Here is a 60,992-nt window from a genome sequence, read left to right on the forward strand (position 1 = left end):
TCTCCTTTCCTGACATCTTCATTTATTTTCTCTTTCACTTCTCCTCCTCTCTCTGACATCTCCATTTCTCTCCTGCTCATCCTGTCAGGGGCGAGCTGGAGCATATGTGGCGGTTTGTGTGTTATTCTCGTTGTGACACTGGCTGGGCCCAAACAGGTGCACGCTAAATAGATATGAATGGAGTTGTGAGTAAACAGAGTGAAAGTGCTAGCCAGGGCGCTAATATAATTAACACACATCAGGGATGAGCGGAGAAAAGAGGGGAGGGGGGAGGAAACGCAGGGGTGACCAGCTCTTTCTATCTATCCAATTAAAAGTGAGCGAAGGAGAATGAGAGAAATGTTGTAGGGAGAAAGAGATACATCTTGTCTTCTGTATGCCGTTGTGTTCGTTAGTTTAGAAACAATGCTGTTATCTTTTGTTAGACACGTTTTATATATTTTTATTTTATTTTTTTATGGTTAGCGCACACTGCGCAGGGCTGCCACAGGAGTCGCTAGTGCGCGATGAGACAAGGATATCCCTACCGGCCAAACCCTCCCTAACCCAAACTACGCTAGGCCAATTGTGCGTTGCCCCACGGACCTCCTGGTCACAGCCAGCTGCGACAGAGCCTGGGCGCGAACCCAGTCTCTGGTGGCAAAGCTAGAGCTGCGATGCAGTGCCCTAGACCACTGCGCCACCCAGGAGGCCTCGTTAGACACATTTTGATTTGCACAGAGGAATGGAGAAAATGTCCAACTGGTACTTAGTAGTGTTGCTGAGTTGTGCGTAAACATAGTTTTATGTAGAACTACAACACTGTAGCACATGTTGTGTGTTGTAATGTGTCAATATTATTTGTGTGTTGGTTGTGTTCATTGAGCTCCATTGATTCTGTGTTGTGTAATGTCTGCTCTGCCAGCCAAGTCATTTCATGCTCCAGTGCTGGAGTCACTTTGCCAACAGCTGTTTGAGAGGACCAGTAATCTAAACTGACCTTGTGGCACCCCTAACAACACACACACTTCCTTCACTGACACACAGACACACTGCATTTCAACGGTTAGTATTACACACTGGCTTACATTCCCCTTCTCGTTGCCTTGAATCTAGCTGAATTTGAAGACCTGGATACAGTAGGTGAAAACAGGTAACACAAAAGTCTTTCTAGGAGATGAGATGACTACAGGAAACCACAGGGTGCATCTCAATAGTCTAAAGTGGCTTCCTTTCATTGACTTCTTGACTTCATCTGCACCGAGCTAAAAGAAACCGTCTCTTTGACTGACCTTTACCTCCTTCCTCCCCAGACTGACCTTATCAATGACCCTGTAGGTCCTGAGCTCCCCGGCTGGACTCTGCTGGCCCCCTCTGCTGATGGGGTTGGAGCACTGTACCCCCAGGGCCTGAGATAGATGGACGTTTACAAAATATTGATTTGATATAACCTTTATGTAGCCAGGCAAGTCATTGAGAAGAAATTGTATTTTATTTTACAATAATGACTATCAGGGTGCATCAGTAGCCAAAGAGATTGTCTATAGCCACTTACCACTGCCTGTGTTGACCTTTGACCCATGTTTCTTCTCAGATGTTGATTGGATATCTGTTCAGCACGCATCAGATATTCAGCCATCCTTCTCTTCACCGCCTCCTGCGTTGTAGAGCTGGGCTCGCTTGGAGAGGGAGAAAGTCGCTCCAGCCCTGATACCCACCTTCTCAGATTCTTCTGAAATGATTTCTGTAGTTAGAAACAGGTACGATTGGCTTTCCTGAAACAGTATTTTGTTGAAATGTAATTGTATCTTGGAGATATTAAGCTAATTGTTTGCACCCAAATTGGCCATTTTAATTTATAGGATTCAGGCCACATTCTACAAATATAATACCCAACATCTGATGTGGACCAGACTTCCTCCTACCAATGAGTAAGACATGAGGAATACAAATTATAATAATCAAAAGCCACCCACGGACCCCGACACCCAATGCCAATCCCACCCCAACAACAGACCCTCACACCCAGTGCCAATCCCACCCCAACAACAGACCCCCACACCCAGTGCCAATCCCACCCCACCCACAGACCCCCAAACCCAATGCCAATCCCACCCCACCCACGGACCCCCACACCCAATGCCAATCCCACCCCAACAACAGACCCCCACACCCAGTGCCAATCCCACCCCACCCACAGACCCCCAAACCCAATGCCAATCCCACCCCACCCACGGACCCCCACACCCAATGCCAATCCCACCCCAACAACGGACCCCCACACCCAATGCCAATCCCACCCCAACAACGGACCCCCACACCCAATGCCAATCCCACCCCACCCACGGACCCCCACACCCAATGCCAATCCCACCCCAACAACGGACACCCACACCCATTGCAAATTCCACCCCAATAACCAGTAAACAGTATCAGTTCTCTATGTTTGACAAGTAGCATGAACCTGCAGCTTGGAGTATTGCTTCTCCACTCCTTGTCATGTATTCCCTGTGAATCTGGTGATGGATTTTTTCCCATTACAGAGACATTTGTAATGGAAGTTGCTTTCATTATTTAGTGTGAAAGTAGCAGGTTTTGACCACTGTCAAATGCTGTTGAAGTAATATGGCTACAGGTTCACCTGCCTCACCTGAACCTGATTCTGGTAGGAAGCTGCTATAGACCAACAAGTGCTAACAGTCAGTATCTGGATAATATGTGTGAAATACTTGGTAATGTATGTGATATCAACAGGGAGGTATATTTTCTGGGTGACCACATATTGACTGGCTTTCATCAAGCTGGCCACTCAAGAAAAAACTTCAACATCACTGTAAACAGAGGCTGCAACCTGGTTCAGCTTATCAGCCAACCTACAAGGGTATGTACAAACAGTACAGGAATTAAATCATTCACTTGTATTGACCACATCCTTACTAATGCTGCAGAAATCTGCTCTAAAGCAGTATCCAAATCCATCGGATGTAGTGATCACAATATAGTTGCCATACCTAGGAAAAACAGAGTTTCAAAGGCTGGGCCAAATATAGTGTATAAGCGGTCATACAACAAGTGTTGTAATGATTCCTGTTTTCAAGATGAAAATAATATTTGCTGTTCAGTGGTGTGTAATAAGGAGCAACCAAATGCTGCACTTGACACATTTTTGAAATTGCTTATTCCAGTTACTTATTCCAGTTACTTCAGGAGGCTGAATAAATTTGGCTTGGCACCTAAAACCCTTACAATATTTTACAGATGCACATTTGAGGGCATCCTGTCGGACTGTATCACTGCCTGGTAAGGCAACTGCACATCCCGCAACCACAAGGCTCTCCAGAGGGTGGTGCGGTCCGCATCACCGGGGGCAAACTACTTGCCCTCCAGGACACCTACAGCACCCAATGTCACAGGAAGGCCAAAAACATCATCGAGGACAACAACCAACCGAGCCACTGCCTGTTCACTCCACTATTATCCAGAAGGCTTGGTCTGAACAGCTGCATCAAAGCTGGGACAGAGAGACCGAAAAAAAGTTTCTATCTCAAGGCCATCAGGCTGTTAATTAGCCACCACTAGCACATTAGAGGCAGCTGCCTATATACATAGACTTGAAATCACTGGCTACTTTAATAAATGGAACGCTAGTCACTTTAATGATATTTACATATCTTGCATTACTCATCTCATATGTATATATTGTATTCTATACTATCTACTGTTATCTTAGTCTATGCCGCTCTGACATTGCTCATCCACATATTTACACCACCGTTCAAAAGTTTGGGGTCACTTAGAAATGTCCTTGTTTTTGAAAGAAAAGCATAACATCAAATCGATCAGAAATACAGTGTAGACTTTGTTAATGTTGTAAATTACTATTGTAGCTGGAAACGGCTGATTTGTAATGTAATATCTACATCGGTATACAGAGAGAGGCCCATTATCGGCAACCATCACTCCTGTGTTCCAATGGTACGTTGTGTTAGCTAATCCAAGTTTATCATTTTAAAAGGCTAGTTGATCATTAGAAAACGCTTAAAGAAGCAATACAACTGTCCTTCTTTAGACTAGTTGATTATCTGGAGCATCAGCATTTGTGGGTTCGATTACAGGCTCAAAATGGCCAGAAACGAATAACTTTCTTCTGAAACTCGTCAGTCTATTCTTGTTCTGAGAAATGAAGGCTATTCCATGCGAGAAACTGCCAAGAAACTGAAGATCTCGTACAACACTGTGTACTACTCCCTTCACAGAACAGCGCAAAAGTGGACATGCATCTTTACAAGAAACCATTGCAAAGGATTCGCTGCGAATGGCTGTCATGGTGCAGATAACGTGGAGCATCTTTTTCATTCGGTGAACACTGCAGAAATGTAACAGTATAAAACCCTTATATACGGTTATGATGTTGATTCTGTGCTAAACAGCCCATTATTGATATGTTGTGGATTTCCTTTACGAATACAGAATGTTTTTGTCGATAAGCCCTCAGTGTTTAAATGGCTTCTGAAAGATTTCATGTGACAGCATGTTGATTCCTTAACGCATGTAGCGGCACATTCATTGCTAACATTATTTACTTTACCGAAAATCACTCTATTAGTATTTATTCAGATTGCCATCAATTGTGAAGTGATCTTGATGCATTCATTTGCTTTCCTATAGGCCCTTCCAAGGAATTTGACGTCTGGTACCATTGTCACCTTGACCCATTTACAAATTAGCTAAGGGAAAATGTAGTCTAATACATTACTATTTGTCATAATGACATTTTAGTTAACCTATACAATTCCTGAGACTTGTGTGAATTGTGGCAAGAATTTTACATGGGCTAATGTTTACACTTCACAAGTGTAACAAGAAGCTAAAATTGCAAGTGTATGTTGCAGAGCTTCAAGTTCCTTGGTGTCCACATCACCAACAAATTCAAATGGTCCAAACACACCAAGACAGTCGTGAAGAGGGCACAACAAAGCCTTTTCACCCTCGGGAAACTAAAAAGATTTGGCATGGGTCCTCAGATCCTCAAACGTTTCTACAGCTGCAACTGGTAGCATTACTGCCTGGTATGGCAATTGCTCGACCTACAACCGCAAGGCACTACAGAGGGTAATGCGAACAGTCCAGTACATCACTGGGGCAAAGCTGCCTGCCATCCAGGACCTCTACACCAGGCAGTGTCAGAGGAAGGCCCTAAAAATTGTCAAAGACCCCAGTCACCCGAGTCATAGACTGTTCTCTCTACTACCGCATGGCAACAGTTTATTATTATTTATTTTTTTTCTAACCCCAAGCCATAAGGCTACCTGGACTATTTGCTTTGCCCCCAACCCCTCTAAAATGCTGCTGCTACTCTGTTTATCATATGCATAGTCACTTTAATTATACATTCATGTACATACCACCTCAATTAGCTTGACTAACCGGTGCCCCCGCACATTGGCTAACCGGACTATCTGCATTGTGTCCCGCCACCTGCCAACCCCTCTTTTATGATACTGCTACTCTCTGTTCATCATATATGCATAGTTACTTTAACCATATCTACATGTACATACTACCTCAATCAGCCTGACTAACCGGTGCCTGTATATAGCCTCGCTACTGGTATTTTTTTTACTGTTCCTTTTATTTCTTTACTAATCTGTTCACTTATCTATTGAAAATTGCACTGTTGGTTAGAGCCTGTACGTAAGCATTTTACTGTAACATCTACCTGTTGTATTTGGTGCATGGGACAAATACACTTTGATTTGATATGTGCTTGCTGGTGACTACAGTTTTTTGTTGTCATATTTGCCTAAAACCTTGACTATATGTACAGTATAGTGGTGGTTCCCTCAGGTGTGATTCTACTCAACCCACCCTGACCCTTTTTTATTTATTCATTTATTTATTTATTTACGGCCTGCTTCGTGGGTCTTCAAAGCGGAGTACAGCGCTGCCCAGCTCAAAGGCTTCAACACACTCAGGGGAAGGAGCTCAAGATGAGGCTGCCTGCCAATAAATCTGAAGGGTGAGGCTTTGTTTAGTGAGGTAATTAAAGACTGAGTCTATTGTCTACGAACTATAACTTTACTGGATTGTACATAAGTCAGGAGCGGTGTCCCTGATACTCTAGCAGTTCAGTTGATTGAACCTTTTTTTTCCCACCAGGTGTCAGTACACTAATTAATCTCCCTGATGTTTGACTTAACTTGGATAAAGCTCTGCTCCCAACTGGCCTCATGTACAAAGTTAATCGGGAATTTGTGCCTGTCAACTTCCTTCACAGCAAAACTTTCTCTTGAAGGGTGAATTACAGAATTATGTTTGTAAATGTTTTACTTTGATGGATCAATTGGTCATAGAGAATGTAAACGGTTAACTTCTCTCCCCTATTTTTCCCTCAGGAAGAGGAAGGCTGACAAAGTAAATAGAGGGGGCATCCAAGAATAAGCAGCAGCAGAAGAAGAAAGTGGAGCTGCTGATGAAGGTTAACTCAGATATAAACATATATTTTTTGCAGAAATGCCTATACATTCATATTTTATTACTTTATGAACTGATTAACATTGTGATTTTGTGTGTATACAAATGTCACTTGCTCAATATGCCCATATGTTTGGCTAATTGTTTTCTTAATACCTCTGTCTGTGTGGTTGTGTGTGTACAGGAGCAGTGCCCGCTGATCTGGGTCATCAGGTACAAGCTTAGGCAGTTCTGTTCCACTAATGACATGAAGGAGCTGTTCATAGCCATCGGACAGGAAGTGCCCTGTGGAGAATCCAATGTAAGGAGGCTCATTGTGTGTCTCTCATTAGCTGTCTTTTTCTTTATATAGTCATGTCTGTTTCTGTGTCATGTTCAAGACTGCACTGGGGACATCTCTGCCTGGACCAATTGTGTGTTCAAGACCCAGCTGCCCAACCGCAAGGACTGGGTCACCCCAAAGGTATGTCTCCTTCTCTAGGGTCAGTGTCTATCTGTAGAGCTGCTTATAGAGCTTGATGTTCATCTGGGTTGTGTTCATTAGGGCAAAACGAAGCAATCTTTTGCAACAGAACCAAAACTGGTGTTTCTAATTGGACAAGATCAGATAGTCCCTCTCTGTTTCAGACTGTTTTTTTTTTCTTTCTGTGTCATGCCAAATGAATACGACTCATTTCAGTCATGACATGACTCTATTTTGCTTCTAGTTTAGTGATTCTTGTTGCTCAGTTTGATGCTATAACATGACCAGCCCCATTCATAGTTTTCTAATGTCCATTCTACTCATTCTAATTCTGTCTATATGCCTTCTTCTTCGCTCTCCTCCCCTGTAGACACCTCTGACAGGGATGAAGCTGCTGACCATTGGCAAGCTGAGACAGAACAAGGATGAGCTGAAGGCTGCTGTGGAGGAGCTGCTCTTTGCCTCAGTACCAAGAGTGAGTAGCCAATCAACCAGGCGGGGTTGTTGGATTCAACTTTTGCTCACCTTTACAGTAACAAAGAACACATACATACACATTGTCAGAAGGATAGGTTGGATTTTTTTTTGTGTATTCCCTGACCCCATTTGGTCAATTGTTTTTGGCGAATGGCTGTTGGTCGACCGAGATTTCTTTAGTTGAGTAGTCGCAAATATATATTTTTTTATGGTGCACAAGACACGTCTGATTCGCACCGTCCTCAGTGGACTAATCCATTGCGGGGGCCACAGGGATGGCACAGTCCATCACTCTAGGACGTGATACTGAAAATGTACATGGATATATTATGAAAAAAGTGATTGTGCAACACTAATAAATATATTATTTTGGAACAAATGTGCTTTCTCTCGCATTGGATAGCAGAATATTTAGTGCGCCGTTGAATGTGCATTATAGCAAAGTTAACCGGCATATTGGTGTTGGGAACAATGTGGTTGAGGCAGCAGTGGAGTGAGGAGATGAGGAAACAGCCCTTGCCTTAACTGTCTAAGAAAATTGAGAGTGAAACCCCAACTTAAAAAGGTCTATAATCAATAGCCTAACTGTTAAATGTGCCTGGCTTTATAAATCATCCATAAACATTGAGAACACCTTTCTAATGAGTTGCACCCCCCTTTCCCCCCGCCCCAGAACAGCCTCAATTCATTGGGGCATGGACTCTACAAGGTTTCAATCACTCCTCTATTGCCTCTCTACTACCGGAGTGCCAAGTCTAGGACAAAGTATTTTCAACAGTTTTTACCCCCAAGCCATAAGACTCCTGAACAGGTAATCAAATGGCTACCCGGACTATTTGCATTGTGTGCCACCCACCACCCACCACCCGCCAACCCCTCTTTACACTTCTGCTACTCTCTGTTCATCATATATGCACAGTCACTTTAACGATACCTACATGTACATACTACCTCAATAAGCCTGACTAACAGGTGTCTGTATAGAGTAACAGTCAATATCTGGTGTATCTCCTCACAGACTGCACCAGCTTTGCCAGTTCTTGCTGTGAGATGTTACCCCACTCTTCCATCAAGGCACCTGCAAGTTCCTGGACATTTCTCAGGGGGAATGGCCCTCACCCTCACCCTCCGATCCAACAGGTCCCAGATGTGCTCAATGGGATTGAGATCTGGGCTCTTCGCTGGCCATGGTAGAAAACTGAAATCACGCACAGAACGAGCAGTACGGCTAGTGGCATTGTCATGCTGGAGGGTCATGTCAGGATGAGCCTGCAGGAAGGGTACCACATGAGGGAGGAGGATGTCTAACCTGTAACGCATTGAGATTGCCTACAATGACAAGCTCAGTCCGATGATGCTGTGACACACCGCCCGAGACCATGACTGACCCTCCACCTCCAAATCGATCCCACTCCAGAGTACAGGCCTCGGTGTAACGCTCATTCCTTCGACGGTAAACGGGAATCCGACCATCACCCCTGGTGAGACAACCTCGACTCGTCAGAGAAGAGCACTTTTTGCCAGTCCTGTCTGGTCCAGCGACGGTGGGTTTGTGCCCATAGGCGATGTTGTTGCCAGTGATGCCTGGTGAGGATCTGCCTTACAACAGGCTTACAAGCCCTGAGTTCAGCCTCTCTGTCTATTGCGGACAGTCTGAGCACTCATGGATGGATTGTGTGTTCCTGGTCTAACTTGGGCAGTTGTTGTTGCCATCCTGTACCTGTCCCTCAGGTGTGATGTTCGGATGTACTGATCCTGTGCAGGTGTTACACGTGGTCTGCCACTGCGAAGACTATCAGCTGTCCGTCCTTTCTCCCTGTAGGTCTGTCTTGGGCATCTCACATCTGCAGTCCTCATGCCTCCTTGCAGCATGCCTAAGGCACGTTCACGCAGATGAGCAGGGAACCTGGACATCTTTCTTTTGGTGTTTTTCAGAGTCGGTAGAAAGGCTTCTTTAGTGTCCCAAGTTTTCATAAATGTGACCTTAATTGCCTACCGTCTGTAAGCTGTTAGTGTCTTAATGACCTTTCCACAGGTGCATGTTCATTAATTGTTTATGGTTCCGTGAACAAGCATGGGAAACAGTGTTTGAACCCTTTACAATGAAGATCTGTGAAGTTATTTTGATTATTTTGATTTTTATTAATTATCTTTGAAAGACAGGGTCCTGAAAAGGGACTTTTTTTGTTGTTGCTGAGTTGACATGTCATATTGTCAAGACTTAAATGTTTTTTTTTGCTCCAGGAATGTAACTTGCGTTTAATTTTATGCCATGCCCCCGTACTGTACTCCCTAGTCCCTATTTCCCTTAACCTCTCCTCCTCCAGATACATTATGCATGACGTGGCACAGGTGAACCTGAAGTACCTGCTGAAGATCAAGTTCAACTACCAGACGTCCCTGTGGTAAAGGGGGCCGTAGTAGCCCACCACCACTCCTCCATAAAGATCCAGCTGACCACGTAGCAACCCACCGCTTCCAGCCCACGCCCTGCAACAAAGGACATCTTTGCCCCCCTTTACCATCTTATGTTTTAAAATCCTTGCCATTATATACCTGGCTTATTGCAATAGCAGATGTATTGGCCTGAGTTTTATGCAACTCAGTACTTACCTGTTTCAGTCTTTACTAAGTTACTAATAAGACTGTGGATCATGAGTTCAGCGTTTGCCTTTCAGAACGGCTGAATTGAGGTACCTGTGGAAATAGATTCTCATTAGAAAACAATATAAAATTACTTCTGTAAAATTGTACATGTGTACCCATAGTCCTAGGTAGTATTTGAGGTAAAAGCAATGCTGTTTACTCTTAACTGCAATTTGGCACAGTTAATAAGGTGTTCGTTTGGGCTAAATGCATTTAGACCACATTCTGTGAAATAAATTATTTACTTGGAGTAATTGTTGGTGTTATATAAATCTTGTCATGACTTAATGATAACTTCTGGGGTTGCATGTACAGTATGTCTGGATAATTAATGTCTACACCTAATATGTCAAACATCGCCAGGTGGCCCACTTACTGCATGTCTGTCATTTGGGGGTATCCTTTGAATCCTGTGTGAAACAAGGGGAGATTCTCTGCGTGGTCAGGCAATTTAAACAGCATTCTCATTCATGTATTTTTGTCTTATTTGTGTGGATGAATTATACAACAGGGATCATTGGAGTGATTTATACAACTATGGCTAAATACATGAATTTCATTGTAACCCAATTTGAATAGCCCTTTCCATAAACTATATATTTGAAAATAATAATGTACTGGTTAATTATAAAGATGACCGCTGAGTTAGTTGTATGCTCCAGACACCCTCTGTCCCAGAATGCATCTTGACAATACATCTTTGAAAAAACGGCGCGGCTAATTCAAGATGGCGGAGATGGACCAGCTGTTTGAGAGTAAGTAATAACACGAATTTTACAATACGTTTAAGCTACCTATGCCATTCTGAGGTAATTTATTTAAAACCTAATATGTTGTTATTCACTGAATACTTATCGCACTCTCCCCCAATGAAGTGTTTATAAGCTCACGATTTCTAGACTTAAAAGCTAGTGAGCTAATAATGCTTGTTAATTACTAAGGTTAGCGAGCTAGTTATTTGCTAACGTTAGCCAGCTACACTAAACATAATTAGGCTATGGTCATAATGTCTAGCGAAATTATAGCAACCTTGTAGTCCCTTAGCAAAAGACTAAACTAGCTCATGCTAGCTAGCTGAGTTTTGTTTGTTTATTAATCTTTTTATCCACTCACATTTTTGAGCCAAGGGGGTAACTAACGTTAATTTATGGGATAATAATTACCCAATCACGATGAGAGGTCTAACTTACTGTTGTTGTAATAACACATTTAGTTAGCTAGTTGCTTACATTATCCACTGTTTCCTAAAATATGTAGTTAGGTTTCTTTCTGCTATCTATAAACAAACCGCCAATTCAGCAGCTGAAGACACTGACAGAACAGCTGTCTAGTGGGTGATGTGAGGCGTTATACTGTGTTGGCTTGCTGTCTGACATTTTTCTGTATGGGGTGGACTGTACCAACTGTATTTTGTGGGCTCCTGATTGGCTCAGTGGTCTAAGGCACTGCATCTCAGTGCATCACTACAGTCCCTGGTTCGAATCCAGACTATCACATCAGGTTGTGATTGGGAGTCCCTAGGGCGGTGCACAATTTGGTCCAGCGTTTGCCCGGGGTAGGCCGTCATTATAAATAATAATTTGTTCTTAACTGACATTCCTCGTTAAATAAAGGTAAAATAAATAAATCTCATTCATAGAGCTAGCTATTTCAATTAATTCTCCACTCCAATACCTTGACTTTGTTGTCCATAACTTTCGAAGTATGCTTGGGGTCATAGTCCATTTGGAAGCTTTAACTTCCTGACTGATGTTGCTTTAACTTCCTGACTGATGTTGCTTCAATATATGGACATACTTTTCCTCCTCACAATGTCATCTATTTTGTGAAGTGCACCAGTCCCTCCTACCGCAAAGCACCCCCACAACATGATGCTGCCACCCCCGTGCTTCACAGTTGGGATGGTGTTTTTCAGCTTGCAAGCCTCCCCCTTTTTCCTCCAAACATAACGATGGTCATTATGGCCCAACAGTTCTATTTTTGTGTCATCAGACCAGAGGACATTTCTCCAAAAAGTACGATCTTTGTCCCCATGTGCAGTTGCAAACCATAGTCTGGCTTTTTTATGGTGGTTTTGGAGCAGTGGCTTCTTCCTTGCTTAGCGACCTTTCAGGTTATGTTGATATAGAACTCGTTTTACTGTAGATATAGATACTTTTTTTACCTGTTTCCTCCAGCATCTTCACAAGGTCCTTTGCTGCTGTTCACTTCGCAACAAAGTATGTTCATCTCTAAGAGACAGAACACGTCTCCTTCCTGAGTGGTATGACGGCTGTGTGGTTTCATGACATGACATAATTTTCTGGAAATTTCCAATCTGTTTAAAGGCACAGTCAACCTAGTGTGTGTACACTTCTGACCTACTGGAATTGTGATAGTGAATTATAAGTTCAATAATCTGTAAACAATTGTTGGAAAAATGACTTGTCCTAACCGATTTGACAAAACTATAGTTTCTAACAAGAAATTTGTGGAGTGGTTGAAAAACAAACAAGTTTTAATGACTCCAACCTAAGTATGTAAACTTCAGACTTCAACTGTATTCACTCTCGCACACAAAGCCCACACACATTCACATAAGCTTCATTCACACACGCATACCGACACTACACTTACACATAATTTGCTACTACTACTCCGTTCATTTTACTCTGATCTGTTCTGATGCCTAGTCACTTTACCCTTCCTTTGTGTACGGTGCATTCGCAAAGTATAAACTTTTTTCAAGTTTTCATAATCGGTAATCTGCATTTTTGGATGCTGATTATGGCCGTTTACATTGCCACGCAGTCTCCCCTTAGATTGCATACTGACCACCTGTTATGCGAGTGCAGCAAGGAGCCAAGGTAAGTTGCTAGCTAGAATTAAACTTAACAATCAATCTTAATATAGTCACTAGTTAACTTTACATGGTTGATGATATGACTAGTTTAACTAGCTTGTCCTGTGTTGCATATAATCAATGTAGTGCCTTTTAATTTATCATCGAATCACAGCCTACTTCGCCGAACGGTTGATGATTTAACAAAAGCTCATTCGCGTCAGGGTTTATGCAGCAGTTTGAGCTGCCTGGCTCGTTGCGAACTCTGAAGACCATTTCTTCCTAACAAAGACTGTAATTAATTTGTCAGAATTGTACATAGTTATGACAACATTGAAGGTTGTGCAATGTAACAGGAATATTTAGACTTAGGGTTGCCACCCGTTCAATAAAATATGGATTGGTTCCGTATTTCACATAAAGAATAATCGTTTTGTTTTCAAAATGATCGTTTCTGGATTTGACTATTAATGACCTAAGGCTCGTATTTCTCTGTTTTATATTATAATTACGTCTATGATTTGATAGAGCAGTCCGACTGAGCAGTGGTAGGCAGCAGCAGGCTCGTAAGCATTCATTCAAACAGCACTTTACTGAGTTTACAAATCAGCAGCTCTCTGCTTGAAGCACAGTGCTGTTTATGACTTCAAGCCTATCAACCCACAATATTGGGCTGGCAATACTATAGTGCCTATAAGAACATCCAATAGTCAAAGGAGACTTGTCTTGGAGTCATTACTGTGTTATCTTGGCTGTGTGCTTAGGGTCATTGTCCTGTTGGAAGGTGAACCTTCACCCCTAATGTCCTGAGCCCTTTGGAGCAGGTTTTAATCAATGATGTCTCTGTACTTTACTCTGTTCATTTTTCCCTTGATCCCAACTAGTCTCCCAGACCCTGCCTCTGAAAAACCTCCCCACAGCATGATGCTGCCAGCACCATGCTTCACTATAGGGATGGTGCCATGTTTCCACCAGACGTGACGCTTGGCATTCAGGCCAAAGAGTTCAGTCTTGGTTTCATCTGGGAATTTTGTTTCTCAAAGTTTCTCTTAAAGTCCTTTCGATGCCTTTTGGCAAACTCCAAGCGGGCTGTCATGTGCATTTTTTTACTGAGTGTCTTCTCTGGCCACTACCAGAAAGGCCTGATTGGTGGAGTGCTGCAGAGATGGTTGTCCTTCTGGAAGATTGTCCCATCTCCACAGAAGAACTCTGGAGCGCTCTCAGTGACCAACGAGTTCTTGGTCACTTCCCTGTCAAATCAAATGTATTTATATAGCCCTTTGTACATCAGCTGATATCTCAAAGTGCTGTATAGAAACCCAGCCTAAAACCCCAAACAGCAAGCAATGCAGGTGTAGAAGCACGGTGGCTAGGAAAAACTCCCTAGAAAGGCCAAAACCCAGGAAGAAACCTAAAGAGGAACCGGGCTATGAGGGGTGGCCAGTCCTCTTCTGGCTGTGCCGGGTGGAGATCATAACAGAACATGGCCAAGATGTTCAAATGTTCATAAATGACCAGCACGGTCAAATAATAATAATCACAGGCAGAACAGTTGAAACTGGAGCAGCAGCACAGCCAGGTGGACTGGGGATAGCAAGGAGTCATCATGTCAGGTAGTCCTGAGGCATGGTCCTAGGGCTCAGGTCCTCTGAGAGAGAGAAAGAAAGAGAGAATTAGAGAGAGCATACTTAAATTCACACAGGACACCGGATAGGACAGGAGAAGTACTCCAGATATAACAAACTGACCCTAGCCCCCCGACACAAACTACTGCAGCATAAATACTGGAGGCTGAGACGGGAGGGGTCAGGAGACACTGTGGCTCCATCCGAGGACAACCCTGGACAGGGCCAAACAAGAAGGATATAACCCCACCCACTTTGCCAAAGCACAGCCCCCACACCACTAGAGGGATACCTTCAACCACCAACTTACCATCCTGAGACAAGGCCGAGTATAGCCCACAAAGTTCTCCGCCACGGCACAACCCAAGGGGGGCGCCAACCCAGACAGGAAGATCACATCAGTGACTCAACCTACTCAAGTGATGCACCCCTCCTAGGGACGGTATGAAAGAGCCCTAGTAAGCCAGTGACTCAGCCCCTGTAATAGGGTTAGAGGCAGAGAATCCCAGTGGAAAGAGGGGAACCGGCCAGGCAGAGACAGCAAGGGCGGTTCGTTGCTCCAGAGCCTTTCCGTTCACCCTCCTGGGCCAGACTACACTCAATCATATGACCCACTGAAGAGATGAGTCTTCAGTAAAGACTTAAAGGTTGAGACCGAGTCTGCGTCTCTCACATGGGTAGGCAGACCATTCCATAAAAATGGAGCTCTATAGGAGAAAGCTCTGTCTCCAGCTGTTTGCTTAGAAATTCTAGGGACAATTAGGAGGCCTGCGTCTTGTGACCGTAGCGTGTAGGTATGTACAGCAGGACCAAATCAGAGAGATAGGTAGGAGCAAGCCCATGTAATGCTTTGTGGGTTAGCAGTAATACCTTGAAATCAGCCCTTGCCTTGACAGGAAGCCAGTGTAAGAAGGCTAGCACTGGAGTAATATGATACAAAAATTTGGTTCTAATCAGCTGTATTTAGCACTAACTGAAGTTTATTTAGTGCTTTATCTGGGTAGCCGGAAAGTAGAGCATTGCAGTAGTCTAATCTAGAAGTGACAAAAGCATGGATTTATTTTTCTGCATCATTTTTGGACAGAAAGTTTCTGATTTTTGCAATGTTACGTAGATGGAAAAAAGCTGTCCTTGAAACAGTCTTGATATGTTCTTCAAAAGAGATCAGGGTCCAGAGTAACGCTGAGGTCCTTCACAGTTTTATTTGAGACGACTGTACAACCATTAAGATGAATTGTCAGATTCAACAGAAGATTGTAGCTCAGTTGGTAGAGCATGGCGCTTGTAACGCCAGGGTAGTGTGTTCGATCCCCGGGACCACCCATACGTAGAATGTATGCACACATGACTGTAAGTCGCTTTGGATAAAAGCGTCTGCTAAATGGCATATATATAAGATCTCTTTGTTTCTTGAGACCTAGAACAAGCATCTCTGTTTTGTCCGAGTTTAAAAGTAGAAAGTTTGCAGCCATCCACTTCCTTATGTCTGAAACACATGCTTCTAGCGAGGGCAATTTTGGGGCTTCACCATGTTTCATTGAAATGTACAGCTGTGTGTCATCCGCATAGCAGTGAAAGTTAACATTATGTTTTCGAATGACATCCCCAAGAAGTAAAATATATAGTGAAAACAGTAGTGGTCCTAAAACGGAACCTTGAGGAACACCGAAATTTACAGTTGATTTGTCAGAGGACAAACCATTCATAGAGACAAACTGATATCTTTCCGACAGATAAGATCTAATCCAGGCCAGAACTTGTCCGTGTAGACCAATTTGGGTTTCCAATCTCTGCAAAAGAATGTGGTGATCAATGGTATCAAAAGCAGCACTAAGGTCTAGGAGCACAAGGACAGATTCAGAGCCTCGGTCTGATGCCATTAAAAGGTAATTTACCACCTTCACAAGTGCAGTCTCAGTGCTATGATGGGGTCTAAAACCAGACTGAAGCATTTCGTATATGTGCTGCCATCCTGTTAGAAGGTAACAGATTGTAATAAAATAATGGTTAAATTGGATTTTCATTGTGTTCAATGGTGTTATTTGCCCCCTAGTGGCGCTTTCTGGTACTTAGAAAGTCAACGCAAACGGGAAGTTCAGAATTTGTTTTGCACGCATAGAAGCAGCTACAAACAACGCTACGGTGCAGGTCTTTCAATGTAGTTATTTCTTGTCATGCTTCAGCCTTGGAAAAATATTTGTTTGTAAGTTCGATTCAAGCATTTAGCTAATGATGATAATCTTGTTATTGATAGAGTTTCTTACATATCAATGTTGGTTGCATTTACTCACAAATTGCAATGCCTTTTGTGTATGTCGTTAGCTGTATTACTTTGCTCATGCGTCATGCAAACATTTACATTTTACATTTACATTTAAGTCATTTAGCAGACGCTCTTATCCAGTGCGACTTACAAATTGGTGCATACACCTTATGACATCCAGTGGAACAGCCACTTTGCATCTAAATCTTTTTTAGAAGGGGGGTGAGAAGGATTACTTACCCTTACTTACCCTATCCTAGGTATTCCTTGAAGAGGTGGGGTTTCAGGTGTCTCCGGAAGGTGGTGATTGACTCCGCTGTCCTGGCGTCGTGAGGGAGTTTGTTCCACCATTGGGGGCCAGAGCAGCGAACAGTTTTGACTGGGCTGAGCGGGAACTGTACTTCCTCAGTGGTAGGGAGGCGAGCAGGCCAGAGGTGGATGAACGCAGTGCCCTTGTTTGGGTGTAGGGCCTGATCAGAGCCTGGAGGTACTGAGGTGCCGTTCCCCTCACAGCTCCGTAGGCAAGCACCATGGTCTTGTAGCGGATGCAGCTAACTGGAAGCCAGTGGAGAGAGCGGAGGAGCGGGGTGAAGAGAACTTGGGAAGGTTGAACACCAGACGGGCTGCGGCGTTCTGGATGAGTTGTAGGGGTTTAATGGCACAGGCAGGGAGCCCAGCCAACAGCGAGTGCAGTAATCAAGATGACAAGTGCCTGGATTAGGACCTGCGCCGCTTCCTGTGTGAGGCAGGGTCGTACTCTGCGGATGTTGTAGAGCATGAACCTACAGGAACGGGACACCGCCTTGATGTTAGTTGAGAACGTCAGGGTGTTGTCCAGGATCACGCCAAGGTTCTTAGCGCTCTGGGAGGAGGACACAATGGAGTTGTCAACCGTGATGGCGAGATCATGGAACGGGCAGTCCTTCGCCGGGAGGAAGAGGAGCTCCGTCTTGCTGAGGTTCAGCTTGAGGTGGTGATCCGTCATCCACACTGATATGTCTGCCAGACATGCAGAGATGCGAAAAATATACAATACTGTAGTTTTGTTACTGTTTTTAGTGTAATATGCTTTGTTATTCTACATAGATGGTTATACATTATTAGAGTAATGAAAGGAGCAATTACCATATGGTTAACAATTAGCTATATGGTTTGGCATCATGCCAGATGCATGGTACCTTAGCGCGTGCTTTGTATTTATGCAACTTCAAATGTTTAATGTATGTCGGTGTGAATTGAACACTAAAGTATATTCTTTTCTGTATTTTGCAGTTTCACAACATAAACGTTTAAATATATTCATTCAAGAAAAGTCACGCCTTGGGAGTTTTATTGAAGACTTAGTTGTTAGCTATCTGTCTAGTTTTGCATGGGAACGCAACTCAAGGGCAGAATAGTATACATTGTTTGTCTTCAGGAAGGCAGTGAGTTGCTGCGCAACAGCCTTTTATAAAAATGTTGAGAGGAATGGAAGATTTGATATAGGCCGATAGTTTTTTATATTTTCTGTGTCAAGGTTGGGCTTTTATTTATTTTATTTTTTTTCAAAGGCCCTTCTCACCATATTGCTCTGTTTGGCCAGGCAGCCAGCTCTAGGAAGAGTCTTGGTGGTTCCAAACTTCTTCCATTTAAGAATGATGGAGTGCACTGTGTTCTTACGGACCTTCAATGCAGCAGAGAATTTTTTGGTACCCTTCCCCAGACCTACCTTTCCCCTCAACACAATCATTTCTAGGGGCGCTAACGACAATTCCTTCAAACTGATGGCTTGGTTTTTGCTCTGACATGCACTGGCATCTGTGGGACCGTATATAGACTGGTGTGTGCCTTTCCAAATCATGTCCAATCAGCTGAATTTACCAAAGGTGGACGCTGATCAAGTTGTAGAAACTTCTCAAGGATGGTCAATGTGAACAGGATGCACCTGAGCTCAATTGTGTGTAGATTATAAGGCTCTAAATGTAACAATGTGGGAAAAGTCAAGGTCTGAATTTTTATTTATTTAACTAGGCAAGTCAGTTAAATTTATAATGACCTACACCGGCCGAACCCTAACCAGGACGATGCTGGACCAATTGTGTGCCGCACTATGGGACTATGGATCACGGCCGGTTGTGATACAGCCTGGGATCGAACCAGGGTCTGTAGTGCCTTAGAACGCTGAGCCACTCGAGCCAATACTTTCCAAATGCATTGTATCTACCTCAAATGTCTCATACTTATGCTCACTGATGTGGTACTGGTACTCTTTATACTGTTCATACCCTTTATAAGTATTCATACCTCTTATTCAAGATGTTATTTCAGCCTCAATTCAAAGTGGATTAAATATATTTACACAAAATACCCCATAATGACAAGGTGAAAACAGGTTTTTACAATTAGTTAGCAAATGTATTGAAAATACAGGTATCTCATTTACATTAGTATTCACACCCCTGAGTCAGTACTTTGTAGAATAACCTTTTTGGCAGCCATTACAGTAGTCATTCTGGGTAAGACTCTAAGCGCTTTACACACCTGGATTATGCAACATTTGCCCTTTTTTTGGCCATGTGTTTAAGGTTATGGTCATGCTCAAAGGTGAATTCATCTCTCAGTGTCAGGTGGAAGCAGACTGAACCAGTTTTTCCTCTAAGATTTTGCTTAGCTCCCTTCGGTTTATTTTCTTACCCTGAAAATCTCCCCAGACCTTAATGATTACAAGCATACCCATAACATGATATGGCTATGCTTGAAATTATGAAGAGTGGTACTCAGTAATGTATTGTATTTGCCCCAAACATATCCAGGACAAAAAGTATTGCTTTGCCACTTTTTTTGTTTGTTGCAGTATTACTTTAATTCCTTGTTGCAAACAGGATGCATGTTTTGGAATATTTGTTTGTTCTGTACCGGCTTCCATCTTTTCACTGTCTTTTAGGTTAGTATTTTGGAGTAACTACAATGTTGTTGATCTGCCCTCAGTTTTCTCCTATCACAGCCATTAAACTATATTAAACTCTGCAACTGTTATAAAGTCACCATTGGCCTCATGTTTAAATCCCTGAGCGGTTTCCTTCTTTTCTGGTAACTGAGTTAGGACACCTGTGTCTTTGTGGTGACTGGGTGTATTGATACAAACTGTAATTAATAACTTAATAACCATAATAACCATGCTCAAAGTGATATTCATTGTCGGCTTTTTTTTCTTTCTTTTTTTACACATCTACCAATATATGCCCTAATTTGAGGCATTGGAAAACCTCCCTGATCTTTGTGGTTGAATCAGTGTTTGAAATGCACTTCTCTATCAGGGGACCTTACAGATGATTGTATATATGGGGTACAGAAATGAGGTAAACATTGTTTCATTGTTTTTAATGTTAAACACGATTAGATTCCTTATGTGAGTTTTTAAAATGTTTATTTAACTAGGCAAGTCAGTTACGATCAAATTATTTGCAATGACAGCCTACCCCGGCCAAACACTCCCCTAACTTGTTAAGCACATTTTTACTCCAGAATGTATTGTAGCTTGCCGTAAGAAAGGGTTTGAATACTTTTTATTTATTTAAAAAATATATTTATCTTATATATATAATTCCACTTTGACATTATGGGGTATTGTGTGTAGACCATTGATACAAACATCTTAATTTATACTATTTTTAATTCGGGCTGCAACACAATAATGTGGAAAAGGTCAATGTGTGTGTGAACTTTCTGAATAGCTCCATTCTTGTGTATTTTATTTTTTTCCTGTTCTTGCTATTTATATCTTAACTCTGCAATGTTGGGAAGGGCTCGTAAGCAAGCGTTTACTGTGAAGTCTACACCAGTTGTGACGACAACAAATCCCAATCACTATTTAATAGAACATCCAATTTAGTTGTTTTTCTAAGTGAACAACAGTGCTTAAACCACATTGAGGTATTTTTTGTGTTACCTTTTTAGTTCAGGTGCGCACCATCCAGACTTGTGTGGCTAGTGGTGTTGTAGCATACATGTGATGGAGTTTTCTACACAAATGGCCACTGGATTAATGCAAGTATGTGATTCTGCCAGGTAGGCATAGGTTACGTTGTTGATACCTTTCAATTGCCCGAAAAGGGTTACGCCAGTGGTCACCAACCTTTTCTGGGTCAAGATCACTTTTGCAGTTTTACCTTAACCTCACACAAACAGTTTTGTAGGAATGAGGTTTGGGCAGTAGGCCTAATACATTATCACATCATATTGGGTTTATGATTGGCCTGCCAATATTGTAAATCAGACCATATTATTTTTCAAAACTCGAGCTTTGATGAAATGGATCAGTTGGTTGAGCACTTGTAGAGCATGAATTGAAATCATTTGCTTTTTTATTTTACTGTACTGATGGTACCTGCATCTGATGGTCAACGAGGTCAAATCACAAAGTCAGTGATCTTCAGAAAGATGCCTGAGTTTCCGGCTTGGTATTCCGATTTGGATGACTGTTCAAAACAAATTTTCCCAACCGCCTCTCACGGTCCCTGCTCTCTCCTTCCTTTCCTCCAGTGAGACAGACCAGAGAGCGGGGACACAGTCTTCCACCTGATGGTGAAACTCGAGTCGAACCGCATGTCTCATCCACAACTTCATGTTGTTCCTATGACCAGAGAATGTTAAATATTCCTTAATATTAAAATAAACACAACGAGCTGTTAATAATAATAAAACACTGGGCGTTCGATACTTGGCTACTCATTCATTGCAGCTTCAGTCCGAGCAGAAGTACGGAGAAGTGTTTTGTAATAGTGTTGAATTAAAAACAGTGATAGTGCTGAATATAAACTTTAACATGAACTCATAAAAACAGCAGCTCTTTGCTGTATTCGTTGACAGTCTCTCTGTGGTCATGGTTTTAAAAGTTATTACATCTTACCTAGGCTAGTAAGTAACCTATTAAATTTGGCTGTGGCCAGGGTCATGGAAGCTCATGGGAACACTGCTTACCCGGTGCGCAGGACTTTTGAATCAAGTGCACCTACCGGCAACACTATTTTAAAAAAAGGAGCGTAAGCCTTTATCGTTCGTTGGCTTTTCTACAGAAATATTTGTTGATCGACTAGGAATGCGATCGACCAGTTGGCGACCACTGGGTTAGGTTATTGTAAGGATCGCTAACGGCTAGATATTGGTATAGGCCCTACGCGCACCACACACAGCAGGGCTTGACATTCAGGTAAATTTGCCAGTATCACACCGGGATAGTGCCAACTGAAAGATCCTGGCATGAATGGGGAGAGAAATACTGGCCCGGGTCAAAATGTAACCGGAAAGTGAATGAAGTGATGAGGTGATTTAATGCTTCGTTTGCGGGCTGAGCAAGGGTTTATACAGACATTGGCAAATCAAATTCAACAAGTTTTCCCACAACTTAATTGTAATTTTTAAGGACCTACATTTCATTCAATTGTTGTAATAGCCTATAGAAAAAATGCACCCACAAATGTATGCATTACCACTTTAAGTATAATGCATTTTTAATAGACCGGCCTATCCAATCTCATTATGCGTTGACATTCACATAATTTGTACATTCTAAAATGTGTCAGAAGAATGTGGGCCTTGCCTGACTAAATAGACTGCATGCTTCCGACACAAACACACTAATGAAGTCTGTCCATATGGTAGATACTGCAGTCTCGCCATTTGAGATGTTTTAGAGTTTTTTTAGGAGTAACTGTAGCATGTTTTTAAAACTAGAAAGCGACCAAAAACTGGGTTCGCTCATAATAACTGCACGTGGTTTTACTGCAACAAGCGCAACAATCAATTCAATTGAAGCCGTGGGAAACAAATGAAAGTGCCTACATCCGTAATAAAAACTGATCATGGTTCGAGTGGCACAATGGTCTAAGACATTGCATCTCAGTGCATCACTGAAGTACCTGGTTCCAATCCAGGCTACATCACATCTGGCTGTGATTTGCCTCATGCTACAACCAGCTGTTTGAGAGCTGCACGATCTCTCTGCCTGACAGATTATCTATAGGCTGTATGTGTGCACCCAACGTGTGATAAATAATCGACAGCTTCGGGTATCCATCTGTTATCTTAAAAAATTCTAGCCTAGATTCAAAATGGCATGATTACAATATTTTTTTCTCACTGGCCCAAGCGGGCCACTGACAGGAATGATCGACTGGCCCTGAAGGTTTCCACAACCTCCCCAGTATGTCAATCCCTGACACACACAGGCTGGGGCATTTCTGTGGTGTTGTTGCCTCTTCAGAAAATGTTTGCCGAATTGCACATTTTGATGTGGATAAATTATTTTTTAAATCTAATTGCAAACAAAAAACTAACTTGACCAACAACACACAAATTCCGCTGGCACTCTTGCGACCAATAAAAAAACTTGTCACACTACCAAGTCAAATGGTATATAAAATTAAGCTACTGGAAACAACTCATCTGGCTATAGCCTACCTGCTGATTGGGTATGGAGCAGTTTTGTACTTCAAACAATCAGTGTATATGGTCATTTGTTGGTATACCGGGTGAAGTTGATCATTTCCTAGGCGCACTACATGGCAAAAGCGCAATAGATCACTGTAAAAACTTCCAAACGGTGAAAATCTCTGGATTTTGAGGATGGTGAAGGTAGCCAACAACACCTCTGCCACACTGATCCTCAACACGGGGCCCCACATATGTTCTTAAGGTTTTGTACACTGTGTATGTTTATATACATTAAGGACACCTGCTCTTTCCTTGACATACAGACAGACCAGGTGGAAGCTATGATCCCTCATTGAAGTGGATTAAACAAATGACATCATTCAGTATGGGGAAGATTTTTAAGCCTTGAGACATGGATTGTGTATGTGTACCATTCAGAGGGTAAATGGGAAAGACAGAAGATTTAAGTGCCTTTGAACGGGGAATGGTAGTAGGTGGCAGGCACACCGGTTTGTGTAAAGAACTTTAATGCTGCTGAGTTAGTAGTAGGATATTGGCACCGGAGGAGTTGGCTCCCGTTTTAGGGGCTCCTAACCAATTGTGCTATTTTGTGTTTTTTGGGGAGGGGGGGGGGGTTGTACTTATTTTGTACATAATGTTTCTGCCACTGTCTCTTATGACCGAAAAGTGCTTCTGGATGCAGGACAGCGATTACTGGACAAAGAGTGTTTTTCTTTAATGAGTCGGACGCGAAGGATTTACTGCTGATACCAGCACAGGCCAAGATCCCCTTAATTCGTATGAAAAAAGACAGCAATACAGGGGACGCCTCTACCATCCGTCCAACGTTCAATCATTGGAGAATAAACTGGATGAGCTCTGTTCAAGACTATCCTACCAATGGGACATTAATAACTAATATCTTATGTGTCACTGAATCGTGGCTGAATGAAGACATTGATAATGTACAGTTGGCTGGGTTTTCTTTGCATCGGCACGACAGAGCAGCTGCCTCCAGTAAGACAAGGGGTGGTGGTCTGTGTCTATTTGTCAACAACTGGTGCGCAAAATCTAATATTATAGGGAAGTCTGAAGATTTTTCTCGCCTGAAGTAGAGTATCACATGATAAGCTATAGACCACACTATTTACAGAGAGAGTTCTCATCTATATTTTTCACAGCTGTCTATTTACCACCACAAACTGATGCTGGCACTAAGACCGCACTCAACGAGCTGAATAAGGCCATCAGAATAAATAACATTTTCATCTGGAGGCGGTGTACCTAGTGGCCGGGAACTTTAATGCAGGGAAACGTAAATCCGTTTTACCTCATTTCTACCGGTATGGAGAGGGAAAAAAACTTTACCCCGCACACAGAGATGCGTACAAAGCTCTCCTTTGCCCTCTATTTGGCAAATCTAACCATAATTACAAGCAAAAATTAAAGCAGGAAGGGCCAGTGACTCTTAATACGAAGTGCTCAGATCAGCTAGCTACGGGACGGTTTTGCTAGGACAGACTGGAAATTGTTCCGGGTTTCATCCGATGGCATTGAGGTGTATCAGTCACCAGCTTCATCAATAAGTGCATCGATGACTTCGTACCCACAATACCTACATAACCCAACCAGAAGCCATGGATTTACAGGCAACATCCACACTGCGCTAAAGGGTAGAGCTAACACTTAAAAGGAGCGTGACTCTAACCCAGATGCGAATAAGAAATCCAGGTATGCCTTCTGACGAACCATCAAACAGGCAACGTGTCAATGCAGGACTAAGACTGAATCCTACTACACCGTCTCCAATGCTCGTCGGATGTGGCAGGGCTTGCAATCTATTACCGACTACAATAAGTCCAGCCGGGAGCTGCCCACTGACACATGCCTACCGGACGAGCTAAATGACTTCTGTGCGCGCTTCGAGGCAAGCAACACGGAAGCATGCATGAGAGCACCAGCTGTCCCGGACGACTGTGTGATCCCGCTCTCCGTAGCTGATGTTAGTAAGACCTTTTTGAACAGGTCAACATTCATAAGGCCCCAGGGCCAGACAGATTACCAGGGCGTGTACTCTGAGAATGCGCTGACCAACTGGTATGTGTCATCACCGATATTTTCAACCTGTCCCTGATTTTGAGTCTGTAATACCTACATGTTTCAAGCAGACCGCCATAGTCCCTGTACCCAGGAACACCAAGCTAACCTACTTCAATGACTACCGATCCGTAGCACTCACGTCTATAGCCATTAACTGCTTTGAAAGGCTGGTCATGGCTCACATCAACACAGTCATCTTAGAAACCCTAGACCCACTCCAATTTGCATACCGCCCTAACAGATCCACAGATGGTGCAATCTCTATTGCACACCACACAGCCCCTTCCCACCTGGACAAAAGGAACACCTACTTGACTTCTTGGTGACAGGGGGCAGTATTTTCATGTCCGTATGAAATGCATGCCCAAATTAAACTGCCTGCTACTCATCCCCAGAAGATAATATATGCATATTATTAGTAGATTTGGATATAAAACACTCTGAAGTTTCTAAAACTGTTTGAATCATGTTTGTGAGTATAACAAAACTTATTTAGCAGGCAAAACCCCGAGGACAAACCATTGAGATGATTTTTTTTAGGTCACTCTCTTTTCAATGGGTTTTCATTGGGAATCCAGATTTCTAAGGGACCTTCTTGCAGTTCCTATCGGTTACACTGGATGTCAACAGTCTTTAGAAATTGGTTGAGCTTATTCCTTTGTGTAATGAAGAACGGCCATCTTGAACGAGGGTCACTTGAAGTGTACTGTTAGAGGCACGCGACCAAAAAGCATGCAACAGTTTGTTTTACTCCTGTATTTTTTTATTTATATATTTCTTTTTAACTTTTATTTAACCAGGTAGGCTAGTTGAGAACAAGTTCTCATTTGCCACTGCGACCTGGCCAAGATAAAGCATAGCAGTGTGAACAGACAACACAGAGTTACACATGGAGTTAACAATTAACAAGTCAATAACACAGTAGAAAAAAAGAGAGACTATATACATTGTGTGCAAAAGGCATGAGGAGGTAGGTGAATAATTACAATTTTGCAGATTAACACTGGAGTGATAAATGATCAGATGGTCATGTACAGGTAGAGATATTGGTGTGCAAAAGAGCAGAAAAGTAAATAAATATAAACAGTATGGGGATGAGGTAGGTAAAATTGGGTGGGCTATTTACAGCTGCAGCGATCGGTTAGCTGCTCAGATAGCAGATGTTTAAAGTTGGTGAGGGAGATAAAAGTCTCCAACTTCAGCGATATTTTTATTTTTATTAATTTTTTTTTTTTTTTTGCAATTCGTTCCAGTCACGGGCAGCAGAGGACTGGAACGAAAGGCGGCCAAATGAGGTGTTGGGTTTAGGGATGATCAGTGAGATACACCTGCTGGAGCGCGTGCTACGGGTGGGTGTTGCCATCGTGACCAGTGAACTGAGATAAGGCGGAGCTTTACCTAACATGGACTTGTAGATGACCTGGAGCCAGTGGGTCTGGCGACTAGAGCATACAGGTCACAGTGGTGGATGGTATGAGGTGCTTTAGTACTAAAACGGATGGCACTGTGATAAACTGCATCCAGTTTGCTGAGTAGAGTATTAGAAGCTATTTTGTAGATGACATCGCCGAAGTCGGGGATCGGTAGGATAGTCAGTTTTACTAGGGTAAGTTTGGCGGCGTGAGTGAAGGAGGCTTTGTTGCGGAATAGAAAGCCGACTCTAGGTTTGATTTTAGATTGGAGATGTTTGATATTAGTCTGGAAGGAGAGTTTACAGTCTAGCCAGACACCTAGGTACTTATAGATGTCCACATATTCTAGGTCGGAACCATCCAGGGTGGTGATGCTAGTCGGGCGTGCGGGTGCAGGCAGCGAACGGTTGAAAAGCATGCATTTGGTTTTACTAGCATTTAAGAGCAGTTAGAGGTCACGGAAGGAGTGTTGTATGGCATTGAAGCTTGTTTGGAGGTTAGATAGCACAGTGACCAAGGACGAGCCGGAAGTATACAGAATGGTGTCGTCTGCGTAGAGGTGGATCAGGGAATCGCCCGCAGCAAGAGCAACATCATTGATATATACAGAGAAAAGAGTCAGCCCGAGAATTGAACCCTGTGGCACCCCCATAGACTGCCAGAGGACCGGACAACATGCCCTCCGATTTGACACACTGAACTCTGTCTTCAAAGTAGTTGGTGAACCGTGCAAGGCAGTCATCAGAAAAACCGAGGCTACTGAGTCTGCCGATAAGAATATGGTGATTGACAGAGTCGAAAGCCTTGGCAAGGTCGATGAAGACTGCTGCACAGTACTGTCTTTTATCGATGGCGGTTATGATATCGTTTAGTACCTTGAGCGTGGCTGAGGTGCACCTGTGACCGGCTCGGAAACCAGATTGTACAGCGGAGAAGGTACGGAGGGATTCGAGATGGTCAGTGACCTGTTTGTTGACTTGGCTTTCGAAGACCTTAGATACAGTTTGGGTCCAGGGTGTCTCCCCCTTTGAAGAGGGGGATGACTGCGGCAGCTTTCCAATCCTTGGGGATCTCAGACGATATGAGAGGTTGAACAGGTAATAGGGGTTGCGACAATGGCGGCGGATAGTTTCAGAAATACAGGGTCCAGATTGTCAAGCCCAGCTGATTTGTACGGGTCCAGGTTTTGCAGCTGTTGGCCGAGGTTGGAGTAGCCAGGAGGAAGGCATGGCCAGTCGTTGAGAAATGCTTGTTGAAGTTTTCGATAATCATGGATTTATCGGTGGTGACCATGTTACCTAGCCTCAGTGCAGTGGGCAGCTGGGAGGAGGTGCTCTTGTTCTCCATGGACTTTAGTGTCCCAGAACTTTTTGGAGTTAGAGCTACAGGATGCAAATTTCTTCCTGAAGAAGCTGGCCTTTGCTTTCCTGACTGATTGCGTGTATCGGTTCCTGACTTCCCTGAACAGTTTGATATCGCGGGGTTTGTTCAATGCTATTGCAGTCCGCCACAGGATGTTTTTGTGCTGGTCGAGGGCAGTCAGGTCTGGAGTGAACCAAGGGCTTTATCTGTTCTTAGTTCTGCATTTTTTGAACAGAGCATGCTTATCTAAAATGGTGTGAAGTTCCTTTTAAAGAATGACCAGGCATCCTCAACTGACGGGATAAGGTCAGGGTAGCCTAGTGGTTAGAGCATTGGACTAGTAACCGAAAGGTTGCAAGTTCAAATCCCCGAGCTGACATGGTACAAATCTGTCGTTCTGCCCCTGAACAAGCCGTTAACCCACTGTTCCTAGGCCGTCATTGAAAATAAGAATTTGTTCTTAACTGACTTGCCTAGTTAAATAAAGGTAAAATATATATATATATATCCTTCCAGGATACCCGGGACAGGTCGATTAGAAAGGCCTGCTCACAGAAGTGTTTTAGGGAGCGTTTGACAGTGATGAGGTGTGGTCGTTTGACTGCGGATCCGTAGCGGATACAGGCAATGAGGCAGTGATCACTGAGATCCTGGTTGAAGACAGCGGAGGTGTATTTGGAGGGTCAGTTGGTCAGGATGACGTCTATGAGGGTGCCCTTGTTTACAGATTTAGGGTTCTCCCTGGTGGGTTCCTTGATGATTTGTGTGAGATTGAGGGCATCTAGCTTTGATTGTAGGACTGCCGGGGTGTTAAGCATATCCCAGTTTAGGTCATCTAACAGAACAAACTCTGAAGATAGATGGGGGGGCGATCAATTCACAAATGGTGTCCAGGGCACAGCTGGGAGCTGAGGGGGATCGGTAGCAGGCGGCAACAGTGAGAGACTTATTTCTGGAGAGTCATTTTTAAAATTAGTACTGTTTTGTATAGACCTGGAAAGTATGACATTACTTTACAGGCTATCTCTGCAGTAGACTGCAACTCCTCCCCCTTTGGCAGTTCTATCTTGACGGAAAATGTTATGGTTGGGTATGGAAATCTCAGAATTTTTGGTGGCCTTCCAGAGCCAGGATTCAGACACGGCAAGGACATCAGGGTTAGCAGAGTGTGCTAAAGCAGTGAGTAAAACAAACTTAGGGAGGAGGCTTCTGATGTTGACATGCATGAAACCAAGGCTTTTTCGATCACAGAAGTCAACAAATCAGGGTGCCTGGGGACATGCAGGGCCTGGGTTTACCTCCACATCACCCGCAGAACAGAGGAGGAGTAGTATGAGGGTGCGGCTAAAGGCTATCAAAACTGGTCGCCTAGAGCCTTGGGGACAAAGAATAAAAGGAGCCGATTTCTGGGCATGGTAGAATATATTCAGGGCATAATGCGCAGACGGGTATGGTGGGGTGCGGGTACAGCGGAGGTAAGCCCAGGCACTGGGTGATGATAAGAGAGGTTGTATCTCTGGACATGCTGGTTGTAATGGGTGAGGTTACCGCATGTGTGGGAGGTGGGACAAAGGTGGTATCAGAGGTATGAAGAGTGGAACTAGGGGCTCCATTGTAAACTAAAACAATGATAACTAACCTGAACAACAGTATACAAGGCATATTGACAATTGAGAGAGACATACAGCAAGGCATACAGTAATCCCAGGTGTTGATTGGGAGAGCTAGCTAAAACAGTAGGTGAGACAACAACAGCTAGCACAACAACAGCAGGTAAAATGGCGTTGACTAGGCAGAGAGGGTCAGATTAACTGCACACAGAGCCTGAGTGCGGTTGGGGCCGACAGATAAAAACATAAACAAACAGAATGGAGTACCGTGATTAATGAACAGTCCAGCAGGCATCAGCTATGTAGCCAAGTGATCACAGTGTCCAGCGGGCATCAGCTATGTAGCCAAGTGATCACAATGTCCAGGGGGCAGCGGTAGATGGGACAGGGAAGCTAGACTGGCGAGTATTATCCAGGCTGAAAAAACTGTCTGGCTTTGCAAAAGGTAAAATCCGCTAGCAGTGGCTAACAATGACTAAATAGCTTGTAGCTAGTTAGCTGGTTAGCTTCTGGAGGTTCTTGAATGCGTTCTAAAAATTAAAAAATTATAGCGATTCCATATCACATTGGTTGAGGCAGGTTACCGGAAGGTATAATCGAATTAAAAATCGAAAAGAGATTGAAAATAAATATGGGTCCAGTGAGTGGTTGGGGCTGGCTGGGGACGCGGCGATTCCGACAGTTAGCAGACCTGTGCTAACAAGCTAACAGTTAGTAGGCCGGGGCTAAACAAGCTAGCAGTTAGCAGACCGGGGCTAAACAAGCTAGCAGTTAGTAGACCGGGGCAGGCTAGCAGTTAGCAGGCCGAATGAACAAGCAAGCGGATAGCAAGGGCTAGAAAGTTAGCCTTTGGGGGACGTCGAGATGGGGTTGAGTCTGTTTATGCCTCTTCATGCGGTGACATCGATAGACCGGTCGTGGGTCCGGATATTGTAGCCCAGCAGTACGCTTCCGTGGTAGCACAGGAGCTCTGGCCAGGCTAGCTTCAAGCTAAGTGGATGGAAACGCTAGCCAGGAGTAGTCATCCGGGGTTGCGGTTAGCTAGTTAGCTAGTTGTGAAGATCCAGATGAAAATGTTCCGTTTGTGGTGGGAATCCGGGGATAAAAATAATAGATCCGTTATGCTCTGGTTAGAGCCGCGTTGTTCGAACTGGCGAGAGCTTTCCGAGCTAAAGGTTAGCTGATGACCGCTAGCAATGGTTTGCTGACTGATAGCTGGTAGTTGGCTAGCTTCAGTTGAGGGGTTCCGGATCCGAAGTAAATATAAGTACTTTAGAATAAAAAAAGCAGATCCACGCTACATTGGGTTAAGTGGGTTGCGGGAGAGTATTTAGATGTTGAGGTTTAGCAAAATGTTTTAAAAGATATGCTTTAGGTATTTTTTTAAACGTAAATAATAAATAAAGTAGTTTGAAATGTTTTGGCAAAGTTTACAGGTAACTTTTGAGATATTTTGTAGTCACATTGCGCAAGTTGGAACCGGTGTTTTTCTGGATCAAACGCGCAAAATAAATTGACATTTTGGATATATATCGACGGAATTAATCAAACAAAATAACCATTTGTGATGTTTATGGGACATATTGGAGTGCCAACAAAAGAAGCTTGACAAAGGTAAGGCATTAATTATATTTTTATATCAGAGTTTTGTCGCGCCTGCAGGGTTGAAATATGCTTTTCTCTCTTTGTTTACGGAGGTGTTATCCTCAGATAATAGCGTTGTTTGCTTTTGCCGAAAAGCCTTTTTGAAATCTGACATGTTGGCTGGATTCACAACAAGTGTAGCTTTAATTTGCTATCTTGCATGTGTGATTCCATGAAAGTTTGATTTTTATAGTAATTTATTTGAATTTGGCGCTCTGCATTTTCCCTGGCTTTTGGCCAGGTGGGACGCTATAGCATCCCACATATCCCAGAGAGATTAAGAATGCTGCTCATTAACTACAGCTCAGCATTCAACAACGTAGTGCCCGCAAAGCTCGTCACTAAGCTTAGGACCCTGGGACTTAACACCTCCCTCTGCAACTGGATCTTGGACTTCCTGACTGGCCACCCCCAGTTGGTAAAGGTAGGCAACAACATACCTGCCACGCTGATCCTCAACATGGGGCCTCACTGGGGTATCATTCTTAGTCCCCTTCTGTACTCTGTTCACCAATGACTGCGTAGCCAAGCAGGACTCGTTCTCTGATCGCATCGAATAGTTTCAAACTGAAATAGATTTTTCCTGTACTTATCGGAGCCCATATGCGTAATGCATTGTCTTGAAAGGGAAAGATACACATCCCTACTGCATTTAAAAATAAAAAAAATGTTAAGTTCCACGGTAAAGTCTAGCCTAATTCCCTCTTCTCTTGATTGTAGTAGGCTCTTCAGCCAAGGCACTTGTCAGTCTGAAAGGTACTGTATCTTAACACATTGTGTTGATTATCCTTGTGTGTAAGTATACAGTGCATTCAGAAAGAATTCATACCACTTGACTATTCCGCATTTTGTTGTTGCAGCCTGAATTCAAAATGGATACACAAAAATCTACACGTAATGCCCCATAATGACAAAGCGAAAACAACATGCTTTTATTTTAAAAAGTGCCATTTTATTGATGATTAAATACAAATCTAATTTACATATGTTTTCACACCCCTAAGTCAATACAGAATCACATTTGGCAGTGATTACAGCTGAGTCTTTGCTTACCTCGATTGTACAATATTTGCTCATTATTTTTTTAATTCTTCAAGCTCTGTCAAGTTCATTGTTGAGCATTGCTAGACAGACATTTTTCTTGCTATTGATTTTCAAGCACATTGAAGTCAACTGTAACTCTTTCATTCAGCAAGTGTCTTCTTGGTAACCAACTCCGGTGTAGATTTGGCCTTGTGTTTTAGGTTAGTTTCTTGCTGAAAGGTGAATTTGGCTCCCAGTGGCTGTTGTAAAGCAGACTGAACTAGTTTCCCACAAGGATTTTACCTGTGCTTAGCTCTATTCTTTTTATCCTAAAATAACTCCCTAGTCCTTGCCGATGAAAAGTATACCCATAACATGATGCAGAAACTACAATGCTTTAAAATATGTGGTAATTAGTGATGTGTTGTTGGATTTTCCCCAGACATGTTTCTGTCACATTTTTGTCCGTTTTACTTTAGTGCCTATTGCAATATTTTTGGGAATATTTTTTTATTCTGTTCAGGCTTCCTTCTTTTAACTCACTTTTAGGTTAGTATTGTGGAGTAACTACAATGTTGTTGATCCATCCTCAGGAGAACTGCTTTTAAAGTCACAATTGAATGACCTAGTGAAATCCATGAGCGGTTTCCTTCCTGTGTTAGGAAGGACGCCTGTCTTTTTAATGACTGGGTGTATTGATGCACCATCGAAAGTGTAATTAATAACTTTACCATGCTCAAAGGAATATAACATTTCATTTTTTTTTTTTTTTTTACCCATCTACCAATAGGTACCCTTTGAGAGGCATTGCGTAACCTCCCTGGTCTTTGTGGTTGTATCTGTGTTTGAAATTCTCTGCTCGACTGAGGGACCTTACAATTATCTGTATGTGTGCGGTACAGAGATGAGTTAGTCATAAAGTCATGTTAAACTCTATTATTGCACAGAGGGAGTCCATGCAACTTATGGAACTTTTTTGCCATAAAAGGGGTTGAATGCTTATTGACTCAAGACATTTAAGCTTTTCATTTCTCATGAATTGCAAAAATATTCTAAACCTAATTCCACTTTGACATTATGGGATATTTGGTGTTGACCAGTGAGACACAATTTAAATTTAATCCATTTTAAATTCGGCTTTAACAAAATGTGAAATAAGTCATGGGATGTGACTCCTTTCTGAAAGCTCTGTATGTATTGCATATGTGTTTGAACTGAGGTTACCAACCTCTTCAAGAGGGAAACAAACGTAGCAGGTGTAAAAAAAAAAAACACCTGCTACGTTTGTTGTGGAGTTCCCACATCTGTTTTTCAGGGGAAATTGAAGTTAGGTTGAAAATACTGTATCCCTGAGAACCGGAAACATCCACTTTCTGCGACCCCACGGAGATTGAGAGGTTGGAGATGTCAGTACCTCATTGGATTAGGCGTCTTTAGTAGATTCACGAATGACTGGCTTAAAAATGCAACACGCAAGGGATGTGTAGACACGTAACCAGAAGCCAATCTGAAGTCTTAACTTGTAAATTGTTATACTGTAGTCATCAAATAGTCTGAGTCGATGGACTTTATTAACTTGTGTCATCCTCAATGTATGATGTGGTAAAAATCTGTTAAGTAGTTTACTCTTCTTGTCTCCTTTCCTGTATGACCAATGATCGCAGGAGACTTGATAAAGCAATAGTGTGGAAACTAGTCCTGTCACCGACGGTGCCTTGCAAAAGTGTTCATCCCCCTTGGTGTTTTTCCTATTCTGGTGCATTACAACCTGTAATTTAAATGGATTTTTATTTAGATTTCATGCAATGGACATACACAATATTCCAAATTGGTAAATTGAAATGGGAAAAAAATAACTTTGTTTAAAAAAGCCCCTAAATAAGATCTGGTGCAACCAATTAGCCTTCAGAAGTCACATAATTAGTTAGATTGCACACAGGTGGGCTTTATTTAAGTGTCACATGATCTTGGTGTATATATACACCTGTTCTGAAAGGCCCCAGAGTCTGCAACACCACTAAGCAAGGGGCACCAACAAGCAAACGGCACCATGAAGACCAAGGAGCGCTCCAAAGTTGTGTATAAGTACAGATCAGGGTTGAGTTGTAAAAAAGTATCCGAAACTTTGAACATCCCACGGAGCACCATTTAAATCCATTATTTAAAAAATGGAAAGAATATGGCACCACAACAAACCTGCCAAGAGAGGGCTGCCCACCAAAACTCACAGTCCAGGCAAGGGGGGGATTAATCAGAGGGGCAACAAAGAGACCTAAGATGACCCTGAAGGAGCTGCAAAGCTCCACAGTGGAGATTGTAGTATCTGTCCATAGGACCACTTTAAGCCGTACACTCCACAGAGCTGGGCTTTACGGAAGAGTGGCCAGGAAAAAAGCCATTGCTTAAAGAAAAAAATAAGGAAACGCGTTTGGTGTTCACCAAAAGGCAGTTGGGAGACTCCCCAAACATATGGAAGAAGGTACTCTGGTCAGATAAGACTGAAATTGAGCTTTTTGGCCATCGAGGAAAACGCTGTCTGGCACAAACCCAACACCTCTCATCACCCGAGAACATGATCCCCACAGTGAATTGTTGTGGCAGCATCATGATATGGGGATGTTTTTCATCGGTGGGGACTGGGAAACTGGTCAGAATTGAAGGAATGATGGATGGCGCTAAATACAGGGAAATTCTTGAGGGAAACCTGTTTTAGTCTTCCAGATTTGAGAAGGGGACTGAGGTTCACCTTTCAGCAGGACAATGACCCTAAGCAGACTGCTAAAGCAACACTTGAGTGGTTTAAGGGGAAACATTTAAATCTATTTGAATGGCCTAGTCAAAGCCCAGACCTCAATCCAATTGAGATTCTGTTATATGACTTAAAGATTGCTGTACACCAGCGGAACCCATCCAACTTGAAGAAGCTGGAGCTGTATTGCCTTGAATGGTCAAAAATCCGAGTGGCTTGATGTGTCAAGCTTATCGTCATACCCCAGCTGTAATTGGTGCAAAAGGTGGCTCTGCAAAGTATTGACTTTGGTGGGTGAATAGTTATGCACGCTCAAGTTCTTATTTTTTTGTCTTATTTCTTGTTTGTTTCACAAAAATATTTTGCATCTTCAAAGTGTTAGACTTGTTGTGTAAATCAAGTGATACAACCCCCCAAAAAAAAAAAAAAAAAAATATATATATATATATATATTGTAATTCCAGGTTGTAAGGCAACACAATAGTTAAAATGCCAAGGGGGTGAATACTTTCGCAAGCCACTGTATCAATGGTCATTAAGGAAGGAGACTGGGAAAGGAGGACACTTCAAAGTTTGGGAAAATAGACTGTCTAAACAATGAGGGAGCAGTTGTGACTTGTCAGGGTATTGTGAGTTTAATCTATTTTTGATAATGCCATATGTTGTAAATTTCCAGAGGGCAGTCTGTCAAATACTTTGAATGAGAAGCAAACAAAAGCTCACAACACGAGAGGACAACACACCCTGGTGTCCATGGAAACGGTGAGATGATCAATGTAGCCCTTCCTCCCGTCTATGCCTTGGAACTCTTTAGGGCTCATATGGATTTTATCTCTGGTAATTCAACCATTATTGATTAAGTCGGCACTGACATTCTTATCAGCACTTCCCATGAGTTTAGCTGGGGATTGCCACGGCCCTCACGATGCGATATTATCACAATACTTTGTTTGGTATGATATGTATTGCGATTCTCACGATTTATATACAGTTCTAGTAAAATGTTTAGACACCTGTTCATTCAAGGGTTTTTCTTTATTTGTGCTATTTTCTACATTGTAGAATAATAGTGAAGACATCAACACTTTGAAATAACACACATGGAATCATGGAGTAACCAAAAAAGTGTTAAACAAATCAAAATATATTTTACATTTGAGTTTCTTCAAATAGCCACGCTTTGCCTTGATGACAGCTTTGCACAGTTTTGGCATTCTCTCAACCAATTTCATGAGGTATGCACCTGGAATGCATTTCAATGAACAGGTGTGCCTTGTTAATTTGTAGATTTTATTTCCTCAATGCGTTTGAGCCAATCAGTTGTGTTGTGACAAGGTAGGGGTGGTTTACAGAAGATAGCCCTATTTGGTAAAAGACCAAATCCTTATTATGGCAAGAACAGCTCAAACGTATTGATGGACTGTCGTTTCTCTTTGCTTAACCTCTGCAGAGCGCCAAATTCAAATAAATTACTATAAAAATCAAACTTTCATGAAATTACACATGCAAGATCGCAAATTAAAGCTACACTTGTTGTGAATTCAGCCAACATGTCAGATTTCAAGAAGGCTTTTTGGCGAAAGCAAACAATGCTATTATCTGAGGATAGCACCTCCGTAAACAAAGAGAGAAAATCATATTTCAACCCTGCAGGCGCGACACAACTCTGATATAAAAATGTAATTAATGCCTTACCTTTGACGAGCGTCTTTTGTTGGCACTCCAATATTTCCCATAAACACCACAAATGGTCCTTTGTTTGATTTAAATCCATTGATATATATCCAAAATGTATTTGGTGCGTTTGATCCAGAAAAACACTGGTTCCAACTTGCGCAACGTGACTACAAAATATCTCAAAAGTTACGTGTAGACTTTGCCAAAACATTTCAAACTACTTTTGTAATGCAACTTTAGGTATTTTTTAAAGTAAATAATCAATCAAATTTAAGAATGGATGCTCTGTGTTCAATACAAGAGGAAAACAAACTGTAGCTAGCATTCTGGTCTCGCCTCTATCTAACAGTACACTTCAAGTTATCCTTGTTCAAGATGGCCATACTTCTTCATTACACAAAGGAAAAACCTCAAACAATTTCTAAAGACTGTTGACATCCAGTGGAATCGATCGGAACTGCAAGAAGGGATTCCCAATGAAAAAACATTGAAAAGTGACCTAAAAAAAATTCTCAATGGTTTGTCCTCGGGGTTTCGCCTGCTAAATAGGTTGTGTTATACTCAGACATGATTCAAACAGTTTTAGAAACTTCCGAGTGTTTTATATCCATATTTACTAATAATATGCATGTCTTATCTTCTGGGGATGAGTAGCAGGCAGTTGAATTTGGGCATGCATTTCATCCGGACATGAAAATACTGCCCCCTGTCACCAAGAAGTTAAAGACATGGTCAGTCAATGCGGAAATTTTCAACAACTTGGAAAGTTTCAAGTGCTGTCGCAAAAACCATCAAGCGCTATGATGAAACGGGCTTTCATGAGAACCTCCACAGGAAAGGAAGACCCAGAGTTACCTCTGCTGCACAGGATAAGTCCATTAGTTACAGAGTTCAAGTATAGACGCATCTCAACATCAACTGTCCAGAGGAGACTGCGTGAATCAGGCCTTCATGTTTGAATTGCTGCAAAGAAACCACTACTAAAAGACACCAATAAGAAAGAGACTTGCTCGGGCCAAGAAACACAAGCAATTAAAAAAAAAAATCATTTACATTTTTTTTTTTTTTTTTTACATTTAACCTTCATTTAGCTAGGCATGTCAGTTAAGAACAAATTCTTATTTACAGTGACGGCCTAACGGGGAACAGTGGGCTAACTGCCTTGTTCAGGGGCAGAACGACAGATTTTTACCTTGTCAGCTTAACCTTTCAATTACTGGCCCAATGCTCTAAACACTAGGCTACCTGCAATGGACGTTAGACCAGTGGAAATGTGTCCTTTTGGTCTGAGTACAAATTGCGACACAGAGTATGTGAACGGATGATCTCCGCATGCGTAGTTCCCACCGTGAAGCATGGAGGAAGTATGATAGTGCGGGGGTGCTTTGCTGGTGACACTGTCTGATTTTATTTAGAATTCAAAGCACACTTAACCAGCAGGGCAACCACACTTTTCTGATGCGATACGCCATCCCATCTGCTTTGCACTTAGTCCCACTATCATTTGTTTTTCAACAGGACAAGGGCCCAATACACATCTAGGCTGTGTAATGTCTATTTGACCAAGAAGGAGAGTGATGGAGTGCTGTATCAGATGAGCTGGCCTCCCCAATCACCCGACCTCAACCCAATTGAGATGGTTTTGGATGAGTTGGATTGCAAAGTGAAGGAAAAGCATATATGGGAACTCCTTCAAGACTGATGGAAAAGCATTCCAGGTGAAGCTGGTTGAGAGAATGCCAAAAGTGTGGAACGCTGTCAAGACTAAGGGTGGCTACTTTGAAGAATCTAAAATATATTTAAGATTTTTTTGGTTACCTGATGATTCCATATGTTATTTAATAGTTTTGATGTCTTCACTATTATTCTACAATGTCGGAAATAGTTTTTAAAAATAAAAATGTGAACCCTTGAATGAGTAGGCGTGTCTGAACTTTTTGACTGGTATTGTATGTATTGCAATTTAATGCTGTGATTTTATTGCGATTCAGTGTTCCAAACATATTGCTCACCATATCTCTGCTGCAGAGGGACAAGATAGCCATGAAAAAACAACACTTTTTTTATCAGTCATGGAAATAAAAGTACTGAAAACAAATTGGCTACCTTTTTTTAAAGATGGGGAACAAGCTATGAAGGAAAAGTAGCCAACTAGGGCATGAATGTGATATTGTCTATATAATCGTCAAATAATATCACTATGTAACTTACTTTTGTTTTTTTACTACCCATGAGCAGTTTGTCTCTCTGTTCAAATAACCATCATTGGTCTGATTTGCACAGTCAATTCTACCATGTTGACACTTCATTTGTATTATCAACAAATCAGTGCCCCAGTTTCATCTTAGATGGAGTAGGAATGTTTAATAAGCAAAACTATCTGCACATTTTAAAAACATGTTAAAACACGAACATTATCACCCATATGCTGACCCTGCCCTCCCTGTGTCCAGCCGACACGGAGCTCCAAGGGTAGCAGACTGTTCGGGGAAGAGGAGGAACAGCGCCTCCCATCCAGATCCCCTAGAAGGAGCCAAAGGGTCACCTCTGTGCCCCAGGTAAGGGCTCCAGCTCATACAGATGGGCAATGCAGTCTCTCTTTTTGAGGTCGACCGATTAATCGGAATGGCCGATTTACTTATGGCCGATTTTCAAGTTTTCATAACAATCGGAAATCGGTATTTTTGGACACCGATTTTTATTTCAGAAAAAAAAAGTTATATATATATATATATATTTTTTTTTCACCTTTATTTAAATATTGTTGTTAGATTGTACAACTGACAATATTATTTCATAATTATGTACAATTCTGGCAAATTGATTAGTCTTTGTTAGGAATGAATAGACTTCACACAGTTCGCAACGAGCCAGGCAGACCAAACTGCTCCATATACCTTGACTGCTTGCACGGAACACAAGAGTTGTGACACAATTTCCCTAATTCTAAGAAATGCATGTTAGCAGGCAATATTAACTAAATATGCAGGTTTAAAAAATGCTTACTTACGAGCCCCTAATCAACAATGCAGTTTTTTTTTTAAAGAAGAAAAAAGATGATGATAATAATAAGAAATATAAGTAACAATTAATTAAAGTAACAGTAAAATAACAATAGCAAGACTATATATACAGGGGGTACCGGTTAGTTGAGGTAATATGTACATGTAGGTACAAGTGACTATGCATAGATTATAACAACAGAGAGTAGCAGTGGTGTAGGGGGGTCAATGCAAATAGTCTGGGTGTCCAATTGATTAGGTGTTCAGGAGTCCTACGGCTTGGGGGTAGAAGCTGTTTAGAAGCCTCTTGGACCTAAACTTGGCACTCTGGTACTGCTTGCCGTGTGGTAGCAGAGATAACAGTCTGACTAGAGTGGCTGGAGTCTTGGGCAATCTTTAGGGCCTTCCTCTGACACTGCCTGGTATAGAGGTCCTGGTTGGCAGGCAGCTTAGCCCCAGTTATGTACTGGGCCGTACGCACTACCCTCTGTAGTGCCTTGCGGTCGGAGGCTGAGCAATTGCCATACTCTTGATGATGCAGCTGTAGAACCTTTTGAGGATCTCAGGACTCGTGCCAAATATTTTTAGTTTCCTGAGGTGGAATAGGTTTTGTCGTGCCCTCTTCACGACTGTTGGTATGCTTGGACCATGTTAGTTTGTTGGTGATGTAGACACCAAGGAACTTAAATCTCTCAACCTGCTTCACTGGTTAGGACATCTACTTTGTTTATGACACAAGACATTTTTGCAACAATTGTTTCCAGACAGATTATTTCACTTATTCACTGTATCACAATTCCAGTGGGTCAGAAGTTTACATACACTTAGTTGACTGTGCCTTTAACTTCTTATTGCTGGGGGGCAGTATTGAGTAGCTTGGATGAATACTTGGAGAAAAAAAAGAAAAAGAAAAAAAAGAACCTGGATAACACTCGCCAGCCCAGCTTCCCTGCCCATCCACCGCTGCCCCCTGGACACTGATCTCTTGGCTACATAGCTGACGCACGCTGGACTGTCCATTAATCACGGTACTCCATTCTGCTTGTTTGTTTTATCTGTCGGCCCAGTTGCCTAGTCAACGCCATTTTACCTGCTGTTTGTTGTGCTAGCTGATTAGCCTCGCCTACTGTTTTTAGCTAGCTCTCCCAATTCAACACCTGTGATTACTGTATGCCTCGCTGTATGTCTCTCCAAATGTCAATATGCCTTGTATACTGTTGTTCAGGTTAGTTATCATTGTTTTAGTTCACAATGGAGCCAAGAGATCCACTCTGCATACCCCTGTTACCTCCTTTGTCCCACCCCCCACACATGCGGTGACCTCACCCATTACAACCAGCATGTCCAGAGATACAACCTCTCTCATCATCACCCAGTGCCTGGGCTTACCTCCGCTGTACCCGCACCCCACCATACCCCTGTCTGCGCATTATGCCCTGAATATATTCTACCATGCCCAGAAACCTGCTCCTCTTATCCTCTGCCCCCAACGCTCTAGGCGACCAGTTTTGATAGCCTTTAGCCGCATCCTCATACTACTCCTTCTCTGTTCCGCGGGTGATGTGGAGGTAAACCCAGGCCCTGCATGTCCCCAGGTACCCTCATTTGTTGACTTCTGTGATCGAAAAAGTCTTGGTTTTATGCATGTCAACATCAGAAGCCTCCTCCCTAAGTTTGTTTTACTCACTGCTTTAGCACACTCTGCTAACCCTGATGTCCTTGCCGTGTCTGAATCCTGGCTCAGGAAGGCCACCAAAAATTCAGAGATTTCCATACCCAACTATAACATCTTCCGTCAAGATAGAACTGCCAAAGGGGCGGAGTCGCAGTCTACTGCAGAGATAGCCTGCAAAGTAATGTCATACTTTCCAGGTCCATACCCAAACAGTTTGAACTACTAATTTTGAAAATTACTCTCTCTAGAAACAAGTCTCTCACTGTTGCCGCCTGCTACCGACCCCCGTCAGCTCCCAGCTGTGCCCTGGACACCATTTGTGAATTGATCGCCCCCATCTAGCTTCAGAGTTTGTTCTGTTAGGTGACCTAAACTGGGATATGCTTAACACCCCGGCAGTCCTACAATCTAAGCTAGATGCCCTCAATCTCACGCAAATCATCAAGGAACCCACCAGGTACAACCCTAACTCTGTAAACAAGGGCACCCTCATAGACGTCATCCTGACCAACTGGCCCTCCAAATATACCTCCGCTGTCTTCAACCAGGATCTCAGCGATCACTGCCTCATCGCCTGTATCCGCCACGGAGCCGCAGTCAAACGACCACCCCTCATCACTGTCAAACGCTCCCTAAAACACTTCTGTGAGCAGGCCTTTCTAATCGACCTGGCCCGTGTATCCTGGAAGGACATTGACCTCATCCCGTCAGTTGAAGATGCCTGGTCATTCTTTAAAAGTAACTTCCTCACCATTTTGGATAAGCATGCTCCGTTCAAAAAATGCAGAACCAAGAACAGATACAGCCCTTGGTTCACTCCAGACCTGACTGCCCTCGACCAGCACAAAAACATCCTGTGGCGGACTGCAATAGCATCGAATAGCCCCGTGATATGCAACTGTTCAGGGAAGTCAGGAACCAATACACGCAGTCAGTCAGGAAAGCTAAGGCCAGCTTCTTCAGGCAGAAGTTTGCATCCTGTAGCTCCAACTCCAAAAAGTTCTGGGACACTGAAGTCCATGGAGAACAAGAGCACCTCCTCCCAGCTGCCCACTGCACTGAGGCTAGGAAACACGGTCTCCACCGATAAATCCATGATTATCGAAAACTTCAATAAGCACTTCTCAACGGCTGGCCATGCCTTCCGCCTGGCTACTCCAACCTCGGCCAACAGCTCCGCCCCCCGTAGTTCCTCACCCAAGCCTCTCCAGGTTCTCCTTTACCCAAATCCAGATAGCAGATGTTCTGAAAGAGCTGCAAAACCTGGACCCGTACAAATCAGCTGGGCTTGACAATCTGGACCCGCTATTTCTGAAACTATCTGCCGCCATTGTCGCAACCCCTATTACCAGCCTGTTCAACCTCTCTTTCATATCGTCTGAGATCCCCAAGGATTGAAAAGCTGCCGCAGTCATCCCCTCTTCAAAGGGGGAGACACCCTGGACCCAAACTGCTATAGACCTATATCCATCCTGCCCTGCCTATCTAAGGTCTTCGAAAGCCAAGTCAACAAACAGGTCACTGACCATCTCGAATCCCACCGTACCTTCTCCGCTGTGCAATCTGGTTTCCGAGCCGGTCACGGGTGCACCTCAGCCACACTCAAGGTACTAAATGATATCATAACCGCCATCGATAAAAGACAGTACTGTGCAGCCGTCTTCATCGACCTCGCCAAGGCTTTCGACTCTGTCAATCACCAAATTCTTATCGGCAGACTCAACAGCCTCGGTTTTTCGGATGACTGCCTTGCCTGGTTCACCAATTACTTTGCAGACAGAGTTCAGTGTGTCAAATCAGAGGGCATGCTGTCCGGTCCTCTGGCAGTCTCTATGGGGTGCCACAGGGTTCAATTCTCGGGCCGACTCTTTCTCTGTATATATCAATGATGTTGCTCTTGCTGCGGGCGATTCCCTGATCCACCTCTACGCAGACGACACCATTCTATATACTTTCGGCCCGTCATTGGACACTGTGCTATCAAACCTCCAAACGAGCTTCAATGCCATACAGCACTCCTTCCGTGGCCTCCAACTGCTCTTAAACGCGAGTAAAACCAAATGCATGCTTTTCAACCGATCGCTGCCTGCACCCGCATGCCCGACTAGCATCACCACCCTGGATGGTTCCAACCTTGAATATGTGGACATCTATAAGTACCTAGGTGTCTGGCTAGACTGCAAACTCTCCTTCCAGACTCACATCAAACATCTCCAATCAAAAATCAAATCCAGAGTCGGCTTTCTATTCCGCAACAAAGCCTCCTTCACTCACGCTGCCAAGCTTACCCTAGTAAAACTGACTATCCTACCGATCCTCGACTTCGGCGATGTCATCTACAAAATGGCTTCCAACACTCTACTCAGCAAACTGGATGCAGTCTATCACAGTGCCATCCGTTTTGTCACTAAAGCACCTTATACCACCCACCACTGCGACTTGTATGCTCTAGTCGGCTGGCCCTCACTACATATTCGTCGCCAGACCCACTGGCTCCAGGTCATCTACAAGTCCATGCTAGGTAAAGCTCCGCCTTATCTCAGTTCACTGGTCACGATGGCAACACCCATCCGTAGCACGTGCTCCAGCAGGTGTATCTCACTGATCATCCCTAAAGCCAACACCTCATTTGGCCGCCTTTCGTTCCAGTACTCTGCTGCCTGTGACTGGAACGAATTGCAAAATCGCTGAAGTTGGAGACTTTATCTCCCTCACCAACTTCAAACATCAGCTATCCGAGCAGCTAACCGATCGCTGCAGCTGTACATAGTCTATAGGTAAATAGCTCACCCTTTTTCACCTACCTCATTCCCATACTGTTTTTATACTGTTTTTATTTATTTACTTTTCTGCTCTTTTGCACACCAATATCTCTACCTGTACATGCCCATCTGATCATTTATCACTCCAGTGTTAATCTGCAAAATTGTATTATTCGCCTACCTCCTCATGCCTTTTGCACACATTGTATATAGACTGCCCATTTTTTTTTTTCTACTGTGTTATTGACTTGCTAATTGTTTACTCCGTGTGTAACTCTGTGTTGTCTGTTCACACTGCTATGCTTTATCTTGGCCAGGTCACAGTTGCAAATGAGAACTTGTTCTCAACTAGCCTACCTGGTTAAATAAAGGTGAAATAAAAATAAATAAAAAAATACGGTGCCCAGAGTTAACTGCCTGCTACTCAGGCCCAGAAGCTAAGATATGCGTATTATTAGTATATTTGGATAGAAAACACTCTGATGTTTCTAAAACTGTTCGAATGATGTCTGTGAGTATAACAGAACTCATATGGCAGGCAAAAACCTGAGAGAAAATCAGAGATGTGTAGTTTTTCAACTCATCCCCTATTGAAGGTTTAGTGGGATATTGGTCATCTTGCACTTCCTAAGGCTTCCACTAGATGTCAACAGTCTTTAGAACGTTGTTTGATGCTTCTACTATGAAGGGGGCTGAATGAAAGGGAAATGACTCAGAGGTCTGGCAGAGAGCCCACGGGCTCGTGACGCGCGGTCATGAGAAACACCATGGGACCCTGCAGCCGTCATACCGCTCAGGAAGGAGACACATTCGGTCTCCTAGAGATGAACATACATTGGTGCGAAATGTGCAAATCAATCCCAGAACAGCAAAGGACCTTGTGAAGATGCTCGAGGAAACGGGTACAGAAGTATCTATATCCACAGTAAAACGAGTCCTATATGGACATAAGCTGCTTAGCATGGAAGAAGCCACTGCTCCAAAACCGCCGTAAAAAAAGCCAGACTACAATTTGCAACTGCACATGGGGACAAAGATTGTACTTTTTGGAGAAATGTCCTCTGGTCTGATGAAACTAAAATATAACTGTTTGGCATAATGACCATCGTTATGTTTGGAGGAAAAAGGGGGATGCTTGCAAACCAAAGAACACCATCCCAACCATGAAGCACGGGGATGGCAGCCTCATGAGGCATGAAACAAAATAGATAGCATCATGAGGCAGGACAATTATGTGGATATATTGAAGCAACATCTCAAGTAATCAGTTAAAGCTTGGTCGCAAATGGGTCTTCCAAATGGACAATGACCCCAAGCATACTTCCAAAGTTGTGGCAAAATGGCTTAAGGACTACCTTAATTCTTGTTCATTTGTTTTGGTATGTTTTCTTGTAGAAATGTACTAATGTGACAACCCCAGATAAGAAAGTGTCTCAGAGAATTGGTCTGCGATTGAGAAACCTCCTCAAACTGCCAAAAGCACACAAATGGTGCATCTACGAGTGGTTTTATTCTAACATAGACAGGTAAGCTGTATTACATACTTTCACAGTGAGTTATTATTATAAGTTCTTTATTCCATTGAGCGCTGCCAACTTTTTCTCCTTCCAGACCTTTATTTGAACGGGACAATGACTTCTGCCTGTGTTTGAAAGAGTCCTATGGGGAGTGGGGGACAATCAGGAGACTGATGGGAAAACCCAGACGGTATTGTTCATTATTATAGCATATTCTCTTTTCAAAGCGTGGCCCTCCAAATCAGATTTTTATTTCAAAGCTCTCTTACATAGAACATTGTCCTGATCATATAGGCCTAGACCATGTCCAAAACAACAACAAAAATACACTAAGTTCATACATTTTCTGTCATGTAAATTGTGAAGTCGTGTCTTTCTACACAATACCACTACTAATATTTCCAATCTGGGAGGTAAACTTGATAAAGTGTTCAATCATTTTGCTGTGTATTTCGGATGGAATCAAGGCATTAGAATGTACCAGAGGCCACCAAAATAGAGCTCCTTCTGCTAAAAATGTTTAACCCGGGGGTGGCCTGGCTGGTTATGTACTTGTGGAAAACACTGATCCCTAGCCACCAATGATACACCACGCAGAAACATGTTTAACCATTTATTGAATAATGCAGGTTTTGGCGATATAGGCTCTGCTCCTTCAGCATCAATATATCCAATTAACTACAAGCAATGAATGTGGTAAGCTATACCAATCCCCCAAAACAGCAGAGCCAGAATACTGTGTAGCTACGGCAGAAAGCACTATTTAGATATTATCAAATGATCCAGCTAAGTCATTCTACCATATCAAGGTTGTGTCCTGACTGGCCTATGAGGATCAGGTTACAGTGGATCATGGTTCTACAGAGAGATCTCTTCCTCCCGCACAGGTGGAGAGGTATAGAGGGATTGGTTGAGGGGTTTATGATCTCACATCCATCGTAAATTGTAAGGCAGCAGCCCAACCCTTCTGGTCTGTAACGTGAGAGGCTGGAATGTCTGTGTAATTGAGGAAGAGTTTACCGCCCAAAATGCCAGAACATCAAATAAATTGACCTTTGGACATTATATTTCAGCCAAAATGGTGGTAAAACAATGATAGATGGAATATGAAAATGAATGTCGATTTTTGTGCTGTCATTAAAACTTAAATGAAGACGTTATAACAAAAACGTTACTTGAAGAGTTATTATTTGTATATGATGTTTACATCCTTTTTGTTGTGTAGAAAATATCCAGATCAAAGAGAACTGTGATTTTAGTTGTCTAAACGAGATCATAGTAAGTTCTAATACCTTTCCTTGTAACTAGCTACAAACCAGGGAACCCAGAGAGCATGTCATAAAGACGGAAACGGCCCTTTTGACCCGAGGGTATAAAACATGTACGCTAAGAATTTACATATCAGACTAAGTTGACCATGCGCTGCAGCTGCGAAATGCAACACGAGTTTGAGGAAGACAAAGGAACCGTTTAACCATCAATGCTATGGTTGATTACTGTATCTAGGAAGGTGAATTCAAGCAGGACCACCCAGTTATTCTTTTCAAGTCACCGGTTGTCTACACGGCCCTCCTACCCACGTTGGGAGCGTCGACACGGCTGATTAGCCTCGCCTCCTCAGAAGCTCATTCACAGAACGAGTGCAAGGAAACAGACAACTAAGAGAAAGGACATGGCTCTCCCGAGTGGCGCAGTGGTCTAAGGCTAGCTGTGCAACTAGAGATTCTGGGTTTTTAGAAAAAGTGTAACTAGGCCTATTTGTTTTTAGAAAAAGTTTCAAACTATATTGCTGTTCATTGTCTATATATACACTACTCGTTTAAAAGCTAGAGAGAGGCCGGTGGAGATTCAGTACGTGAATTGCGCATGAAGCGAACAGTGAAGAAAACCAAGATGTGTAAATTAGAAGTTAATATATTAATGCAAAAAATATCAGTAAGTGTTTCCACAGATTTAGATAAAGTGCTCACTTAAATTAAAATGTAGTGTCATCATAGCCACCCACTGCTTCACTAAATTGATCATTAGACTATGGACAGGTTGTGTGCATTTGTCTATTTTCTAATAGTTGTCAATTAAATCTTCATGCCTGTCAGAACTGTTTCAAAACGTCTTCTCACTGTCAACTGCGTTTATTTTCAGCAAACTTAACATGTGTAAATATTTGTATGAACATAAGATTTAACAACTGAGACATAAACTGAACAAGTTCCACATACATGTGAATAACAGAAATTGAATATTGTGTCCCTGTTCAAATGGGAGGGTCAAAATCAAAAGTCAGTATCTGGTGTGGCCACCAGCTGCATTAAGTACTGCAGTGCATCTCCTCCTCATGGACTGCACCAGATTTGCCCTATTATTTCTGTGAGATGTTACCCCCTCTTCCACCAAGGCAGCTGCAAGTTCCCGGACTTGCAGCCCTCACCCTCCGATCCAACAGGTCCCAGATGTGCTCAATGGGATTGAGATCCGGGCTCTTCGCTGGCCATGGCAGATCACTGACATTCCTCTCTTGCAGGAAATCATGCACAGATCGAGCAGTATGACTGGTGGCATTGTCATGCTGGAGGGTCATGTCTGGATGAGCCTGCAGAAAGGGTACCACATGATTCCCTGTAACGCACAGAGTTCAGATTGCCTGCAATGACAAGAAGCTCAGTCTGGTGATGCTGTGACACCCCAGACCATGACGGGCCCTCCACCTCCAAATCGATCCTGATCCAGAGTACAGGCCTCGGTGTAACGCTCATTCCTTTGACGATATATTTCCGAGATGGCATAGCAGTTCAGACGTCTTTTGTCCTCGTCTTGTCGTGTCCTGTATATATATATATATATTTAAACTTTTTTCACATACATTTTATTTTTATTTTCCATCAACTCATCTTCAAAACACTCTCCTGCAATCCGCCTCACCAATTTATATTTATAAATAAGTATTATTTACCTCAAATCTGCAATCCTCCAAGAAGCTAGCCAGAAGCTAGCCAGAAGCTAGCCAGAAACTAGCCAGAAGCTAGCCAGAAGCTAATCCATCCAGAAGCTAGTTCAGAAGCTAGTTCAGAAGCTAGTTAGCTTCTTTACTGGCAAATCGTTAGTATTCAGCTAACCACTGTTTGTGGTCATCAGCTATCCTTTAGCTCGAAAATCTATCGCCAGTTTTGTACGGCGCAGCTCGGAACGGAACATACCGGACCAATATTTCTCTCCATGTCCCTGGATTTCAACTGCTCTCTGGACATTCATACCCGGATCTCACAGCTAGCTAGCTGCTATCCGTGTGACTGTCGGCTTTCGTCGATTCCGGAGCAAACATCAATTACTCCGGAGCTAGCCAGCTCCGTCAATCACTCCTGGGCTGCAGTCACCTATCCGGACCCGTTTTACTGCCTACGCGGAGCCCCACCGGGCCTTCACAACTGGACTGCTGACGTTATCTACCCGAAGGAGATCCGGCTGGCTCCTCCGTCGCGACGTTACCTGAACACCCATCTGCGGCCTGCTAACCGTTAGCGGTCTTACCGGCTGCTCTCAGAATAGACAATCGGACAATTTATTTATTATTATTATGTTTCTTCTTGGGCCTCTATAACTATCTATTGTTTTTATTTTTTGTTGTTGTGTGATTTGGATTAATCCCCTCTACCACATGGAACCCCACTAATCTACTGACGGAACGCAAGAGGTGGCTAACAACAGACCTCCATCCTATGCTAGCTTGCTACCGATGGCCTGGCTAGCTGTCTAAATCGCCGTGACCCCCAACCAACCTCTCCACTCACTGGACCCTTTTGATCACTCGACTAAGGATGCCTCTCCTTAATGTCAATATGTCTTGTCCATTACTGTTTATTGGCTTATTTCACTGTAGAGCCTCTAGTCCTGCTCACTATACCTTATCCAACTTATTAGTTCCACCACCCACACATGCAATGACATCTCCTGGTTTCAATGATGTTTCTAGAGACAATATCTCTCTCTTCATCACTCAATACCTAGGTTTACCTCCACTGTATTCACATCCTACCATACCTTTGTCTGTACATTATACCTTGATGCTATTTTATCGCCCCCAGAAACCTCCTTTTACTCTCTGTTCCAGACGTTCTAGATGACCAATTCTTATTGCTTTTAGCCGCACCCTTATTCTTCTCCTCCTATGTTCCTCTGGCGATGGAGAGGTGAATCCAGGCCCTGCAGTGCCTAGCTCCACTCCTATTCCCCAGGCGCTCTCTTTTGATGACTTCTGTAACCGTAATAGCCTTGGTTTCATGCATGTTAACATTAGAAGCCTCCTCCCTAAGTTTGTTCTATTCACTGCTTTAGCACACTCTGCCAACCCGGATGTTCTAGCTGTGTCTGAATCCTGGCTTAGGAAGACCACCAAAAATTCAGAAATGTTAATTCCAAACTACAACATTTTCAGACAAGATAGAACTGCCAAAGGGGGCGGTGTTGCAATCTACTGCAAATATAGCCTGCAGAGTTCTGTCCTACTATCCAGGTCTGTACCCAAACAATTTGAACTTCTACTTTTAAAAATCCACCTCTCTAAAAACCAGTCTCTCACCGTTGCCGCCTGCTATAGACCACCATCTGCCCCCAGCTGTGCTCTGGACACCATATGTGAACTGATTGCCCCCCATCTATCTTCAGAGCTCGTGCTGCTAGGCGACCTAAACTGGAACATGCTTAACACCCCAGCCATCCTACAAACTAAACTTGATGCCCTCAATCTCACACAAATTATCAATGAACCTATCAGGTACCCCCCAAAGCCTTAAACACGGGCACCCTCATAGATATCATCCTAACCAACTTGCCCTCTAAATACACCTCTGCTGTCTTCAACCAAGATCTCAGCGATCACTGCCTCATTGCCTGCATCCGTAATGGGTCAGCGGTCAAACGACCTCCACTCATCACTGTAAAACGCTCCCTGAAACACTTCAGCGAGCAGGCCTTTCTAATCGACCTGGCCGGGGTATCCTGGAAGGATATTGATCTCATCCCGTCAGTAGAGGATGCCTGGATATTTTTTTTAAATGCCTTCCTAACCATCTTAAATAAACATGCCCCATTCAAGAAATTTAGAACCAGGAACAGATATAGCCCTTGGTTCTCCCCAGACCTGACTGCCCTTAACCAACACAAAAACATCCTATGGCGTTCTGCATTAGCATCGAACAGCCCCCGTGATATGCAGCTGTTCAGGGAAGCTAGAAACTGTTATACACAGGCAGTTAGAAAAGCCAAGGCTAGCTTTTTCAAGCAGAAATTTGCTTCCTGCAACACTAACTCAAAAAAGTTCTGGGACACTGTAAAGTCCATGGAGAATAAGAACACCTCCTCCCAGCTGCCCACTGCACTGAAGATAGGAAACACTGTCACCACTGATAAATCCACCATAATTGAGAATTTCAATAAGCATTTTTCTACGGCTGGCCATGCTTTCCACCTGGCTACTCCTACCCCGGTCAACAGCACTGCACCCCCAACAGCAACTCGCCCAAGCCTTCCCCATTTCTTCTTCCCCCAAATCCATTCAGCTGATGTTCTGAAAAATCTGGACCCCTACAAATCAGCCGGGCTAGACAATCTGGACCCTTTCTTTCTAAAATTATCTGCCGAAATTGTTGCCACCCCTATTACTTGCCTGTTCAACCTCTCTTTCGTGTCGTCTGAGATTCCCAAAGATTGGAAAGCAGCTGCGGTCATCCCCCTCTTCAAAGGGGGGGACACTCTTGACCCAAACTGCTACAGACCTATATCTATCCTACCATGCCTTTCTAAGGTCTTCGAAAGCCAAGTCAACAAACAGATTACCGACCATTTCGAATCTCACCATACCTTCTCTGCTATGCAATCTGGTTTCAGAGCTGGTCATGGGTGCACCTCAGCCACGCTCAAGGTCCTAAACGATATCTTAACCGCCATCGATAAACATTACTGTGCAGCCGTATTCATTGATCTGGCCAAGGCTTTCGACTCTGTCAATCACCACATCCTCATCGGCAGACTCGACAGCATTGGTTTCTCAAATGATTGCCTCGCCTGGTTCACCAACTACTTCTCTGATAGAGTTCAGTGTGTCAAATCGGAGGGGTCTGCTGGCCGGACCTCTGGCAGTCTCTATGGGGGTGCCACAGGGTTCAATTATTGGACCGACTCTCTTCTCTGTATACATCAATGAGGTCGCTCTTGCTGCTGGTGAGTCTCTGATCCACCTCTACGCAGACGACACCATTCTGTAAACTTCCGGCCCTTCTTTGGACACTGTGTTAACAACCCTCCAGGCAAGCTTCAATGCCATACAACTCTCCTTCCGTGGCCTCAAATTGCTCTTAAATACAAGTAAAACTAAATGCATGCTCTTCAACCGATCGCTACCTGCACCTACCCGCCTGTCCAACATCACTACTCTGGACGGCTCTGACTTAGAATACGTGGACAACTACAAATACTTAGGTGTCTGGTTAGACTGTAAACTCTCCTTCCAGACACATATCAAACATCTCCAATCCAAAGTTAAATCTAGAATTGGCTTCCTATTTCGCAACAAAGCATCCTTCACTCATGCTGCCAAACATACCCTTGTAAAACTGACCATCCTACCTCTAGTCACCCCCAAAACCAATTATTTATTTGGCCGCCTCTCCTTCCAATTCTCTGCTGCCAATGACTGGAACGAACTACAAAAATCTCTGAAACTGGAAACACTTATCTACCTCACTAGCTTTAAGCACCAACTGTCAGAGCATTTTACAGATTACTGCACCTGTACATAGCTCACCTATAATTTAGCCCGAACAACTACCTCTTTCCCAACTGTATTTAATTTATTTATTTATTTTGCTCCTTTGCACCCCATTATTTTTATTTCTACTTTGCACATTCTTCCATTGCAAAACTACCATTCCAGTGTTTTACTTGCTATATTGTATTTACTTTGCCACCATAGCCTTTTTTGCCTTTACCTCCCTTCTCACCTCATTTGCTCACATTGTATATAGACTTGTTTATACTGTATTATTGACTGTATGTTTGTTTTACTACATGTGTAACTCTGTGTCGTTGTATCTGTCGAACTGCTTTGCTTTATCTTGGCCAGGTCGCAATTGTAAATGAGAACTTGTTCTCAACTTGCCTACCTGGTTAAATAAATAAAATAAAATGCATATCCGACCATCACCCCTGATGAGACAAATCCGTGACTCGTCAGTGAAGAGCACCAGTCCTGTCTGGTCCAGCGACGGTGGGTTTGTGCCCATGGGCGACTTTGTTGCCAGTGATGTCTGGTGAGGACCTGCCTTACAACTGTCTGCAATAGGGCTTGTAGGCCTGTCTGAGCACTGATGGAGGGATTATGCATTCCTGGTGTAACTCAGGCAGTTGTTGTTGCCATCCTGTACCTGTCCCGCAGTTGTGATGTTCAGATGTACCGATCCTGTGCGGGTGTTGTTACATGTGGCCTGCCACTGCGAGGACGATCAGCTGTCCGTCCTGTCTCCCTTTAGCGCCGTCTTAAGCGTCTCACAGTACGGACATTACAATGTATTGCCCTGGCCACATCTGTAGTTCTCATGCCTCCTTGCAGCATGCCTAAGGCACGTTCAAGCAGATGAGCAGGGACACTGGGCATCTTTCTTTTGGTGTTTTTCAGTCAGTAGAAAGGCCTCTTCAGTGTCCCAAGTTTTCATAACTGTGACCTTACTTGCCTACTGTCTGTAAGCTGATAGTGTCTTAACGACTGTTCCACAGGTGCATGTTTATTAATTGTTTATGGTTCCTTGAACAAGCATGGGAAACAGTGTTTGAACCCTTTACAATGAAGATCTGTGAAGTTATTTGGATTTTTGCGAATTATCTTTGAAAGACAGGGTCCTGAAAAGGGGAAGTTTTTTTTGCTGAGTTTATATATCTCCCTTAACATTTCCTTGTCAATTTATATGATAGGCTACATTGATTTAGCGTTATCCTATAATGTAGACAAAAAAATATTCTCCTACAGAAAGGATTTGAAGGTACGGCAGGCACTGTTCTTGAGTGTGATGCACTGCAGGTGACTTTGAATGATGAGTCCTTTTAGGTGGGTCGGTGTGCATGTATAAGTTCACTCATTCTCTATGTCCATTCATAAAGTTTTCTAAAATAGCTTAGACTGTCTGGACTTCATCTCTTTTTGCAGGGTCAGCATATATGCAAGGAATGACGACAGGTGCCAGTTTTGCATTGGCTCTCTTGTTAAATGGGATGCAATTGAATGAAACGTAGCCAAGCTGCGTTTCAATAAAATTCATGATTCATCCTATCGGATACTTAGCCTATATCCTAATATTTTCAGTAGCATATTTTTCCGGAAGTATATCATTTGATCTCATTACTGTGTCCCCTCTTACCACTTTTAACAACATATTGCCATATGGAATAACCACAGCAGCATTAGTGACGTTATGCGAAATGCTCTGAAAAGTGGAGGGAAAAACGCATCGGACTTAGTATGAATGGTTTAGTGTGTCAAAATTCAAAATCCTCTCCAATCTGACATTTTATTAATTTGTATATTAAAATAATATTTAGAGGTTATAACTTGAATATTAATCAAATGCTACTGATAATAATGAAGTGTCATGGTTATAGTGAAGTTGCAATGAAAAGCCACGTGGTTCTTTTGAACGGTTATGTCTGTTACTGTGTACATTGGCCTGGCCAATTACCATGATTTCAAATTCCATACTGTCACAGCATATTGCTTGATCGCTAACAGCTAATCGCCATATGGGTGTTCAGCAAGCCAACCGCATGCTAGGTAATGCTAGTATCAACTGCTCATCCAACACAGCTGAAACTATAGCAAGCCTTAATTGGTCATCTCACAGCTATAAAGCGTCAGCTTCCCCACTAAGGTATACGGTGAGAACTTGAAATCTGAGAAAGAAAGCTTATGGTTTGGGTTAGGCAGTAGTAACTATTTCAAATGAAGCTTTACCTCTGAAAATATTCTTAATGATGGAAAGACCCAGGAAAGTTTAGCTGACGACAGCCTTACTCCATCCGAGTAGCACAAGATATCACGCTGGTCGACTGCTGAACAGTGTGTGTAGCGGCCCGCAGCATTTGGGCCAGCACAACGGTGGTAGATATGAGTCATGCTCCACTACAATGACTGTAGCAGTGTGAGCGGCATCAGGGTATTAGATGCCTTGCATACGCACCATGTACAAGCATGCATGATAATGCACGTAAACTTGTTTACCACTATCCTAAAATTATGTGTGCCATCGTACTGCGATGCTCCAAGCAGATGCTATTGAAGGGGTAGACAGTGTTGGCATCTGTCACCACAACATCGTGTGCTATTGGCAATAGCAATAATAGCAACCATGCCATAACGACTATGTGCAGATCATACAAGATGTAACAAGCAATGCATGAATTAGCACAAGATCATGGATACGGAGCCAAACCATGCACATGCTCCCATGAATGCAATATCGGCAGCCATTCCATTTATGCAGTACTGTGTGTAGATAATGAAGCAAAGAATATCAGCTACAACCTGAATGTGTTATCATTCCCCACAGCATAAGAGTTGAAGCCTAAAACGCTTGATAGAACTAAATTAATTAATAACATTAGCGAATGCATGATTACTAGAATGAAACGATCACTAAAATTAGCATACAAAAGCATATGATAGAATTAGAATAGAGTCACAAAACTGTCACTCAAATAATACTAATAGAATGCAAAGATGGACCGACAGGAAGGACTACATATGTAAAATGCATGATTTAAACCTGGCTAATAAATCAGCCTAAACCTACTGCTGCAGATAAGGATGAAGTAAATGTAACTACTTTGTCTGAAACTATGCTGTAAAATGTATGCCAATAGTGTGACTCGTGAAACAGTATGCACAAATGTGCTAGCAGACACTCCTGATTTGATCAAATCAAACTTTGTCACATGCTCCAAATACAACAAATGTAGACCTTACTGTGAAATGCTTACTTACAAGCCCAACAGTGCAGTTCAAGAAAGAGTTAAGAAAATATTTACCTAATTAAAAGTAACGCAATAAAATAATAACGAGGCTATACACAGGGAGTACAGGTTAGTCGAGGTAATGTGTCCATGTGGGTAGGGGTGAAGTGACTATGCATAGAGCAGAAAAGCAGCAGGAACAAAGTAGGCTATACGATAGGCTACTCCCGAGACGACTAATTATACTAAGCTAGCTAGTTTGTAGCTGGCTATTGATGGACAACATTCATGCAGCAACATAGTTGATCCTCACAATCAATGACATCCCCCGCAGCAGCCATACATTTCATCATGAGCATATTGAACCATGCGTGTGAGGTTAAAACACAGCTAGCGAGCATTCACTAAGAAAATGTATCATAAAGTGGCAGCATGGCGATGAACCGCTAGCTGCAGCATACTAGCAGTAGCAGGATGTGTGAGCAGAACCGGTCAGTTTAAGTGGGCCACCAAGTAAGGTAGGCGTGATTGAGGTCGGCACTCAGGTTCCCTTTCTGAACTGGCTTCTTTTTATGGACACCATGGAATCTCTGGGAAATATCAATGCAATGGAATCGAATGAAACATTTTTTGGGGTTTTCTTTTTCATGCACACCAAGTGTACCAGTTATTTGTGTCTGTAATTAACTTAAATGTTCCCCTCTAGGTGTTCATCTGCATTCTTTTCGGAGGAGCGGACTGCACTGAGGCAGAATATGCGTCTGCTGCAGCAGAGGAAGCTTGCCGACGTGTCACACTGCAAAGACCTCCCCCATGAGATTCCCCTGCCGCTTGTCATAGGAACCAAAGTCACTGGTACAACACTGTTGTCATGGCAACCAAAGTGACTTGTTAAATATCAGCAGCCCTTACCCTAAAAGTAGCTATCATAGTCACCTGTAAAATATCCACAAACCTGTAGCCATAGCAACCAAAGTCACCTGCAAATATCTCCAGATTAGATTTCCTTGTTTTTGTATGTGCAGCCAGCTTTGAGTATTGATGATGTCTGTGTGTATTCCAGCTCGTCTCAGGGGAGTCCATGACGGCCTGTTCACTGGGCAGATTGATGCTGTGGATACAGGCGCTGCCACTTACCGTGTGACCTTTGACCGGAATGGGCTGGGCACACACACTGTGCCTGACTACGAAGTGTTGGTATGCCTGCCTAGCCTTCATAACACTCATTCAGCATTATGTTAGAACCGGGATTCAAACCTCATCAGACATCACAAACACATAAGTCTTTGGCCATCACTAGCAGTTTTGACCAAGCCCCAAGAAAGCATTACCAACCTAGAAGACGATACATTTTTCTTCCTCGATCACGCTCATATGCTTTCGGAAAATCAGCAGCAAGGGAGGGAACATTACAAGATATTGCCAATACCATGGTGATTTATTGCATTACCAGCTAGAGTTGATTTAAAATATCTGTTGTGTTTCTTCCCTCTCCAGAGTAACGAGCTTAACGAGACCATGCCCATCTCAGCCTTTGCTCAGAAACAGAGACCATCCCGCTTCCAGAACTTCATGACCCCACCTAGGGAAACTTACCCCTCTGCCACCACACCCGTCCTCATGGTAAGCATGAAACAAGGGCTTCAGTGCACATTATAATTGCCTTTCCAGTTTTATTTGTGATCATGTGAGATTACGGGGAATGCTTCATGTACTTCTATTGCTATATGATGAATATGACGGACCCTTAATATTGTTTTGTTTATTTGGAATTGACACGTCAATTCTGTGACAGGACAATGACCCCCTCATCAGCCAGTCTCCATGGAAAAGCAAACTCTCCGGAGCTGAAGGGGATACACTCGGCGGATTCCCTGTCAAGTTCCTTGTTCAAGTGGTGAGTGTTCCTGTCTTGGCTTTGCCTCTAGGATCATATATCATAGTGTAAATATATGTCCCACTAAAATCTCTCCCTCTCCTCTATCTCCTAGACGAGGCTTTCCAAGATCCTTATGATCAAGAAGGAACACATCAAGCACTTGAAAGATATGAACTCAGAGGCTGAAAAACTGGTATGGTCATAGATAGTTCTATAACAATATTATAACAGAATATTTTCAAGACAGTATATTCAGTCAAAGAAATTTGGAAATAAGTGACAAAGAGTAAACATAACATTAACATTGATATGTGTGTTTGTCTTTGTAGAAGTCATACTCAATGCCTATAGGCCTGGAGTTCCAGAAGCGTTATGCCACCACAGTCCTGAAGCTAGAGCAGCTCAATAAGGACCTGAACAAGGTGCTGCACGAGGTCCAGCAGTTCTGCTGCGATGTGAGGACTTATTTCAGGCTCATCAAATAAATGGGCTATATTTGATAGTTTTGCAGCAAAATGTGTAGCATGTAGCCAAGCCTCTTGTGAGGGTACTTAGTGAGAAGACATACCGAAGACTAGCAAAACATCAGCAATTAGTTGTTTTAGATTGTCATCAGCGAAAGGGCGTCTTAATAATAATGTAAATAAAATGTGTTTTTGTTTCCAAAGCTTATATGAACTTCTTTCTCTTCAGCTGCTCCCAGAACAGTTTTGCAACAACATGAATCTAAGTATCTATGTCCCTGCGCCCTATCTAGCTGGCCCCAGATCAGGGCATGGCACCTGCAGACCGGCCCACAGAGCTGCGTCAGCACTGTGAGGAAGAGGCCAAGGAGATAGTGCAGCGGACCAATTCCCTCCGCGACGACCAGCAGTGTGTTTCTAGCTCCAGCCTCACTCACCTCATCTCAGGCCTCACCGCCTTGTTGCTTCAGATCAAGGTTAGTGTAAGGTACACACACAGAGCCTCACAACCCTACTCAAGTTATTTGTTTGCCTGATCATGTATTTGTTTGTGCTCCAGTGTCTGGCTGAGGGAGGAGACCTGAACTCCTTTGAATTTAAATCACTGACGGACTCTCTGAATGACATAAAGAGCTCAATAGACCCCTCCAACCTCTACATATCACACTCATTCTCTGCCCCAATGTTTTGTCCTATTTAGAGTTATGCAGGGAGATGGATGGCGGTGATAGAAGTCTTCAGAGAAAGGTCTATAAATATGGCCAAGATGACGGGTGCATGTTCACATGGTCAAAATGTGCAGTTGCTTCCAGAATAACGTTGAGATCCATGTAGCACACATCCAGAGTGGCCTGAGTCAGCTGGGAAACCTGCATGCCTTTGCAGCCAACAACACCAACACGGTCTGAAGCCGGCATCATTACCACACACAGAGAGCAGCCTGGTCAGCACCAACTAAGTGGAACATACACACACACACCATCTCGAATGACTGAAAGAAAAGATGTCCTTTGTGGATCCCCTAACTTCCCTCCAAGAAAGGCCCCACTGAAATGATCTAGTTCAACATGTATTTTTTAGGTTGTGGGGAAATATCCTGATTTTTATCAGTCTGTCGTCCACTTTTATTGTGGATGTCTTTTGAAAATGATTTGTTTACTATAATGAAAACTGACATTTTAATGTCAAAAAATTGCCCTGGTCTCTAAACTAGATTTTGGTCATTGCGGGAATTCACGCACATTTCCTGTTGTAGATGATTCTATAGTCTCATGGGCCAAACAGTATGTTAAACAGTTTCTATAATAATCCACATTTATTTATTTATTTTTGAGTGATATAACAATTTACCATTTGGAGCTTCCCTTTGAGTCAATGTTTTGTGTTCCTTTACTCAACTGGTAGTAAGCACAGGGGAGGCTAAAGAATGTTTTGTACATTTTCTTTATTGTGGATATATATAGAATGCCTTTATGATTACTAGGATTTATCATCAACATTTCTGGAACATACTCAAAGATGGCTTTTGTAATTTTGTGTGCACTGAAGAGATTTTTGTAATAGGAGGTTTGACAGTCTCGAACAGGGCATTGCTGTTGCTGAAAGCTCACATCAGGCCTACATCACTGATGTAAACCTAATTTCAAACACAAAACTGAGTTGGTAAAGTTTGTTACCAGAATTTCTCCATTTCATAATTGGTTTTGTAAATCTGTATATGGAAATGCCCCAGGGCAATTGTAAATATTCCTTGCTGTCATTTTGTATTAAACATATTGCAAAGCAAACTGATTACATGCATTTGTACACAGTGCTGGTACATTAAATGTCGTATATATTTTATTTTGCATGTTTGCAAACGAAGATAATTAAAATATTTATTTAAATATACTAGTGTTTATTTATAACAAACTTACATCATTTCATTTTGAAGTTAATTAAGAACCCACCACTTTTTGTTGTTGCTGTGACAGAAAATGTACATAAAATTTCAAAAGCCAGACATGGCACTATTTTCCCACTCTGAATCTCATCAGAATACTCTTGCTCCTCTCTGGCACAAATCGGAAAGGAGTGGCCAAAGGTGTCTGGTCTTCACTTGAGGATGCTGGACTTAACATGCTTTGGAGAGGACCTGCCGAAGTTGTTCTGTGATTGAATTGGAGGGATTACCACTCATCTCTGGACCAATGGTTTCATTTGAGGGAAAGTTGTCATATTCAACCAGGACATGTTTTGGCCCTGTGCTAACGCTTATGTTGTTTAAAGTCTTGATGTAATGTCAATTTTCTTTGTGATACAGATGAGTGTTGTTGCACGGAACCGCAATGCTCAACTCGTCGAGTCTCATTTGCTCAACTTTGCACCTATTCACCTCCCTGGCATCATAAACACAAATGATAGTCGAGTGTATGTGGTTGCCCGTGTTCCTGGGTAGTGTTGCCTTCACACGTTTCTTCCACCCGGGTGTGAAGTGGTGGTCTGAATTAGTTCCTGACTGAATCTCTTGGGGCATTAGGTTATAGGGTTGTGTGAACGGGGCCACAGGGGTGTTGGCAGCAACACCGTTGAGATTCATGGACAAAGGCAACCCTTCCTGGTGATGGGATTTGGCTCATCGGTTCTGTAACCACACCTTATTGCATTTTAAAGTTGTGGTTTAGTGGCTAGTAGTCCAATACCAATTTGTTGTCATGGAAACTGTTTTGTGTCTTAACCGACTTGAAATGTGTTGCCTTACCTGAATTCTGGGTTCTGGTAGGCCAGTGAGAGCCTCAAGTCTCTCGCGGCAGTAGATGTCAGGGTATTTGGTGTCAGAGTACACTTTCTCCGGCACCTCTATTTACTGCTGGTTGATGGGTCAGCAAAGCCATGCTATCCGCTCTTGGCCTCGTGGGGTTTGCAGAGTTGAAATTGCTTATCCTATCGGCAGAACCATAAATGGTGTTCAAACCAAGAATTATGGCA

At 42.9% G+C, this 60,992-nt stretch overlaps 1 protein-coding gene across 1 annotated transcript; it reads left to right on the forward strand.

The window, feature by feature from the left end:
* Nucleotides 1-35,797: 35,797 nt before the first annotated feature.
* LOC118397776 (protein lin-9 homolog) lies at nt 35,798-59,587 on the forward strand. The gene is made up of 13 exons (XM_035792653.2): nt 35,798-35,821; nt 39,190-39,294; nt 45,571-45,701; nt 45,787-45,882; nt 56,389-56,537; nt 56,746-56,879; nt 57,180-57,305; nt 57,478-57,579; nt 57,674-57,754; nt 57,891-58,016; nt 58,319-58,501; nt 58,585-58,679; nt 58,825-59,587. Exons 1-13 carry the CDS (start codon nt 35,813-35,815, stop codon nt 58,931-58,933), a joined length of 1,446 nt encoding a protein of 481 aa, XP_035648546.1. The 5' UTR covers nt 35,798-35,812; the 3' UTR covers nt 58,934-59,587.
* Nucleotides 59,588-60,992: the final 1,405 nt, after the last annotated feature.

This window comes from Oncorhynchus keta, chromosome 19 (genome assembly GCF_023373465.1).
Source record: "Oncorhynchus keta strain PuntledgeMale-10-30-2019 chromosome 19, Oket_V2, whole genome shotgun sequence".
NCBI classification, from domain to species: domain Eukaryota; kingdom Metazoa; phylum Chordata; class Actinopteri; order Salmoniformes; family Salmonidae; genus Oncorhynchus; species Oncorhynchus keta.

Excerpts from the sequence above, each read along its gene's own strand:
- LOC118397776 (XM_035792653.2), top strand. Across the intron at positions 57,306-57,477 it reads CCACCACACCCGTCCTCATG|GACAATGACCCCCTCATCAG; the intron begins GTAAGCATGAAA and ends ATTCTGTGACAG. Across the intron at positions 57,580-57,673 it reads TCAAGTTCCTTGTTCAAGTG|ACGAGGCTTTCCAAGATCCT; the intron begins GTGAGTGTTCCT and ends TCTATCTCCTAG.